The 72,089-nt window shown below is 37.7% G+C and overlaps 1 long non-coding RNA gene and 1 pseudogene across 1 annotated transcript; both read right to left on the bottom strand.

Moving 5' to 3' along the window:
• Nucleotides 1-35,268: 35,268 nt before the first annotated feature.
• Nucleotides 35,269-55,916, bottom strand: LOC105475629 (uncharacterized). Its single transcript, XR_983521.2, has 4 exons — nucleotides 55,869-55,916; nucleotides 38,418-38,548; nucleotides 37,582-37,656; nucleotides 35,269-35,950 (listed from the first exon to the last, which is right to left on the bottom strand). It is a non-coding gene; the product is annotated as an uncharacterized lncRNA (long non-coding RNA).
• Nucleotides 55,917-65,720: 9,804 nt separating this feature from the next.
• Nucleotides 65,721-65,991, bottom strand: LOC105475630 (U6 snRNA-associated Sm-like protein LSm5 pseudogene; annotated as a pseudogene).
• Nucleotides 65,992-72,089: the final 6,098 nt, after the last annotated feature.

Raw genomic sequence — 72,089 nt, 5'->3', positions numbered from 1 at the left:
AATTTTAAAGTCACAGTGCATGAATAAAAGGTATCCATATTTGGAAGGTGTACAAGATGACTTATCTTCTATAATGCTTTTTTATATTTTGATGAGATTATTTAAAATTCACTATGTAATTTTTGTCTTTTCAAAGGTATTTATTTCTTTCATTTTTTTATATTACCAAAAGTTTTCATTTCTAGTCTTCTTTATATCTGACTAGATCTATTAAAGAGCATTTATGAATTTACTTCTTTCTTTCCAACTAATTTTTCTGGAACTTTGTCTATTTTGTTGCCCTTTACCTCTTTTTAATGGAGGTCTTAATAAGTAGTTAAATAGAATGGCAATAACAATAATAACATGCTCCCTTGCAAAACTGCTTCTTGCATATATGATTACATTTGAGTATTATTTAACAAGAGCAGCAACTACCATGTGAGACAAGCAAATATATTTAGTGTTTGTATAAATAAGAAAATTGAGCTTAGGAGAGGTTGGGACTTGCCAAATTCACTTAGATAAACACATACATTTCTACGGAGACTCTTCTTAAATCTAATCACTTTAAAGATTAAAATAAAGTAATATTATTAGATCTACTACTATTGGTTGATATTTTTATGCAACAGGTACTGTTTTAGTACCTTATCTGGATCTTATTTAATAATAATAAATCAAAACCACTATGGGAGTACACACATTTTTTTCCCATTTTATGCATAAAGAAATGGAGACTTAGGGACTTAGAGTACCTAAGCAACTTGCCTGAAATCCAACATTGTCCATTTTTTGGCTATACATTCATGAGCATATTATGATTTAAATAAACTCTCACAAATATTAGTTATTGCCATTCTGATACATGCAGTAAGTTATCTCACAGATAACTTTCATATCTTTGATTATTAGTTAGTCTTCACTAGTAAGCTAGTTACAACACAGGATGTCTTTAAAAAAAATTGTATCCTATATTCTTGGAGGAATGAGATTTTTTACATAACTTATTTATCTATGTAAGGAAATGAGAAAATAAAATAGGAGAAAGAAAAATAGAAAAAGGGCCTATCCACCCTGCCTATACATCAAGCCCTCCACCCAGAAGTCCATAGCTTCATTCCTTTTCTGCCAAACCTGAGCGTGGAACTTCTCTCTGTGGTTTCCACACCTAAAACCCAGATCCTTATCAAGTACCTGGCCAATCAGACCCTTTCACTCAGTAACAGACTCCCCCCATCCATCATCCCAGGCTATTTCTGCCTTCTCTCTCAAAGTTTCCCAGAATCTGTAAACAAAAGCATTGGTGGGGAGCCTTATCAGGAAGGTTTCAGAAACACTGAAAATAGTTAATTTCACCTCAGGCAAAGGAAGCCTGGAACAGAGTCCTGGCTGTTCCTCCAGATTTAAGGACTCGAATAATCTTTCACATCTCTTACAACAAGGAAACAAGATCAGAATGAATATCTCAGCTAATTATCCAGAGGGAGCAATGGGGAAAAAAAGAAAAAGAGAGACAGAGAAAAAGAGACTATATTTCATAATACTCTGCTGCAAGTAATGCCACTTTTTGTTGTTAAAGAGAAAAACTGTACCATATGCTTATTGAAAATGGTAAGGAAGACTTTATTCAAGTTTATTGCATTAAGGGTCAAGACTTCAATAGGGAAGAGAGGTTAAACTGTAAAAGAAAAATAGAATCTAGGACCTCAAACTCACTATGCCACAGGGAAGGTTAAGCTTGGCAACTGAGTCACCAAACTATCTTCCTTTTGTTCCCAAACAGATAGCTGTAATTTCAGAACCCCATGTGCAACTCCCTGTGTCATAGCCTCATTTCCTCTACTCTCTCTTTTCACATGTTCACTTTATTTTATATAAAATAGAGATTTCCTGTCTGAGAGAGAATCTGACTTTTTCCTCTACTCCCTTTTCCCTCCTGCAAGATGTAGATTTACTGAAGCAAATCAAAGCCTCACAAGAATGTAGCCACTTACCTCACCGCCTACTCCCACTTCTGTTTTCATTCTTCCTTCCCCTCCTGCCTGCTCTTTCCCCTTTAATATTGAAGTTCTCAAAACCCTTTTTGGAAAAAGCACAGATCACAGATGCTCCTGTGATTTGTGTTTTTCCCCAGCTGGTTCTGAACCTTGGCAAATAAACCTCTAATTGACTCAGACCTGCCTAGGTCATTTTTTGGTTTACAAAGCTCAGCTCCAGAGAGTTTTTAGTCCTAGGGTGAGCTAGAGTAAGTTTGGGGGTAGGAGAGGCTGGTCAATGTGATCAGGTCACCTGTGTTTGCTAATTGTGCTTAACAAAGTTAAACTTTACTTTCCCATAGACTGGGAAAGAGGGGTCTTATCCTTCTGAATCATTACATTTCAAAGGAATGGTTCCTAGATCTGTAAGAAGGACATTCCCAATCATAGATTTACATCTCAGAAAGGCAGAAATTTAGAATTTGCAAGTTTTCTAATAATGTAAATTCTCTAAGAAAAAGGTCAGGGACCCACAGTCAGGAAGAAACCTGTCTAAAGTTTAGTCCAACTGAGGGGACATTAAGGCCATGTTGTTCATCTTTATCTAAATTGGATACATCTGCCAAAAAAAAAAAAAAAAAAAAAAAAAAAGCCACACACACACATCTACTTGGCTGTCAAGAAATTCTGTCATATGTGACTTGGAACCAACCCAAACGTCCATCAGTGATAGACTGGATTAAGAAAATGTGGCACATCACACACTGGGGCCTATTGTGGGGAGGGGGGAGGGGGTGAGGGATGGTATTGGGAGTTATACCTGATGTTAATGACGAGTTGATGGGTGCTGACGAGTTGATGGGTGCAGCACACCAACGTGGCACATGTGTACATATGTAACAAACCTGCACATTGTGCACATGTACCCTAGAACTTAAAGTATAATTAAAAAAAAAAAAGAATATAAAGTAAAAAAAAAAAAGAAAGAAAAGAGAATGTGGCACATATACACCATGGAATACTATGCAGTCATATAAAAGGATGAGTTCATGTCCTTTGTAGGGACATGGATGAAGCTGGAAACCATCATTCTGAGCAAGGACAGAAAACCAAACAGCACATGTTCTTACTCATAGGTAGGAATTGAACAAACAGAACACATGGACACAGGGTGGGGAACACCACATACCAGGGCCTGTCACTGGTTTCGGGAGAGGGGGTAGGGATAGCATTAGGAGATATACCTAATGTAAACAACGAGTTACTGGGTGCAGCACACCAACTTGGCACATGTATACATATGTAACAAACCTGCACATTGTGCACATGTACCGTAGAACTTAAAGTATAATTTTAAAAAAGTATATATATATATATAAATTTAAAAAAAAAAAAAAGAAATTCTGTCATATGTAAAGAGGGAAACTTCCATGGAGTGTTGTGGAAGAATCACAAGTGTTTAACACAACTTAGAACACGTGCAGAGAGGCCCCTACCCAAGTCTACACTTGACACCACTGACATTCTCACTGCCTGTTTTCATGGACACTCACTAGAATTTGCACAGTGCCACAGCTTCCTTGCCAATCTGTCACCTATAAAGTGGTGTCATTGTCTGGGTTAAATATCCGAGGTTCATTGCCTCAAGCCAAGGAAATCAAGGACACAGACATACATAGGGGGAGGTTAAGAGCAGAGGTTTAATACGCAAAAGAAAGAGAAAGGAGAACAGCTCTCTCTCCTGCAAGAGAGAAAAAGGGGCACCTGAGTGGGACTTCCAGCCTGCAGTGGAGTGCACAAGGTTTTATAGACAGGATTGAGGAGGTGGTGTCTGATTTACACAGGGCTCAAAGATTGGTTGGACCAGGTGTGATGTTTACACAGGGCACAAAGAAGCTGCCCACGCCACCATAATCATCTTCTGCAAATGGGTCTCTACCTGACCCATGCCATGTTGCCTGATTCTTACTGTGCATGTGGTTGACAAGGAAAAGAGAAGATGGAGCCACTATGTTGGACGTGCCTAGCCCCCACGTAGCCATTTCCTATTGGCACAGCTGCTGGCATTCACCAGTGCAAGCTTCCACCTTGCTTGTCTATGTCTGCAGCTCGATTTTACAGGCTGCTCTTTGTTAGAAAAGAAAATGATTTGGGGGCTGCTTTTCATTAAAAGGAAAACCTTACCAAGGACTTTCTTACCCTCACTATCTGCCTAAATGATTTCTTCTTAACTCCTGTATCACCTGGAGATTCTTCATTGATTTTCTAAGGTCACAGATCTTGGCAATCTCTGGGACAATTATCCTTCATGATCTGCACTATGACCCATTATTTACCCACAACAACAACAACAAAAAAAAAAAAAAAAAAAAAAAGAAGAAGAAGAAGAAGAAAGAAAGAAAATACCAAGAATCAGAAAAAAACTGCAAGAAATATTTTTCTTCCAAAAGACTGTATGCTTTTGTCTTTCTCACACTAGGTTTTTCCAAAAAGAAAAGCATAGGTGGCGATTATCTTCTGAGTACCTCGCAACGTTTGCTTCTGGTCAGTCAACACATAAGTCGTAAATAAGAATCTTGGAGTACAACACTTGGCTACCATCGTGGGTTGCACAAGAGGTAGTTCTTCACTTTTATTTCCTGATTCATGTGGCAGAGAATAAAAAAGATAATAATGACCAAGTATCCTGCCATTTATGTTTGTGTGTGTTTGCTTAGAAATAAAATGTCAGCATTAAAAGCCAACAGATTACAATGTTTCTTTTTCCACCTGGATAGCAGAGTAACGATAATAGCTACAGTTCAGATTTTCCCTTTTCTTTTTACTTGTTTTGATTTTTCTGTATTTTATACAATAGCCAACAAAATATCATGGATTTCTTGTGAAATGAAAAAATTTAAAAAGTTAAATCATTAAAGAAAGAAAGTGGAAAATGCTTCATATCAATAATTTTAGCACTCCTGGAAAATGTCTTTTTAAAAATAAAACTTGAAACAATGAATTTAAATGAGATTCAGGCATACCACGCCTTTTTCCCCATAATAATCTCAGGGGAAAGTCAATGAACAGTCATGTGTATTTCGATAAACACTTAAACATGCACTAGGACATTCTGGGACTAAAAGTCTCCACTAATAACTTGTGTGTGTCTCTGATAAGAGAGCGTCTGTTACAAGCAAGTTTCCATCGTCTGATGTCCACACAATACCAAACCACCACTGCAGCCTCATCTACTGAAATAATCCAGTAAATATTAGCCTATCAGGCTATGCCTGTTCTTTAAAGTTGTACTTCAAATGGTAAAGAAAGCTCTGCACTCTATGGGGAATTGACAAGATCAAAAAAAAAAAAAAGAAAGTGCAACTGAGAAGAGAACAAAGCTATTATATTATGAAAGGGTTTCTTATCTTCATATTTCCTTTGTGTGTTCCTATTCTTTCTTTCCTATGGCTTGCCCAAGTTTCTGCCACAAAGCTTCCAATTAACTAAAAGGAAGTCCTGTCTAGACTAGATAACATCAGCTTTTTCTTGTCTAAAAGATAACAACTTTCATCTCTTATTAGTGTTACAGATACATTTGCCTAAATTCTAACTAGATTGTTACAGTTCTTACATTTCTGTTCCTGAAATCAGTGATCAAGGAAAGCAGCTTTAGAATATCTAGTGCTGCTACAAATAGCTACTTTTTATTTTTACAAATCAAGAAATTTTTGCTTGGAGAATTGATACCAAAATTGCATTCAGTTAACTGGATCACATGTGTTGAGTCAATCTAGAATCTACCTTAAATTGTCAGTATACTAAAAAAGAAATAAAATAAATAGATAGATAGATCAAGAGATTAGACTACTTCCCAATATTATAATATTAATTATGTAGTATTTAATTCTTATAGATAAATGAAGTAAGTATATAAGGTCTTTATCTAGTAGCATGGTTTGTTTTCTACATATCAAGTAGTTGTTTAGCAATCATTTATATAGGTAATAACCAACAGATTAAGATTTTGTATAGCATTTAAAAACAAAAAATCATCAAGGTTGATCAAAGTATGCCAAAAAGCTGGGGTCCCTAACCCCATGTTAGTGGTACTGGTCTACAGCCTGTTAGGAACCAGCTGCACAGCATGAGGTGATTGGTGGGTGAGTGAGCAGGTACACCACAGGGCAAAAGCAAGAGCAAGAGAGAGAGAGAGCGAGCGAGATGCCACACACTTTTAAACAGCCAGATTTCATGAGAAGTCACAAACTATCATGAGGACAGCACCAGGGGGGTGGTGCTAAACCATTCACGAGAAATTCACTCCCATGATCCAATCTCCTCCCACCACGTCCCACCTCCAATACTGGGGATTACAATTCAACATGAGACTTGGACGGGGATGCATATCCAAACTATATCACCAGGGATCGCTACAATGGCCTTATCACTGGGTTTATTACATTTACTTTTTCTTGCATCTTGAATCCTTCCTGCACAATATGACTGAACCCATTTTTACTAAAACATAATTTTCCTTTTTCAATTATTTTCTGAAATACCAACTTCTCTACCTAAATGTTATCAGTCTTAGATATTCACAGTGGCCCTCCTGAGAAAACCTGCAGTAAAGAAGCCTATTTAGATGTTTAACGAGCATTTCCTAAACTTATTTGGACTTGGAATTCTTCTTTGTTGTGCGCTTTGAGAAAGAGAGTCTTTTCCATTTAGCTTAGTTTCATGGATCCCAGTGGCTTTACTTGCTTGGAAGAGAGAAGGCGAAAATCAACCAAAGCTGTCTTATTTAAATGCAAAACAAAATTAAGTACATCACATTAGCATAGATTTGGGCACATGTATTCCTTTTGTTACTTTTCACTGCATTATTATTTAACTCTTTTTATGAATATGTGCTTACTATTAGACAATTCAGGGACACATATTTCAACGAGTGATTCCCTGTGAAACTTCCTTCCCCAGAAGCCTTCAGATGGTATCTGATATAATTGTGCACCTTGGGATCTTGGTCCTATCGGCTTTGCTTGAAATAGAGTTACAAGTCCTGTTCATGCATGTCTTCCTGAAAACCAACAGCAGGAGAGGCAGAGCTCAGCAACAGCACATCACTGACAGTGACTCTCCTGCCGCAAGTGAGGGCCCCATAGCGTGATGCAAAATTTGATACAGCAACTAGTGAGAATCATTTCCAACACTAATGAAAAACAAAATCTTAGTAACTTTGATTTAAATAGAATGAAGTAGTTCTGATAATCCTTCAGAGCATGAATATCATTAAAGAGGTAAATTTTCTTGAATTTTTTTTTTTTTTTTTTGCTATGAGCAATATCCTTACTTGAAGATTGTGACAAAGAAGAGCGTTTTAAATTTTTTATTAAAACAATATGTGTGTACGATTAAAAAAATCAAGCATATCTGTAAAAGGATCTTAAAATGAAAAGGAATAATACTGAGCCCAACCTCTACCCACCCACTACCACCACTTCCTACTTCTGTTTCTGTTTTTATTTTTCATATTGGTTACCTCTTCTAAAGAATATGCCTACAGCATAATTTCTTAAGTATTCAAAGTGTTATCTATTCACTCTGCTCTAAGAAATAGAATTATCATTTTTGGTTGTGTTTTAGTTAATTACACTCATATATGTTAATAGCATATTTAAATATTTTGTTATTGTATTTACTTTAAACAATGTTAATACTTATGCTTTGTACTAAGGCTACTTTTTAGATCTTCCGTATTTTGCCTATAGGTCCATTCTAAAAATTGAAAACAAATTTACTATTATCTTTAATAGGGGATTTTACTTATTGGTACTCCACATATATCCTTAATCTGTTCTAAACTCTGCCTACTCTTGTAGGGGTGGGACGCCTCAAACCACATTTCCTCATCAAAGCATAAGGGCACTTTCCTTCAGCCATTTCTATGGCAGTTTTTGCCAGCAACCAGATGTTCACCAATCAGTTGTACCCAATTCCCTAATTCACTTCTGGATTGTCATTCCACTTCTGGAATCACTTCTTGGAGCCATCCAAAATGCTGCTCCTATTACTATATTTTGCTTGGCCATGTTACATGTAAGTTCACATCCTACCCTAAGATCTGCAGTTTTCAAATCCCTCTGTATTTAGCAAAATTATTTTCTACTTTGATAGCTCAGTGTATTTTTCTCATAAAATAAAGGTATTCCAGTCCCTTAAGTATAGATTATAATATTACAATATTATGAGCTAGAGAGTTTTAGAATCAATTTAAGAGTCATCCAGTGAGATACACTTAGATAAATGTTAGAAGCCAGAGAAGGAGAGAAGCCATTCTTTCGCAGGCAGAGATAGCAGAGGGCACACCTGGACTACAGAAACATAAGTGTTTGCAGCAGCCAGCTAGATTCCATGTCCCCTGCCAGTTCCGGCCCTGGGGCCAGCCAAGTGCCTTGTGACTTCTGTGAGGATTTCCTGCAGCTTTCTCCCCTAGGAGACAGTTGAAGCTGCCAAACCTCTAAGTCCAAATTGTAAAAGCGGGACCAAAAATCCTACTGGCGGTGCCATAATCTTCACCCTTCAGTGCTTTCAATGATTACGTAAGCACCTCATTCCCTGCCATAAAATCCATTCTCCTTAAAAGACTATTCAGTGTTTTTTCCACACTGAAACCTGACTGGCACATGTTTATAAATATTTCATTCACAGAAGAGCCAAGTAACATGTTAGGAATACATTCCTTCTTTGTGGATCCAATGGCATTACCATGCAAAAGAAAACATTTGCTTACCCCACGTCCCTTGCTTAGCATCATGCCCCCTTTACGATTCCTCCACACTTGACCCACAGCTTTGTTTTTCATGGAGTTGAACTTTTTATTTTCTTGTTGATGGAAACTAACCTATGCTTTTGTTACTGTATCATTAACCATCCAGCATCTTAACTATATCCATTTAAAATTTCTCCTTTAAAATGATATGACCTACTCTTTGGAACTATTGTTTTTCAGATCTGCTAATACAACTGCTATCCTGAAATTAACACAAACCAAACTCCTGGATTAGTGCCACTGTTCATTGAATTCCTCAAATTCATCTTGCTTTCTTTCTTTTCTTTGTTTCCTTAGCACATATTTTCAAGAAAATTCTTCCAAACATAGGTACATGAAAATTACACTTTGTAAGTCCCTGTGTTTCTGACACATTTTAGTTTGCCTTCCCATTTGATTAATAGTTTTGCTGAGTATACAATTCTAGGTTCAATCCACTTTTCCTCAGAGCCTTTATGCATTGATCTGTTGTTTTCTGATGTTCAGGATTCCCATGCTGTTGTGATTCTTCCTAACACGTAGAAAACATTTTCCCTGACTCTCTAGAAGTGTATAAGACCTCTTTATCCTTAGTACAGGAAATTTTACAAATGTGAATCCAAGTGTATCTTCTCTTCCTTTGCTCTGGTTGTCAGTAGCTTTTTTACTCTGAAGCCTCAGTTCTCTCTTTGGCCGTGGGAAATTTACCTTCCTCTCTTTTTTTTTTTTTTTTTAATTTTCACCCCTTATTTTTCTTTGTTTTCCATTTCTGGACCCTCCACGTTGTAACTCTAACACTGACTTGTCTCTGTTTTATCTTTTCTTTCTAGTTACCTTTACTTATATCAGTTATGTATTTTCTAAGAAATTTCATCAGTGTTATCTACAAACTCTTCTACAGAATATTTTACTTCAGTAAAGGCATATTTAATGTCTACAAGTTTGTTCTTGTCCTCTAACATTTTAAAGATTCCTTTTTTGTATGACATTATCCTTTGTTTACTGAATCATCTCTATTTCTATTGGAATGTGTTCTTTTATCGGTTTTTCTCTTTTATGCTATTGGTGTTCTTCATGTATTTTGGATGTTTTCTAAATTTACAATGACGTCTTGGATTGTGTTGCCAAGTAGCTGGTAGGTTTTCCCTACTCAGTAGGTGTTGAATTCCTTCTCTTGGGTATAAAAATATATGCATTTATATTTTACCTCTACTACTTTTCTCTCTGTATAAATCTACGTACCTGAGCATGACTTGGAACTGGCTGGCTTTGGTTGGGTCTTCAGATAGGAAATCTTTGGGTGAGGAAGGCCCAATGCCAGAATGGAGAGGGGTTTAATTTAGGGCCAGAGGACCCACACTGGGAGTCTTACATTTTAGAAGAGGGACCTCATAGTTTTTCTCTATGCTCTGAATACAATGACAGGAGAGGGAGAGAGTCAGGGAATACAGGAAGCTGACATTTGTGGACAAAATGGAGATCTACCCAGTGAGGGCTCCTAGAGGGGGGCTGGGTTAGAGATAAAACCACACCAAGAGAATTGCAGGCAATATCAGCCATCCTCAGTTTGAAAAAAATAATAATAATAAAGAAAGGAAAACAGGAAAAAGGACCAGCCTAGGCAACATAGCGAGACCCCATCTCTACATTAAAAAGAAAAGAATTTGCCAGGAGTGGTGGAAAACACCTATAGTCTTAGCTACTTGGTAGGCTGAGGCAGGAGGATCCCTTGAGCTCAGGCGTTTGAGGCTGCAGTGAGCTATGATTGTGCCACTGCACTGCAGCCTGGGCAACAGAGCGAGACCCTTGTCTCTAAAAAATAAATAAATAAAATAAAAAATTTTAATAAAAAATAAAAAACAGGAAAAGGGTAAGTAGCACCCCAAAGGAATAAAATACACTGAAATGCTCAATCATTTTAAATAATAAATGCTTGTTGAACACATTCTGTACACTTAGAGTTATTCAATTGCTGTGTATTCTTTAACTTGATTGTTTCATTGTCTACAGATGAGTAATTCATATCTCGTCTATGTTTCTCTAAACAGAGCATTTTCTTCCTGCTCCTTGCCTCTCAGGAGACTAAACATAGGTAAAGTGTAGTCTAAATATGTCCTTACCTGCTGGCATGACTTTGTCACCTGGGAGAGGCAGAATCTTGGCACAGTTAACATTTACATCACCACAGCCCTTACAAGGCTGAACTCTATGAGGAAGTTACAAAAATCAGAGCCAGCCTGGAACTGCTCCTAATTTTTATCATGTTGTGAGTATGTGTATTATTTACATGGTATTGTTTGGAATTGTCGTAACTTAGCATACAAATTCATTACTTGATTTTTATAATCTTTTATATACACAGGAAGTCTCCGTATTATATTTTCATTATAAATACATGTCCTTATTGCTTTGCTTACTCTTTAGTCCCTGGGAAATCTGACGGATTTTTTTATTTTTATTTTTTTATTTTTTATTTTTTTTACAAAGCCTAAGGTTTCACAAAGTGTGGTCTATGAGTCAAACACTTGGGGGTGCTTGGTAATAGCGAGTCATCTGGGCATTACTCCAAACCCAAGCAATTAAAAATAGACCTCCCAGGCATCTGCATTTTAACGTGTTTCCCCTTGGTGACAATTGGTTCTTGAGTCTGTGCATAAGTAAGCGCTGCCAGAGATGCAAACTAAATGCCTTGAGCCACCCATGTGCTGGGGAAGAGGACACTGGGAGGAAGACCCCACTCCATTTCTTTGTCAAATGCAGAGGTAGCAGTGTGGCAGATGCACACCCTGGCAGATGGAGTGCCTTAGGCCCCTTGAGCAGAGTTACCACTATGGGAGTGTAATCTTGAAGTAGCCCATGGGTTGAAGGGTTGGGTCCAAGTTTTGTCAAGAATAAACCTTAATTAGGGAGCCATTTTTTTTCATAACCTTACTGTAGGATGAACACACACACACACACACACACACACACACACACACACACAAAAGGGGCAAAATCCATTCCTCCCTGCCGGATGGGTTAGCATCTAGTGTTTTCTAGAAGGGGCATGGGTGGTTCAGGACTGCAAGTGTACATTCATAAAAAGAATTAATTCATCACATATAAAGGTAAGGAAATATTCCACAGGATAGTGTATATTTGCATTTTTGTTTATAAGAAAATGTTGATTTTCTTCCTTAAAAAGCAGAAAAGAAGTTTGTTTTGATGAAGACCTTCATGACTATTGAAGTGTAAACATGCATAAACAACATGCAGCAGCACCTTCCCAGCCAAATGTACAGCCCATCTTCTTACCTTCACACTCGAAAAAGGGATCAACAAAAGTGGTAGGTTATTTTAAAGTAGAATCAAATGTGACTGGATCTTCTAGTATTTCAACAACAGCTTTATAAATAACTTAAAAGCAGCAGACTCCATAATGGGGGATGGATTCTGATAAAACAAAAATAATATTTTCAAATTTTAACGAAGTGTGAGTATGCTGTCTGTATTTAGCCACACACATTATGGATGGGGGAAGAGAGGAATTACCCTTAGGTAGGGGCACCAGGAGAAAGAGGAAGCTGGAGATCAAAAAGGGAAGCAGCTCAGAAGGAATAAAAAGGGTGCGGGAAGAGGTAGTAGAGCAGAGGAAGTGGCCGTGCCTGCCCCCAAACCCACAACAGAGAGACAGAGGAAATAGGCCGCCAGCCTCGGTGGAGATATTTCACAGCACAGATGTTGAAAAGTGCAGTCATCTTCATGCCCCATCTCACAACATCTGAAATGGCTGCTGTGTGCCCCTTTGGTTTTCCACTTGGGAAAATGGCACCATGAAAATGTCCACTGTTTTGACAATGTTTTCTGGCTCAGATGACAACCTGGAAGAGGCCTAATGTAAAGTATTTTAGGCATTTTTGTTGTTGTTTCATTTTACTGTTGTCAGCAGCAAAGCAAAACCACTTGAGGCTTTGAGTGCACAGTTGGCATATTGAGTTCAGTCTCATCACAATGGTACTCGAAGTTGAGACACAACAGAAATCAACACGAGAACAGCAAGAAGGAAAGAAGGACATCAAAAGCCCTGTGGCTCTTAGTACAGAGGAGGCATTTCTCATTTGGTCTCACCATCTTAAGTTGTAGTTAATTTTAAGAAATCAATTAGTATGACTTTACAAAGCTCGAATCCAGTGAGCATTTTAGTCATTTTTGTTGACCTTCCAAGGTATGTGCCATGTCCCTTTGTTCTTTTTTGTATTTTGTCTTAAAGAGAAACCAACCCACCCTGTGCTCTTTGAGAAATACAAGCCACATTCCTTCTGAGACAGGCCAAGAAGAAATGAATTCTTTATTTTTAGTTCCTGTTTCGAAGATAATATAATTTGACAGAAACAAACAAAAAGTAATAGGGCAAAAATTAATCCACAGCAGATCCTTTGCTGATGGCTGCCATCACTCTAGATCACTGTCCCCACTGAACAGCCTGCACAAACTAGTAGCAATGGTAGCACACTTGTCTTCAAGGTGTTCACTCAGGCTGTGTGCATTGGCTCACACTTGTAATCCCAGCACTTTGGGAGGGTGAGGCAGGAGGATTGCTTGAGCCTAGGAGTTCGAAACCAGCCTGGGCAATATAGAGAAGCCCTGTCTCTACCAAAACAAAACAAAACAAAACATTAATTAGCTGGGTGTGGTGGCATGCACTTGTGGACCCAGCCACTTGGGAGGCTGAAGTAGGAAGATCACTTGAGCACAGGAGATTAAGGCTGCAATGAGCCATGATTGCACTACTACACTCCAGCCTGGGAGACATCGGGGAAAAAAAGATGTTTATTCAGCTCAGCCTGAAAATATCCTCTCACTAGTAAGAATGAAGCAGCTGCAAAGAATACCAGGAGAAATGCAAAGCTCTCTTGAAAAGCAAACATGCCTAAACCACTCAAAGCACTCTGTACTGAATGGTACTTATTTAAATAAAAAGTAAATTATATTCTTCACATTGTTTCAAGCATTTAGAATCATAACCAACTTATAAATCCAGAAATGCTGATCATTTCTCATGCTGAAAAGTAAACTCAACTAAAGAAGAAAACTAATTCATTTGCTACCTCAACCTATGCCTAAAAATGTTAATACTAGTATTTAAATCTTAAGTATACATAATAAAGTTAAATTTTGAAAATATTTTAATTTTATGTAAAAAATGTTTGCTTCTGTCATATTACTGACTAGTTCTTTTTTAAAAAAATCTAAATCTTGTGTAAAGTAAATATCAAGGATCTGGAAAATGTCACAATCAGAAAGCAAAGATTATTAAAACTGAGAATCCAAGCGATTTTTTTGAAGAATAAAAATAAACACCAAAAACTTTTATTCTCCTTCTTTATGCAGCGACTTCCATGAGGAATCGATTTTGTCTTTCTTAGTAGTTACAGGGTTTAGTGGGAAAATGGTTGAATTGTTTCCTTACAATGTTTCTTTCTAGTAAGAGTAAAATAAGTTACATCAGTTAGATCAGGTTTTTAGGAAAAAATAAAGGGTGGGATTCAGAATAAAATACTCAAATGGGGAAAAAAAGAAGCAAATGCATCTTTAGGACTACAACAGTGGGCTTGGAATGAAAGTAAAAGAGAAGGTAAAGGGTAGAAAATCACCGGAAAGAGGTTTCTATGCCATTGTCAGCTATGTCTGACAGTGAGCATCAAATAGGAGCACAATGCTGGGAAAGAATATTCGGAAGAGAGGATAAAGTTCAGGAGAAAGATCTTGACTAGCCTGAAGAATCAAAACGCCATAAGCAACAAATATAGTAAAAGCATTAATTCTCCAAAGTATTTAAAGAGCAAGCTAAGAAAGTAACACTGCAAGCATACTTTGTTTTATTGCACTTGGTTTTATTGTGCTCTGCAGCTACTGTGTTTTCTTACAAATTGAAGATCTGTGGCAACTCTACACTGAACAAGCATATCAATGCCATTTTTCCAACAGCACGTGTTCATTTTGTGTCTCTGTGTTACATTTTGGTAATTCTCAGAATACTTCAAACTTTTATTATTAGTAGTAATAGTAGTAGTAGTAACTGTGATGGTGACCTGTGATCAATGATATTTCATATTACTATTATAATTATTTTAGGCACCACAAACTACACCCATATAAGACAGGAAACTTAATAAATGTTGCTTGTGTTTGACTGTTCTACTGAACAGCCATCTCCCTGTCTTTCTCCCCTCTTTGGGCCTCCCTATTTCCCAAGCCACAGCAATATTGAAATTAGGCCAATTAATAACCCTACAATGGCCTCTGAGTGTTCAAATGTGGGAAGAGTCCCACATCTCTCACTTTAAACCAAAAGTTACAAATGATTAAGCTTAGTGAGGAAGGCATATCAAAAACCAAGATAGGCCGAAAGGTAGGCCTTTTGCATTCAACCAGTTAGCCAGGTTGTGAATGCAAAGGAAAAGTTCTTCAAAGAGATTAAAAGTGCTACTTCAGTGAATCTACAAATGATAGATAAGAAAGTGAAACAGACTTATTGCTGATATGTAGAAAGTTTGAGTGGTGTGGATAGAAGATCAAACCAACCACAATATTCTCTTAAGCCAAAACCTAATCCAGAGCAAGGCCCTAACACTCTTCAATTCCGCGAAGGTGAAGAGAGATGAGGCAGCTGCAGAAGAAAACGTTGAAGCTACCAGATGTTGGTTCATGAGATTTTAAGGAGAGAAGCCATTTCCACAACATAAAAAAGCAAGGTGAAACAGCATGTGCTGATGGAGAAGCTGCAGCAAGTTATGTATATCTAGCTAGGTTAATTGATGAAGGTGGCTACAGTAAACAACAGTTTTTCATTGCAGATGAAACAACCATATATTGGAAAAAGATGTCATCCAGGACTTTCATAGCTAGAGAGAAGTCAATGCCTGGCTTCAGACCTTCAAAGGACAGGCCAACTCTCTTATTAGAAGTGAAAACAGCTGATGACTTGAAGTCAATGCTCATTCGTGCTGCTGAAAATCCAAGAGTCCTTGGGAATTATACTGAATCTACTCTGCCTGTGCCCTGCAAATGGAAAAATAAAGCCTGGATGACAGCACATCTGTTTACAACATGGTTTACTCAATATTTTAAATCCACTGTTGAGAGCTGCCACTCAGAAAAAGAAGATCCTTTTCAAAATATTACTGCTTATTAACAATGCACCCGATTATCCAGGAGCTCTAATGGAGATACACGAGGAGGTTACTGTTGTTTTCATGCCTGCAAACACAACATCCAATTTGTAGTCTATACATCAGAGAATCATTTTGATTTTCAAGTTTTATTTAAGAAACACATTTTGTAAGCCTGTAGCTCAGTAGATAGTGAGTTTTCTGAGGATCTAGGCAAAGTAAATTGAACGCCTTCTGGAAAGGATTCAGCATACTAGATGACTTTGTAAAACAAAGTGTCTGAGATAGGTCTCAATTAATTTAGAAGTTTATTTTGCTAAGGTTGAGGACATACCCGGGAGGAAACGCAAATCACAATAGGATCTGTGCTTCACGCTTTTTGTAAAGAGGATTTTGAGGGTTTCAATATTTAAAGGGGAAAGAGCAGGCAGGAGGGGAAGGAGGAAAAAAAAAAGGAGGGTATAAAGTGAGGTAAGAGGTCATATTCTTGTGAGGCTTTGATAAGTGTTTACTGAATCCAGTGTTACAAGTGAAAGGAGGAGGTAGAGTAGCAGTTGATTAAACCTTTGTCTCATGCAATCAGTTAAGTCTCATGCAATCAGTAAGTCTCATGCAATCAGTAAGTTGCATTTTATGCAAGATAAAAATAAACAGTAAAGGAAGCCAAACTGTCAAATATGTCTTTGTTCCATGCCTGTGAAGATAAGCTGTTAATTTACGTTGTCAGGGTGAGGAAGACCACCTGGGAAGATATGTGATCTTCTATCTTGCAGGTTCAGGAACAAAAGGAAAGGCATTTTTTTTTTTGGTGACTCAGTTTCTAAGCTTAACTTTTCCTTTTGGCATAGTGAGTATGGCGTCCCAAGATTTTATTTTCTTTTCACACCTTTAAGAACATTCATGATTCATGGGAGAAGGTCAAAATATCAGCATTAACAAGAGTTTGAAAGAAGTTGATTCCAACTTTCATGGATGACCTTCGAGGGGTTTCAAGACTTCAGTAGAGGAAGTCATAGTATACTACAGTATAGTGTATACAATATGCACTGGGAAGCCAAAACATTCATGTGACTGACTTTTTATATTTCCTTATTGCACTGGTCTGGACCTGAAGCTTCAATATCTCCAAGGTATGCCCATACATTATTTAAAAAGAAGTTCTGGAACTTGTAGAGTCAGACAACAAAATACAAATACTAGACGTTGGCAACCCTGTTCAAGAATGGCAAACTGTGGTCAATAGAACTGGTGAACTGCTTCCTTTTCTGAACTATTCAGCACCTACTTCCTCTTTTGACTTTTCAGCTTCTTCAGTGTTCCACTTAACATGTTTAACTCTCTTTGTGTGGGTATCTGAACACTCACCAATAGATCTGAAGATTTTAGGGGGCAAAGAATGTGTCTTCTTATTCTTCCATCAGCCTTTGCAGCGTAAATGGAAATGGTATCTGTTTGATGCTAGTGGTATCCCTTAAAATGCTGACGGAGAAAAGTAGATTTTACTTGCCAAGATATCTTTAAAATGAAAAGGAAAATGCTTGATGTTCAACAGATGTCTAGTGACTGAACTTATTACTTACATCAAATCAATTTAAGAGATTTGAAAAACTAATGGGAAAAAAAATAAAGATGGAGGTATGGGCATTGCACCAAGTCCTTGGTAAACATAATCTGACTGGATCATGGTATAAGTACCATATGCATGGTGTCAGCTCTCATTCGAAGTATGTAAGAAAGAAAGGGAATGCCTTTATATGTATATGAATTGGACTGAAAGGATAAGCAACAAAATAAAATTTAAGTAACGGGATTTCAAAAATCAATGTAGTCTTTATAAAATTGATTTAACCACAGAACATCATAATTATCATCAATACAAAGTGATAATCACTAATGTGTTGATTGCTAAGATTTCCTGTGCCTATGATTTTGGCACAGTCTGAAAACACAATTTTTTCACATTTAAAAAATTCATTCCTAGGCCAGGTGCAGTGGCTCACACCTGTAATCCCAGCACTTTGGGAGGCTGAGGTGGGTGGATCATTTGAGGTCAGGAGTTCGACACTAGCCTGGCCAATATGGTGAAACCCCACCTCTACCAAAAATACAAAAATTAGCTGGGCGTGGTGGCAGGCACCTGTAGTCCCAGCTACTTGGGAGGCTGAGGCAGGAGAATCGCTTGAACCCAGGAGGCGGAGGTTGCAGTGAGCTGAGATCACACCATTGCACTCCAGTCTGGGTGACAGGGCAAGACTCTCATCTCAAAAAAAAAAATTCATTCCTTTGACAAATATCAACAGATGACTTTTTGCCAAGAACTATGATTCCTATCAGGAACATACACATAAGCTAGGCAGGTACAATCTCTGCTTACTTTTTAGAGAGGGAAAACAATGATGATGGTGATAATGATAATGATTTCTCAATTATTTACTCATGCAACAGATACTCATTGAGTCCATAATATCTGCCTCTACTGGACCCTTGAAATACAGGGTCTTTCATGAAGTTTAAATTATAGTGGGAAAGAGACAACATCAATAAAAACAGATAAATATATACAAATTTTTTAAATGCTGTGGAGATAGATTAAGCAGGGCAATGGGACAGGGAATGGAATACTAGGGGGTCTGGCCTGAGTTTATGAAGCATGGTCAGGGAAAATCCCCCTAAAGGAAGGAAAAGAGAGGAAGGTGCAATTAGCAAGGGAGGAATGTTCTACCACCCAAAGGCAGTGTTGATTAAAATAGCACTAACAATAGTTAATAGGTATTGATATTTTGTTATGTACCAGGGCAGGTTCTACATACTTCGCTTCTTTTCATGTGTTAAATCTTTATGACAACCCTATCAGGTAAACAGTAAGCTCACTTTCTAGATGAGAAAACCGAGTTTTAGAGAAGCCACATTATTGTTCAGGGTCCCTAATTCATAATATTTAGAGTCATAATTTGAATGCAAGCAGATAAAATTCCTTTTAAAAATAAGTAAGCAACAACAAATAACAAACTTTAATGACTGGATAAATACTATGAATAAAACAAGGAAAGGTCCAGAAATAATGAGGGAACCACTTAAGATAAGGTCAACAGGAAAGACTTCTATGAGAAGACCACATTTCACCTGAAAACTGAAGGATAAAAAGGATGGTTCAGAGACAGACTTGGGCAAGGCAAACCAGGGAAGAGTGAGGAGTGCATGTCTATGTCCTGCAGTCAGAAGAAGCCAGGCAGGTTGCAGGAGCGTGAGGAAATCAGGACCCTGGAGCCCAGAGAATGGAGAAAAGCATCCTGAGAGATGAGGGCAGAGAAACAAGCAAGAGTGTTATGTCAGCCTAATAGAGTTTGGATTTTATCATAAACCACTGGGAAGCCATTTTTTTAAGGATATTATCTGGTTTTCCTTTTAAAGATTATCACTTTTGCTTCTATGTGGTAAAGGAATTAGATTTTCCTGTACAGTTGATAGAAAATGTGTTATTGGGGCATTTTTATGGCTCATTGTTTTATTTAACTAACAACATAAAGATAGACAAGGTACAGGGGAGGTTCCAAGATGGCTGAATAGGAACAGCTCCAGTCTACAGTTCCCAGCGTGAGTGATGCAGAAAATGGATGATTTCTACATTTCCAACTGAGGTACTGGGTTCATCTCACTGGGGCTTGTTGGACAGTGGAGCAGGGCAGGGCAGGGCATCACCTCACCTGGGAAGCACAAGGGGTCAGGGAATTCCCTTTCCTAGCCAAGGGAAGCCATGACAGACGGTATGTGGAAAATCGGGACACTCCCACCCTAATACTGCACTTTTCCAATGGTCTTAGCAAATAGCACACCAGGAGATTATATCCCGCTCCTGGCTCAGAGGGTCCCACGCCCACAGAGGCTCGGAGGGTCGGTCCCACCCTCACTGTTGGCACAGCAGTCTGAGATCTAACTGCAAGGTGGCATTGAGGCTAAGGGTGGGGCAGCTGCCATTGCTGAGGTTTGAGTAGGTAAACAAAGCAGCTGGGAAGCTCGAACTGGGTGGAGCCCAGAGAAGCTCAAGGAGGCCTGCCTGCCTTTGTAGACTCCACCTCTGGGGGCAGAGCATAGCTGAACAAAAGGCAGCGGAAACTTCTGCAGACTTAAACGTCCCTGTCCCACAGCTTTGAAGAGAGTAGTAGTTCTCCCAGCATGGAGTTTGAGATCTGAGAACGGACAGACTGTCTCCTCAAGTGGGTCCCTGACCCCCAAGTAGCCTAACTGGGAGGCACCTCCCAGTAGGGGCCGACTGACACCTCATATAGCCAGGTGCCTCTCTGAGATGAAGCTTCCAGAGGAAGGATCAGGCAGCAACATTTGCCATTCTGCAATATTTGCTATTCTGCAGCTGCCACTGGTGATACCCAGGCAAACAGGGTCTAGAGTGGACCTCCAGCAAACTCCAACAGACCTGCAGCTGAGGGTCCTGACTATTAGAAGGAAAACTCACAAACAGAAAGGACATCCACACCAAAACCCATATGTATGTCACCATCATCAAAGACCAAAGGTAGATAAAACCACAAAGATGGGGAGAAAGTAGAGCAGAAAAGCTAAAAATTCTAAAAATCAGAGTGCCTCTTCTCCTCCAAAGGAATGCAGCTCCTCACCAGCAATGGAACAAAGTTGGATGGAGAATAACTTCGACAAGTTGAGAGAAGAAGTCTTCAGATGATCGGTAATAACAAACTTCTCCGAGCTAAAGGAGGATGTTTGAACCCTTCACAAAGAAGCTAAAAACCTTGAAAAAAGATTAGACAAATGGCTAACTAGAATAAACACTGCAGAGAATACTTTAAACAACCTGATGGAGCTGAAAACCATGGCACGAGAACTACGTGACACATGCACAAGGTTCAGTAGCTGATTTGATCAAGTGGAAGAAAGGGTATCAGTGATTGAAGATCAAATGAATGAAATGAAGTGAAAAGACAAGTTTAGAGAAAAAAGAGTAAAAAGAAATGAACAAAGCTTCCAAGAAATATGGGACTATGTGAAAAGACCAAATCTACATCTGATTGGTGTACCTGAAAGTGAAAGGAAGAATGGAACCAAGCTGGAAAAACTCTCTGCAGGATATTATCCAGGAGAATGTCCCCAACCTAGAAATGCAGGCCAACATTCAAATTTAGGAAGTACAGAGAACACCACAAAGATACTCCTCAAGAAGAGCAGCTCCGAGACACATAACTGTCAGATTCACCAAAGTTGAAATGAAGGAAAAAATGTTAAGGGCAGCCAGAGAGAAAGGTCTGGTTACCCACAAAGGGAAGGCCATCAGACTAACAGCAGATCTCTTGACAGAAAGTCTACAAGCCAGAAGAGAGTGGGGGCCAATATTCAACATTCTTAAAAAAAAGAATTTTCAACCCAGAATTTCATATTCAGCCAAACTAAGCTTCATAAGTGAAGGAGAAATAAAATCCTTTACAGACAAACACATGCTGAGAGATTTTGTCACCACCAGGCCTGCCTTACAAGAGCTCCAGAAGGAAGCACTAAACATGGAAAGGAACAACCGGTACCAGCTACTGCAAAAACATGCCAAATTGTAAAGACTATCAATGCTAGGAAGAAAGTGCATCAACTAACTGGAAAAATAACAAGCTAACATCATAATGATAGGATCAAAATCACACATAACAATATTAACCTTAAATGTAAATGGGCTAAATGCTCCAGTTAAAAGACACAGACTAGCAAATTGGATAAAGAGTCAAGACCCATCAGTGTGTTGTATTAAGAAGACCCATCTCACATGCAGACACACACATAGGCTCAAAATAAAGGGATGGAGGAAGATCTACCAAGCAAATGGAAAACAAAAAAAAGCAGGGGTTGCAATCCTAGTCTCTGATAAAACAGATTTTAAACCAACAAAGATCAAAAGAGACAAAGAAGGCCATTACATAATGGTAAAGGGATCAATTCAACAAGAAGAGCTAACTATCCTAAATATATATGCACCCAATACAGGAGCACACAGATTCATAAAGCAAACCCCTAGAGACTTACACAGAGACCTACACTCCCACACAATCATAATGGGAGACTTTAACACCCCACTGTCAACATTAGACAGATCAACGAGACAGAAAGCTAACAAGGACATCCAGGAATTGAACTCAACTCTGCACCAAGCGGACCTAATAGACATCTACAGAACTCTCCACCCCAACTCAACAGAATATACATTCTTCTCAGCACCACAATGCACATATTTCAAAATTGACCACATAGTTGGAAGTAAAGCACTCTTTAGCAAATGTAAAAGAACAGAAATTATAACAAACTGTCTCTCAGACCACAGTGCAATCAAACTAGAACTCAGGACTAAGAAACTCAATCAAAACCGCTCAACTACATGGAAACTGAACAACCTGCTCCTGAATGACTACTGGGTACGTAACGAAATGAAGGCAGAAATAAAGATGTTCTTTGAAACCAATGAGAACAAAGACACAACATACCAGAATCTCTGGGACACATTTAAAGGAGTGTGTAGAGGGAAATTTATAGCACTAAATGCCCACAAGAGAAAGCAGGAAAGATCTAAAATTGACACCCTAACATCACAATTAAAAGAACTAGAGAAGCAAGAGCAAACACATTCAAAAGCTAGCAGAAGGCAAGAAGTAACTAAGATCAGAGCAGAACTAAAGGAGATAGAGACACAAAAAACACTCCAAAAAATCAATGAATCCAGGAGCTGTTTTTTTTTTTTAAAGATCAACAGAATTGATAGACCACTAGCAAGACTAATTAAGAAGAAAAGAGTGAAGAATCAAATAGATGCAATAAAAAATGATAAAGGGGATATCACCACCGATCCCATAGAAATACAAACTACCATCAGAGAATACTAGAAACACCTCTACACAAATAAACTAGAAAATCTAGAAGAAATGGATAAATTCCTGGACACATACACCCTCCCAAGACTAAACCAGGAAGAAGTTGAATCCCTGAATAGACCAATAACAGGCTCTGAAATTGAGGAAATAATTAATAGCCTACCAACCAAACAAAGTCCAGGACCAGACGGATTCACAGCCAAATTCTACCAGAGGTACAAAGAGGAGCTGGTACCATTCCTTCTGAAACTATTCCAATCAACAGAAAAAGAGGGAATCCTCCCTAACTCATTTTATGAGGTCAGCATCATCTGATACCAAAGCCTGGAAGAGACACAACAAAAAAAGAGAATTTTAGACCAATATCCCTGATGAATATCGATGCAAAAATTCTCAATAAAATACTGGCAAACAGAATCCAGCAGCAAGTCAAAAAGCTTATCCACCATGATCACATTGGCTTCATCCTTGGGATGCAAGGCTGGTTCAACATATGCAAATCAATAAATGTAATCCATCATATAAACAGAACCAAAGGAAAAAAACCACATGATTATCTCAATAGATGCAGAAAAGGCCTTCGACAAAATTCAACAGCCCTTCATGCTAAAAACTCTCGATAAACTATGTATTGATAGGACGTATCTCAAAATAACAAGAGCTATTTATGACAAACCCACAGCCCATATCATACTGAATGAGCAAAAACTGTAAGCATTCCCTTTGAAAACTCGTACAAGACAGGGATGCCCTCTCTCACCACTCCTATTCAACATAGTGTTGGAAGTTCTGCCCAGGGCAATCAGGCAAGAGAAAGAAATAAAGGGTATTCAATTAGGAAAAGAGGAAGTCAAATTGTCCCTGTTTGCAGATGACATGATTGTATATTTAGAAAACCCCATTGTCTCAGCCCAAAATCTCCTCAAGCTGATAAGCAACTTCAGCAAATTCTCAGGATACAAAATCAATGTGCAAAAATCACAAGCATTCTTATACACCAATAACAGACAAACAGAGAGCCAAATCATGAGTGAACTCCCATTCACAATTGCTTCAAAGCGAATAAAATCCCTGGAATACAACTCACAAGGAATGTGAAGGACCTCTTCAAGGAGAACTACAAACCACTGCTCAACTAAATAAAAGAGAACACAAACAAATGGAAGAACATTCCATGCTCATGGATAGGAATAATCAATATCGTGAAAATGGCCATACTGCCCAAGGTAATTTATAGATTCAATGCCATCCCCATCAAGCTACCAATGACTTTCTTCACAGAATTGGAAAAATCTACTTTAAAGTTCATATGGAACCAAAAAAGAGCCCACATTGCCAAGACAATCCTAAGCCAAAAGAACAAAGCTTGGAGGCATCACGCTACCTGACTTTAGAGTCTACTACAAGGCTACAGTAACCAAAACAGCATGGTACTGGTACCAAAACAGAGATATAGACCAATGGAACAGAACAGAGCCCTCAGAAGTATTACCATACATCTACTACCATCTGATCTTTGACAAACCAGACAAAAACAAGACATGGGGAAAGAATTCCCTATTTAATAAATGGTGCTGGGAAAACTGACTAGCCATATGTAGAAAGCTGAAACTAGATCCCTTCCTTACATCTTATTCAAAAATTAATTCATGATGGATTAAAGACTTAAATGTTAAACCTAAAACCATAAAAACCCTAGAAGAAAACCTAGGCAATACCATTCAGGACATAGGCATGGGCGAGGACTTCATGACTAAAACACCAAAACCAAGGGCAACAAAAGCCAAAATAGACAAATGGGATCTAATTAAACTAAAGAACTTCTGAACAGCAAAAGAAACTACCATCAGAGTGAACAGGCAACCTACAAAATGAGAGAAAACTTTTACAATCTGCCCATCTGACAAAGGGCTAATATCCAGAATCTCAAAGAACTTAAAGAAATTTACAAGAAAAAATCAAACAACCCCATTAAAAAGTGGGCAAAGGATATGAACAGACACTTCTCAAAAGAAGACATTTATGCAGCCAACAGACACAGGAAGAAATGCTCATTATCACTGATCAACAGAGAAATGCAAATCAAACCCACAATGAGATACCATCTCATGCCAGTTAGAATGGTGATCATTAAAAAGTCAGGAAACAACAGGTGCTGGAGAGGATGTGGAGTAATAGGAACACTTTTACACTATTGGTGGGACTGTAAACTAGTTCAACCATTGTGGAAGACAGTGTGGCGATTCCTCAAGGATTTAGAACTAGAAATATCATTTGATCCAGTCATCCCATGACTGGGTATATACCCAAAGGATTATAAATCATGCTGCTATAAAGACACATGCACATGTATGTTTATTGTGGCACTATTCACAATAACAAAGACTTGGAACCAATCCAAATGTCCATCAATGATAGACTGGATTAAGAAAATGTGGCACATATACACCAAGGAATACTATGCAGCCATAAAAAAGGATGAGTTCATGTCCTTTGTAGGGACATGGATGAAGCCGGAAACCATCATTCTCAGCAAACTATCTCAAGGACGTAAAACCAAACACCACATGTTCTCGCTCATAGGTGGTAATTGAATAATGAGAACACTTGGACACAGGGTGGGGAACATCACACACCAGGGCCTGTTGTGGGGTTGGGGGAGCGGGGAGGGATAGCGTTAGGAGATATACCTAATGTAAATGATGACTTAACGGGTGCAGCACACCAACATGGCACATGTATACATATGTAACAAACCAGCACATTGTGCACATGTACCCTAGACCTTAAAGTATAACAATAATTTTTAAAAAGACAGACAAGGTACAGTAAAGAGCCCCCAAGGTATGTATAGGTCATACATAATATATAAATCTTGGTGTCCAATGTTTACTTATAAATAAAGCAAAGTTTTAAAAAACTTCCCTGCTCTGCTCATTTCATTTTGTTAAATAGACCTCACACAAAATGTGTATTCGGCCTGTTTCCCTTAGGATTTCTGGATCCTTGCTGTCATAAATTTACTGAGCGAGGAAGAGAATATGTTCCTTTTCCCTTGTGAACTTCATTCTATAATGTTATCATTTATCTAACAATAGAAGGTCATTAGAATGCTAGTTATGGTTTGCTTGGACTTGACATTTTCAAATGCCTTGTAGTCACACATTAGATGTATGATTCTCTGTGAGAAGAGGCTCTTGACAGAAGACTTTTCTGGATCTGTGCAAACAAACTCCACCTCTGTCTGTTTTCACAGGAATGTTCAATGTTTTATAGTACACTGTGGTTTCGCATTTAGGATCAAATTTGGAATGGAACCGCTTTCCGTTCAGTAAAGCACAACTAAAATGTCACAGCTGTGAAGATTCATATCCTTTGGAAGAGAGCTACCCTGTCATGAGCACCACCAAGTGGCCTGTACTGCTCCTACAAGCCTCCAACGATGTTACTTGATTGCAAGGTTCTAATCTAAAACCTTGACCAGCTGTTTATAAAGAATATCAGTTTTTAAGTATACCTTTCAATGACTGAGATAATCCATTTCTTAGACTTCCACAAAATTTATCCAAAAAATAAGAATTGCTGCTGCCATCTGAAATCCCAAATGTGGGACCTAAAAAGTGTTGTTGGATGCACTATACTATATTATCACAAGTGTGCACATTGATATATGGGAACTAAAAATAAGCCAAAAACTTGAGGGCATCTCTGCCTTCATGGATGCAAGCTGGCCCCATTTTACACAGCTGTAGAAATCAATTGCTCTCTGTTCCTGAGATGCAGCCCAACTTTACTGAGCAGCTGTAACCTAGGAACAGGAAGGAGATGAATTGCCACTATCTTTAGTTTCACATGAAAACATTTCTCATCTCGTATGTGTACAAACACGAGGCTGAAAGATTTTTCACATTGACAACTTGCCTGATTTTTTTAACTATACAAAAACTGGTTACGTAGAACACTAGAAAATGTGGCCTCTACCCTCGAGAAGATGAGACTCAAAGGACAGTGCTACCACATCATCATTCCCTTCTCTGGTCACAAATGCAAAATGTGTGCTGTGGGGATGAGGAGAGGGCTGCTGGGTGGCCGTTGGTGAGAAGAGTGAGCTGAAAGTGATACTTCAAAGAACATCTTCCAGAGCCTCCATTCCCAGCCCTGTCCATCCAAGTCGTGGCTCACTCCCGTTGTGACAAACAAAAAGCAAATTATAAATGGTCAAGATTTGTTCAATAGTTCAGGAATTTTAACTTATTTTAGGGTCAAAGAATGTTGTCTGGAAATCATTTCTGTAAGTAATAAACAAAGGATTACGATTTCATGAAGCAATTAGTAACAAATGCCATTAGAGCAGAAGCAGCCTGTCATATGCACTTGCAAAGTATTGAAGAGTCAGAAGTATGACCATTATTTTTAAAAATACACTTGACAAGCCTTAAATTTTTTTTTTACAAAAGAAAAAAATATATATATATGCGTAGTCAGTTTAAACAGATTTCTAAATGGACACTGATTAAAAGTTGCATAAGCCCTCAGGTAAAGAACTGGGGACCTGACAGGTGCCCAATTTGCCTGAGGACACAGAGCAAGGAAGTAGTAAAGTCCTGTGATGCCACCTTTGCATTCATATGGTATTTTGCAGTTTACAAAATGCTTTCAGGTCCTTTTGTCCCCTTCATTTGAACCTTACAAAAATGCTGTAATGTGGAGTGCACATCATCCCTTTAAAGTTAGAGACTCTGATTCTGCTCTCAGAAAGAATAAAGATTGGTAGTGGCTGAGAGGCTGAGGGCTAGCACCAGGCCAGGGTTACCTCATTCTGCAATCATTTGCATTGACTTTATAGTTTTCAACACACTGTAGTGTTTCATTTATTTCTCCCATATGGGCAAAGCAAACATCTTTCCTAATTAACAACTAAAGAAATTGGCAATACAGAGAGAAAGCAATGTGCCCAAGATCCAGAAGAGCTGCAGCTAGGAGTAGAACCATATCTCCTGGATCCTCTCTTGCTTTCTTCCTACTATTCTCTACTGCCACCTTCAAGATCCTAAGTCATCTACTGCAAGACTCAAAGCTGAAGTCAGACTTTAAAGTCAGACCTTAGGCCAGGCACGGAGGCTCATGCCTGTAATGCCAGCACTTTGGGAGGCCAAGGCAGGCAGATCACCTGAGGCCAGGAGTTCAAGGCCAGCCTGGCCAACAGGGTGAAACCCCATCTCTACTAAATATACAAAAAATTAACCAGGTGTGGTGACAGGGGCCTGTAATCCCAGTTACTTGGGAGGCTGAGGTAGAATAATCGCCCGAACCTGGGAGGCAGAGGTTGCATTGAGCCGAGATCACGCCATTGCACTCCAGCCTGGGCAACGAGAGCGAAATTCCATTCTAAAAATAAATAAATAAATACAACAAATTAGCCAGGCATGGTGGCGTGTGACTGTATTTCTAGCTATTCGGGAGGTTGAGGCAGGAGAATCACTTGAACCCAGGAGGCAGAGGTTGCAGTGCAACGAGATCACACCACTGCACTCCAGCTTGGGTGACAGAGTGAGACTCCATCTAAAAAAAAAAAAAAAAAAAAGTCAGACTTTAAAGAAAAAATGTCTGTAAGATTAGTTGGAAAGCAATAAAGAAGGGAAAGGTGGGGATTTCTAAAACTGTATCCGTGAACTCAGACAATTGCCACACATCGTTTTAGTCACAAATATTGAACTAAGAAAAAATACGTTGGCCTATAAAATGGCAATTTATCAGAAGATTTTATATCTAGTAGCAACATGATTTAAGGGAGATAAAAATTCCAGAACTACTTCTCCACAACTGCTGAATGGTCAGTTCTGAAGGTGAGATTTGCACTTTCATAGAAGGCAAAGTGTGATGGGTAATCTCGGGCAGCCCTGGATGTGGAAAGAACCTTCAGTGTGAAGCAAACTGCTGAGATCCATGATCACAAAGCTCTTGTAGAAACACATGTCAGAAAACCCGGTTCCAGCTCGATTCTGCTACCTGGGAGTTAATCAATTACTCTCTACATCATATTGTAAAATGATATAAATGATCACAACAGTGACTTCCTTTATGCCAAACAAACCACTTGCTTACATTCTGTCAATCATTCTTCACACAACCCCATAATGTAGGCATTATACTCATTCCCATTTGACTAAACCAATACCTAGAGAAGTTATTATACTCAGAGGCACCATGGTCTGATTCTAAAGGTAATTCCTTTAACCTGCCTTACTGGAAAGTAATTTGTCTTCCTTGGTAAAGTAATAAACTAGTATTCTGGTTTTACATATTTGTCTTTCATGAGTTTTGTTTGTGAATCAGCCCAGCTTCAAGGATAATGCCAAATTTCTGACATTTCAGAGCTGAAGACTAGATCCCAAAGCACAGTAACGGTGAAACCTATGTTAAATGGTCAGGATGTCGGTCACTGGAGACGCTCCTCTAGGCCTGTTTTCAGTACAAAATGTTGGCAACTATCATGACACTGTCATGGCCTCTTCTCAATTGTAGTGGGTGGGAAGATGAGGTGGAGTTCAAGCTCACTCTCCGGCTGGGTGTTGAAAACCGTTTATCATACAGAGACTGAAAGAGTGAAGAAAGTCAGTGCCTTGAACTTATCCTCTGACTGAATGTATTTGAGATCTCAAAAAAGATAGTGGCAAAGATAGAAACTGAAAGACTTCTTCACCAGAAATGGAAATTTGAACTTCGATGTGAAACAGACCCCTACTACCAAACTGTACACAATGAAAAAATAGCTAGGACAGCTTTGGGCGGAAATGAGGGATGGGCTGAGAGTTTCTCAAAGGAGAATTTGTATTGCTTAGGGAGAAATAGATTATAGCCAAAGCAAGGATTTTAAAATGCTGATTTTAAAATCAGGCATGCTCAAACTGTTAGCAGGCCGAGGCCACTAGGCCTCATTTGTTTCATGACAGGGATTAGGAACCCGACCAAGTCCCCAATCACTTCTCCTATTAGAGAAGGTAGAAAGCAAAGTTCTTTTTTTTTTTTTTTTTTTGACCGAGTCTCCCTCTGTTGCCCAGGCTTGAATGCAGTGGTGTGATCTCGGCTCACTGCAACCTCCACTTCCCTGGTTCAAGCAATTCCCTGCCTCAGCCTCCCGAGTAGCTGGGAATACAGGCACATACCACCACGCCCAATTAATTTTTGTATTTTTAGTAGAGACGGGGTTTCACCATGTTGGCCAGGCTGATCTCAAACTCCTGACCTCAGGTGATCCGCCTGCCTCCACCTCACAAAGGAAAGTAAAGTTCTACATGCACAGGTTTGGGGCTAGGTAGGTGAAGGTGTGATGAGAAGAAATGTGACCAATCACAAAAGAAAGTGTGTGTGTGTGTGTGTGTGTGTGTGTGTGTGTGTTTAAAAAATACAAAAAAAAATAATAATTTTTTTAAAAAATACATTGGGCTAGAAGTCCTGTACTTCCTGGGAATGGGGATGGGGTGACGTATAAGCAGAAATAAAAATTAATGCTTCACTAGAGAAACACTAGTGTTTCATGTAAAAGACATTTCCTGCCTACTCCCTAGGCAAATATTTCAAACAAACAGAAAAAAAAAAAAAAAGATGTGTTTTAATCTCCCTTGTAGAGGTAACACCCCACCCCATTTCTCTAAGACAGCTTGGCTCTAGAAAAGGTCTAACCAGTCTAACACCTTGGGCCACTGTACAATTTGACCCCATCTCTTCATGGCCTGGGGACTTGGCCTACCTGGTGAAAACAGAAAATCATGTGGGAAATGAATTGCCTAAGAAATGAACCCTCTATGGAAGGTAACTTCTAAGACTAAATACTGCATAGCTCTTTCAAAAAGAGAGGGCCTTCTACTTGTATGCTGCTCTGGAGGAATCCACTGTGCCTCCTGCAGCATGATTTGTTAAATATTAATGAATCCACAAGCTGTAAAGAACCCCTGGAGTGGCCTAATTGCTTTTAGAACTGCTTAATTCCTGTGAGTAATCCACTTCATTCATTTTGCCAAGCAATACTTATTCTGTGTTCGACCTTTCATGGCTCATTTCCAAAATGCTAACGTTAAGGCAACAACACTGTTTGCAAACCACAGTCTGATAAATAAAATGCTAAAAGCAACAGCAGAAACTTTCAATTACATTCACTTCTGTGAATTGTTCTACTCAGTGCTTTAAAGACTAAAATCCCGTGGCCTAAGCTATTTAGTTTTTTGTTTGCTTGTTTGTTTGCTTTTTACTATGACCCTATAGTAGACCAAATAATAACTCCCCCAAAGATGTCCACATCCTAATCCTGAGAACTGGATGTGGCCTTACATGGCAATAGGGACTCTGCTGATGTGGAGAAGTTAAGGATCTGGTGATAGGGAGATTGTCCTGGATTACCCAGGTGGAGCCCTGTCGTCACAAGGGTGTTTATAAAAGGAATACAGGAAGGTCAGGCAGAGGGGAAGGCAATGTGACGATGGAGGCAGAGACTGGGGTGATGAAAGCACAATCTGGAGAACACAGCAGCCTCCAGAAGCTGGAAGAGCCAGAAACAGAGGCTGCCCTGGAGCCTCCAGAAGGAATCAGATACCACCACCTCCCACCCTGATTTTAACCCTGTAAGACTCATTTCAAGCTTCTTACCTCCAGAACTTTGAGGCAAGAAATCTGTATTGTTTGTAGCCACTAAGTATGTGGCAAACACTTGTTGCAGCAGCAACTTTCTTGTAAATGTATTTAAGTTTGAAATATCACTGTAGACAGCCCATGAAACACCTTCAACATCTGCCTTGCTTTCCACTGCTGTTTGAGCACAGTGGTCAGTCCGTTCCTCATGAATAATCTGTCCATCGGCCTGGCTACATCTGATTGGACCCCCTATAGCTACACGCACAGGCCTATGGCTATGAGGAAGCCTGGAACAAAGTCTGCCTTGGAAGACACTTCAGGAAGGACAGTGACTAACCGAAGGAATCAGATTCTCTCCCAGAGACTTTTGAGTGCAAGACATTGACAAGGCAATAAAACTATAAGGAAAACAACAGGAAATACAAAAAAGACAGGAAGGGAAAATGGAGAAAAAAGCTAAGGGGCCAATAGGATGGAGTCGGGAGTAAGGGACACCAATTTCTGGAGACCAGGCCACCACACTTCTCCACGGCGCCAGTGCCTACCATAACCCTGCACGGGGGCCCTCAAATGACTGCTGAACATTTGAACAATAGTAAAGTGCATACCATTTCTTCGAGAGATACCACTGCATTACTGCTAAGAATGGTTATACTTCCATATTTCCCCATGCAGCCTTATAATAACCACTCCCCACCTCAGATGACCAGAATAGGTTTTTTTTGTACAACTCTGTTTTATTTTATTTTTGAGACAGAAGTTGTGTTATGTCACCCAGGTTGGAGTGGAGTGGCATGATCTCAGCTCACTGCAACCTCCGCCTCCCAGGTTCAAATGATTCTCCTGCCTCATTGTCAAAGCAGCTGGGACTACAGGCATGCCCCACCACGCCCAGCTAATTTTTCATACTTTTAATAGAGTTGGGGTTTCACCATGTTGGCCAGGCTGGTCTCAAACTCCTGGCCTCAAGTGATCCTTCCACCTCAGCCTCCCAAAATGCTGGGATTACAGGCATGAGCCACCGTGCCCAGCCTGTTTTTTACAACTTTCAAGAGCCTAACCACGATTCTCTCCTCTCTAGTCTTATCCTTATAATGCAATTTTAAAAGATCATTGGGGGCAAATAACTTGAATAGACCTTTCTCCAAAGAAGATCTACAAATGGCCAAGAAGCTCAACCAAAGATGCTCAAAGTCACTATGGAAATGCAAATACAAACTACAAACTACATGGAGAGACCAGTTTATACCCACGAGGATGGTTATCCTCAAAAGAGCTTTGAGGAAAATGCAACAACATTGGAACTCTCATACACTGCTGCTGGGAATGCAAAATAGTGCAGCCACCACAGAAAACAGTTTGGTGGTTCCTCAGTAAGTTAAACATAGAATTACCACGTGACCCAGGAATTTTCACACCCACAAAAATTAAATAACAGGTATTCAAACAAAAACCTTGTACACGAAAGTTCACAGTGACACTACTTACAATAGCCAAAAGATGGAGATAACTAAAGCATCTGTAGATGGATGAATGAACAAATTTTAGTATATACACACAATGGAATATTATTTACCCATAAAAAGGAAGAACTAATACATGCTACAACGTAATGAACCTAGAAAGTATTATTCTTTGTGAAAGAAGTCACAAAAGGCTACATAATGCATGATCACATTTATATGGAATATCCATAATAGGCAAATTCATCAAGACATAACGCAGATTCGTGGCTACCAGGGGGAAATGAAGAGTAAATGCTTAATGGGTTCAGGGTTTCTTTTTGGAGTAATGAAAATGTTTTGGAACTAGAGAGTGGTGATGGTCGTACAACATGTTGATGTACTAAATTCTACTGAATTGTACATTTTTTAATGGTTAAAATGGTGAATTTTAGTGAATTTTATCACACTAAAAAAGATGATGGGAAGTGCATTTCATGTGAGATCTTCCTCTATTTGCCACATGACTGATAGACAATTTATTATTTAACCATTTCAACTTATGGTTAGATATCCGAAATGCTGCTCTTGCCCCAGGTGGCTTCAGGGCTTGAGTTATTCCTTTGTTAGCAAGGGTAAAATCTAGGGTTTATAACACACAGACACCTGTCTGTGATCTCTCAGTGTCACACCCAAAATTTCTTTCATGTGGGCCTAAAACTTACAGATCATTTTGTAATATGGAGTAAAAAGCCAACAAATGTCATGTCCTGATTAAACTGATCCTGGGCTAAGCAATAAAAACCACACAAAATTTAGAGTGATGTGGGTCTTGTATTTCAACATTTTAATGTGAGATCAAGATACCTTAAAATAAAGAAACTAATCCCTTGATAATAAGAGTTAGTCACTAAGTGGATTAAGAAGTTAATGATGACACAATTAGGGAATCATTTCTATAAAGACAGTGACTGATACTTCAAAAGAATGTTATAAGTATTTGCCACCTAGCTCTTCAATACAGTTAAATTTCTCAATTAAAAAAAATGACAGATTGGTCCACCTTTGCTTAAAAAAGTAGAAAAGAACTCATAATTGTGTTTCTTGCTTCTCAAAATATTCCAGAAGTGTTTTTATTTTTAACAGCAGGTGGCGCTGCCAACATAACTGAAATTTAAAAGCTGCCTGGCCATTTTCTTCAAGCCCTTTATTATATAGGAAATATGGAATAATTCACTTTTTGAATGCATTTCATGCTTGAAATACATTTTGCTATTCTTGGCATTAGTTGGGTATGTTTAAGGTTCTGCAATCCTAAGAAATTTAATTCAATTAACTCATGGAAACAGCTTTTAAAACATTATTTACTAATGTTTTAAAACATTCATTATTATTAACTAACATGGATAGGGTATTTCCTATTGGTAGGCACTTTACTGCACCCTCACATCAGCTTTCTCCTTTATCTTGATAAATTTAAAGGCTATTATTTTCATTTTAAAAAGGAGAAAACAGATAGGTAAATTATGTTCTCTGCCCAACTCACACATCTCTGCAAGGAGTAGAACCAGGATCCAGTGAGAACTGACTCCCTCCAAGGCCCACATCCTCAACCATGTCACCCCACATCACACATAGTGCCATAGTGCCCTAGGATTCCCAGCATTTTGGAAAGACATTCAAAGACAGGTTTACAAGATGAATATTGAGGCAGATAACCTGAAACCACTGAACATGCAGGTGGCCCTCACTCAAACCATTCAGACAGCTAAGTTCATTTAACTCCTAAGTGCCAGTTGTATTCAGAATTCAGTCAAAGCTTAAAACAAGTTTGACCTTATTTCTGTTTGGGAAAAGTTAAGAGTGTAAGGTGATATTCCATTGAGTCAAACTGTGTAGGACAAAGACTTTGCACAACATTCAGAATGAAAGGCACCCTGAAACACAGAAATCACGCCAACTCCATTTACTGTGTGAAACAAAAGGAAGCTAAACTCCAGCAGCAAAGAAGGGAGAAAGAAATAGGTTATTTGCATACTTGAAATTTGACCTTTCCACGATCAGATAGTCATTTTCTGTTATGACACTATTCTGAGTAAACAGTTTGATGATAATGCAAAAGTTGAAGAAAAAGGAAGTAGAGCACAGCGTAAGTATTCTAAATCTTTCTGACAGGCACATCCTACGTAAGGTTCTGTAAAGGTTATCTGTTTTTAACAAATTGAACGCTATATGAGAGTTTTTTCTTCTCTCTAAAAAAAAAAAAAAATTGTTAGCCATCTCACAAGTAAAGATAAACTGAGGACTGGTCAGAACCCATTGCTCCATTTTCTCATTCAGTCATTTGATGCCATCACCCTCAGGAGAAGAAGGAACACTTGAAGCACATGACGGTGGTTTTAATAAATTCAATAAGACTCTATTCCCGGGCACTTAGAATCAACCCTCATGGACTGGACTAGACCATGTTGTTTTTCTGGCATAACACAAAAACCAGAGTCCCTCTACTGGAAGCCACATCTGAACATTAGCCCTTGTCATTTCACCTTTTCAACAGCAAATCAGGACAGACCCAAGCTTAGAGAGAGCTCTCTCAGGCATCCCTGTGGCAGAGAGGCCTTCCTAAGCTCCTAAGCATGGCAGATCCCACAGGTCACATGGGAGGGAACATAAGGACAAAAGCAACCCCAAGAGGCCCCAACATACAAAAGCATCGCTTCCAATTTATTCATTCTTCACACTGCGCTGCCCTCCGCCCAACTCCTAGCACCACGGCCCATCAGTGTTCTTCCCTTTGATACTATTTCTGGTGTGTTGACTAAGCATATCTCATGTTGTATGCAAAACACAGCTTTATTTTTTGCCTCCTGACGCCTTTTAAAATATATCCAGTGGGAGTAATCTTTCTTGGCCCCTAGATTAAGAGCATGTCCCATGCTTTTTCTGCTCATTCTTAGGTAACACAGTTCTACATACATTGGAAGTGGCCAACAGACTAATTTCAAAAAATAAAACTTTCAGTACAAAATATAAATCAAAACTCCTACTTTGATTAAACAGCAAAACCTTCTCCCTTTTCTTGGCTCAGGCTGGCTTCAGGCTAAACCTACAATAGGAGAAAGAGGCACAGATGGATTATTTTGTATTTCTCCCACTTGTACTTTTCTCCCTCCTATCTCCTTCCCTGTTTCCTAGCTAGTTTCTTCTTCTTCCTGAATGGAGTGAAGGGCGGGGTACAAAATGAGAAAGAGCAGTGTATTGAAACTGGATGAGAAATATCTTGCCTGAAATGGTACCAAAGACACCTTGCAACTCTCTGGGTCTGGCAGAAGTAAGGATGACTCACTTGTAGAAATACCATTGTGGGTTCTTCACAGAGATGCACACTGGGGATTTCTCTCGTAAACTTCCCTTGACTCGGGCAGATGCTTCTCCATGCTGAGTGATCACTTGCAACTCCTTCCTTGGCCCTTAAGTATTAGGTCTTTTCTCCCAAGTTGCTGCTCCCCTATAGGGAGCAATCTTTGGATACAAATGTCCCTGCTGTAGGAGGGCAGGTCCTCGGATGGCCTTTTTCGACCCAGCTCTCCCCTCTGCAACTTGTAGTTCTCAGAACTGTAGAATTTGTTCAGAGTGCATTACCATAAGAAAAAAAGAAACAGGCTAGAATAGCCAGAGCTATGAACCTCTAGAAGAGGATATTCTGCAATACTTGAGCCCAGGGAGCAAGTGATACCCAAGGTGCAAAATACAAGATGATGTGCTTTGGGGGTCCCTTGACTGCAGTACAATATGGGACATGCACAGACAAGACTATTCACACTGGAGAGCTTTCCTGAGCCCTGGGGAACCAGCTCTCCATGGATCCTAGACTATGTTTTTGCTGTCTATCAGTGAATAATAAATTTGCTTTGCCTGACTTGTTGTGAAAGTTCTGCGTCTCACTGTCCTCATGCAAATAGTAGAAAACCTTTGCATCTGCCAGTACATTCCACATCTAGACCACAATAAACAACCATGCATTCCACATCACTTTCAGTAAACCCTGGGGTAAGCAACTCTCCTGGCTTCACAATCAGCACTGACAGCCCATCTAAACACTTTCTATTCATGAAGATACTAAGGTTCTAGTGTTGCGGAACAGGTTCTGGACCATTTTGTGCCTGCAGGGTAGGGTGTATGTTACATCACACATTTTGTGACAATGCTTTAACCAGTTCTATAATTTCCCACAGTAAGTAGTTACGGCTTCCTGGAAATTGTTGAAGTAACATATTGAAGACTGAAACCACTGTGGTGTGCAGGCCCTTATGATTTTTATCTCCTTCATGACACACACCAGCATCTTGGGAATAATAGAGGGAGCATCTTAATTTCAGGTCAAATAATATTCACCAAAGTCTACATAGGTTAAATACTTTATAATACTTTTCACAGATCTTCTTCCTCAATAATTTAACCCCCTAACAATCAGAATCTTAAAATAGGGACTTTCAGAATTGTTGTACCTCAAAAATATCTTCTGGTGATTATAGAATGCTTAAAATGCTAACATAAATAGCTCCAAGCCAATGAACACTTCAAAGTAGCCAAGCAAGCCTAAGCACACCAGGTCTCTTGATGATCCACACAGTGCTCAGAGCCAGAGGGCTCCTCCCTGACATCTGACACCAACAGAGGCTGTGATCAGGGAGTAACGTCTGCACGGTTATAAAACAGAGGAGTGATTGCACTCACGTAGCATATTTACCATCACGGATCTAGATGCAGGGTATTGAGCCACATATACACAATGGCAGGGAATCTGTCATCCTAAAATATTAGGAAGAAGAAATTGAAGATTAAAAGAAATACTATATTTTTTCTCGTTGTCATTTTTACAAGAAACCTTAGTTTTCTACAGTCTTTCATCTATAAACTTAAAGAAGCTTGGACTTGGAGAAATCTACTATAAAGCGATAAATAAAATCCTGTTATTTGTAGAAACATGGATGGAACTGAAGGACACTTTATTAAGCAAAATAAGCCAGGCACAGAAAGGCAAACAAATATTATATGTTCTCATTCGTATGAGACAGCTAAAAGAGCTGATCTCATAGAAGCAGAGGGTAGAATGATGGTTACCAGAATCTGGGAAAGGAACTGGGGAGGCGGAGGATAAAGAGGGGCTGGTTAATAGGTACAGAAATACAGTTAAAGAGAATGAATAAGACCTTGTGTTCTGTAGCATAGTAGGGTAGCTAACAATAACATTGTATATTTCAAAATAACTAGAAGAGTGAAACTGGCATTTTCCTAAAACAACAAAATGATAAATGTTTGAGCTGATGGATATCCCAATTACTCTGATTGATCATTACACATTGTATGCTTGTGTCAAAATAACACATGTACCCCCCATAAATACATACAACTCTTCTGTATCCATAAAAATTATTTTAAATTTTTTTAAATAAATAAATCTTTTAAAACATAAATAAAAGAGGGGGAAGCAGAGCAAGATGGCTGAATACAACTATCGAAACAGGGGAAAGCGTCCTAAGAACCAAAAATCAGGTGAGCACTCACAGTACCTGGTTTTAACTTCATATCACTGAAACAGGCACTGAAGAGGCAGATAAAACAATCCTGAATCTCAGATGCGACCCCTTCCTCTCCCTCAGTAGCAGCAGCAGCAGTGTGGTGCGGAGAGCATCTCTGGGCACTGGGGGAAGAGAACACAGCAATTGTGAGGCACTGAACTCAGTGCTGTCCTGTCAGAGCAGAAAGAAAAACAGACCAAACACAGAGGGAGCATTTAAACCAGTCCTAACTACAGGGGAATTGCTCACCCCAGGGGTCCAAACTTGAGTGCTTGCAAACCTTACCACTGAGGATCAAGGTGTGCTCGGTGTCCAAGTAAACTTGAAAGGCAGTCTAGGCCATAAGGACTTCAACTCTTAGGAGAGTCCTAGGCTGAACTAGGTCCAGAGACTATAGACTGTGGGAGCATGTGACATACTGAGACACCAGCTGGGTAAGCCAAGGAAGTGCTGGCATCGTCGCCCCCCGCAATCCTAGACTGCACAGCTTGCAGCTCCAAAAGAGATCCCTTCCTTCCACTTGAGGAAAGGAGAAGGAAGACTGGAGATGACTTTGTCTTGCATCTTAGATACCAACTCAGCCACAACAGGATAGGATACCGGTCAGAGTCATGAGGCCCCCTTTCCAGGGGTCTCATACCCTAGGACAGAAGGGAACCCACTGTCTTGAAGGAAAGGATTTAGTGCTGCCAGCATTCATCACCTGCTAACTGAAGAGCCCTTGGGCCCTGAATAACCAACAGCGATACCCAGATAGTACGTCAACTGCCATGGATGAGCCTCTGGGACTTCCTGGCTTCGTGTGAGATTCAGCACATTACCAGCTGTGGTGATGACAGGGCAACTTTGTCTCGCACTTTAGGTATCAATACCACCACAAGGGGGCAGAGCACCAAGTGGGATCTTGGGGTCCCCAATTCCAGGACTTGACTCTTGGATGGCATTTTTGAACCTGCCCCGGGCCAGAGGGGAGCCCACTGGCCTGATGGGTGAGTCCGAAGCCTTGCAGCGTTCACCATAAGCTGACTTAAGAGTCCTTGGGCCTTAAGGAAACAGTGGTGGTAGTCTGGCAGTACTCCTCATGGCCTAGGGTGGTGGTGCTATGGGCTGAGACTCCTCTGCCTTTGGAGAGGGAAGGGAAGAGTGGAAAGGACCCCATCTTGTGGTTTAAGTGCCAGCTCACCCACAATACAATAAACCACCAGGTAGACTTGTAAGGTTTTTGACTCTAGTCCCTGACTCCTGGCACTTCTGGACCCACCCAGGAACTAAGGGACCTCGCTGCCCTGGAGGGAAGGACACAGGACTGGCTGACTTTGCCACCTGCTAACTGTAGAGCACCAGGGCCTTCAAGAAACCTGCAGAGTAGACAGGGAGTGGTTAGAGCAGGCCTTGGGTAAGACCCAGCACTGTGCTGGCTTCAGGTCTGACCCAGCACAGTCACAGTGGTGGTGGCCACAGTGGTGCTTGTGTCACTCTGCCCCTAGCTTTAGAAAGCTCAGAATAGAGAGAGAAACTCTGTACGTTCAGGAGAAAGTAAGGAAAGAGAACAAGAATTCCTGTCTGGTAATCCAGAGAATTCTCCTAATTCTTGTCTAAGATCATTAAGGTGGCACCACTACAAGTCTGCAACAAGCACAGTGTTACTGGGTTCTTTCAAATATCTGGAAAGCCTTCTGAGGAAGGATGGCTACAAATAAGCCCAGACAATGAAGACTAAAATAAATTCCTAATTCTTCAATGCCCAGACACTGAAGAACATCTACTGGCATCAACACTATTCAGGAAAACATGACCTCACCAAGTGAACTAAATAAGATACCAGGAACTAACCTTGGAGAAACAGAGATGTGTGAACTTTCACACAGAGAATCCAAAGTAACTGTGTTGAGGAAATTCAAAGAAATTCAAGATAACACAGAGAAGATATTCAGAATTCTATCAGATAAACTTAACAAAGAGATTGAAACAACTGAAAACAAGCAGAAATTCTGGAGCTGAAAAATGCTATTGACATACTGAAGAAGGCATCAGAGTCCCTTAACAGCAGAATAGATCAAGCAGAAGAAAGAATTAATGACCTTGAAGACAAACTATTTGAAAATACCCAGTCAGAGGAGACAAGAGAAAAATGAATAAAAAAATATAAAATATGCCTACAGGATTTAGAAAATACTCTCAAAAGAGCAAATCTAAGAGTTATTGGCCTTAAAGAGAAGGTAGAGAAAAAGACAGGGGTAGAAAGTTTATTCAAAGGAATAAGAACAGGGAACTTCCCAAACCTAGAAAAAGATATCAATATCCAAGTACAAGGTTATAGAACACCAAGCAGATTTAACCTAAGGAAGACTACCTCAATGCATTTAATAATCAAACTCCCAAAGGACAAGGATAAATAAGGAATCCTAAAAGCAGCAAGAGAAAAGAAACAAATAACATACAACAGAGCTCCAATACGTCTGGCAGCAGATTTTTCAATGGAAACCTTACTTACTTACTAAAAACTCTCAGGAGAGAGTAGCATGACATATTTAAAGTGCTGAAGGAAAAATATTTTTTACCCTAGAATAGTTATCCAGCAAAAATATCCTTCAAACATAAAGGAAAAATAATTTCGCAAAGTAACAAAAGCTAAGGGATTTCATCAATACCAAACCTGTCCTAAAAGAAATGCTAAAGGTAGTACTTCAATCAGTAAGAAAAGGAAATTAATTGGCAATATAACCTGAAGGTACAAAACTTACTGGTAATAATAAGTGCACAGAAAAACACAGAATATTATAACATTGTAACTGTGTTGTGAAAACTACTCTTTCTAACACTCCTAAGTAGAAAGCCTGAACAATAAACCAATCAAAAATAATAACTACAGCAACTTTTCAAGACACAGTATAATAAGATACAAATAGAAACAACAAAATGTTAAAAAAAAAAGTTAGGGGACATAGTTAAGGTGAGTTTTTATAGTTTTCCTGTTGCTTGTTTGTTTATGCAAGCAGTATTAAGCTGTTATCAGGTTAAAATAATGGGTTATTATTTGCAAACCTCATGGTAACCTGAAACCAAAAAACATACAATGGATATACAAAACATAAAAAACCAGAAACTAAATCATATCACCAAAGAAAATCATTTTCACTAGAGGATGACAAGAAAGAAGGAAGAGGAGACCACAAAACAACAAGAAAACAAATAACAAAATAACAGTAGTAAGTCCTTACTTATCAATGATAACATTGAATGCAAATGGACTAAACTCTGTAATCAAAAGACATAGACTGACTGAATGGATGAAGAAACAAGACCCATTGCTCTGTTGCCTGCAAGGAATACACTTTACCTATAAAGACACATATAGACTGAAAATAAAGGGATAGAAAAAGATACTTCATGTCAAAGGAAAGCAAAAAAGAGCAAGAGTTGCTATATTTATATCAGAGAAAACAGATTTCAAAACAAAAACCATAAGAAGAAGGGGTCACTATATAATGATAAATGGGTCAATTCAGCAAGAGGATATAACAATTTTAAATACATATGCACCCACCACTGGAGCACACAGATATATAAAGGAAATATTAATACAGCTAAAGAGAGAGATAGGCCTCAATACAATAATAGCTAGAGATTTCAACACCACACTTTCAGCTTTGAACAGAACTTCCAGACAAAAAATCAACACAGAAACATCAGTCTTAATCTGTACTACAGACTAAATGGGTCTCAGCTATTTACAGAACATTTCATCCAAGAGCTGCAGAGTACATTCTTTTTCTCAACACATGGATCATTCTCAAGGATAGACCACATGTTAGGTCACAAAATAGGTCTTACAACATTTGAAAAATTGAAATACTATCAAGTACATTCTCTGACCACAATGGAATAAAACTAGAAATTAATAACAAGAGGAATTTTACAAACTATACAAATACATGGAAATTAAACAATATGCTCCTGAATGACCAGTGGGTCAGTTAAGAAATTAAGAAATAAATTGAAAAAATTCTTGAAACAAATGACAATGGAAACCAAGCATACCAAAACGTGTGGGATACAGCAAAAAATAGTACTAAGAGGGAAGTTCATAGCAGTAAGTGCCTACATCAAGAAAAGAGGGAAAGCTTCAAATAAATAACCTAACAATGCATCTTAAAGAACTAGAAAAGTAAGAGCAAACTCAAACCCAAAATTGGTAAACAAGAGTAATAATAAAGATCAGAGCAGAAATAAATGAAATTGAAAAAAACACAAAAGATCAATGAAACAAAAAGTTGGTTTTCTGAAAAGTTAAACAAAATTGACAAACGTTTAGTAAGACTAAATAAGAAAAAAAGAGAGATCTAAATAGGTAAAATCAGAAATGGAAAAGGAAACATTACAACTGATATTGAGGAAGTTCAAAGGATCATTGGTGGTTACTATGAGCAACCATTGTGAAAGACAAATATTGTATGTTATCATTTATATATGGAATCTAAAAATCACAACAATTGAACTCATGGACATAGAGAGCTGCTTATCTTAACTTTTTCTACCATGAAGACATGGGTAAATTTAGCATAGTTTGACAGATGAATAAGACCTACTATTTGATAGCACAACAGGGTAAGTATAGTCAATAATAACTGTACATTTTTAAATAACTTAAAGAGTGTAATTAGATTGCTTGCAACCCAATGGCTAAATGTTTGAGGGGATGGATACTCCATTATTGATGATGTGCTGATTTCATGTCACATACCTGTGTCAAAACATCTCATGTACCCCATAAATATATACACCTATAAAGTACACACAAAAATTAAAAAAACAAATACATAAATAAATAGTTGATGTTTTCTTAAAAAGAAGTAAATGATACCACTCTGTTCTTGCATTCACCTTATCTGAGGGAGCAATTTTATTGCCAGGTGAGAAATTGGCATCTGAAATAAACTATTTTTCTCTTAAAGTCAGAATTTGCAGCACAACAGAGTGATTACAGTCAACAAAAATTTATTGTACATTTAAAAATAAAAGTATAATTGGATGCTTTGCAACAATAAAGAAAGGATAAATGCTTGAGATGATGGATACTCCATATGCCCAGATGATTATTACACATTGTATGCCTGTATCAAAATATCTCATGTACCCCATAAGTATATGCACCTACTATGCACACACAAATTTTTTTAAAAGAATTTGCATTGGTGACACCATTAATCTCTAATTCCATTTGTTTCCAGCAGTGGCTGACCTCTGTTCTAAATTCCTGAAATGACACCTGAGAGCAAGACTTCATGACCATCCACTGAAGATCCCTGAACAAAAATAAAAGCCTTGGGTATCTCATGTCAATCACTCAAATCGGCACCACTTGGTCATTTTTTTCCTCTCTTTGGATATAATCATAGACACAACTACAGAAATTAGAGAATGTCTAAGAAATAAATCAGAGTTAAATTAATAGCCTGTTGAAGAATGAGAGAAATTAGGAATTTATTCCTCGCTTGATTGCCTCTTTGGTTGTAGATGTTGACAAGCGGATATCAATTGTAGTCACATAAGGAAAATTGAAGCTGAAACTGAAAGACAATAATCCAGGTGATCAATTTCTGTACAATCCACCATTCATGACATCATCAATCCAAAATCCAAAGTGTTACATATTAAAGTGCTGCCTGTTTTGAGATGAGACTTTTTGTCCCCCCAAATAATTAGCTAGTACCACTTTTCTACTAGCAAGAGGCAGAGATAAAGATATTCTCTATTGTCAAACTTGTTTTTCCACATGGAACTTTGACCTAAAGTTTCAGAATCACTGTTTTCATCAGTCCAGATTTTACTAACTACACCTAGCACTTACGATACTTGCAAGTTGTAGTATTAAGAGCAGAGGCCGCTTCTGATGTCAGTTTTAAACTTTATGAGGAACTTTGTTTCTTAAATATGTGGATCTTGAATATTCTAACTACAGTCTGTCAAACTATGCTAAAATTTACCCAAGACTTCATGGTAAAAAAAAGTTAAGATAAACAAAGTTAAGGAATGATGCTAAAGCTTCAGCCAACCTGCCACCACCAGCACTAGCTTATGAAGATTCAGAAAAACAATGTATGTTTTCAGTACTGTAAGGCACTGAAGTCAAAATCTTATGTAAAACAGCCAACTCTGGTGAGGCACTGAACTGCTTTGGTAAAGACTTTACTAAGTCTTTTTTATTTTTATTTTTATTTTTTAGTTCCTTGATATTTATTACCAAATTATTTTTTTTAATTCACCTGTTTTTCTACCTTTTTATTTTTTATTTTCCCATAGGTTACTGGGGTACAGGTGGTATTCGGTTACATAAGTAAGTTCTTTACTGGTGATTTGTGAGATTGTCATGCAACCATCACTCGAGCAGTATACACTGCACCCTATTTGTAGTCTTTTATCCCTTGCCCCCCTCCCACCCTTCCCCCCAAGTCCCCAAAGTCCATCATTCTTATGCCTTTGCATCCTCATAGCTTAGCTCCCACATATCAGTGAGAACATATGATGTTTGGTTTCCATTCCTGAGTTACTTCACTTAGAATAACAGTCTCCAATTTCATCCAGGTTGCTGCAAATGCCATAAATTCATTCCTTTTTATGGCTGAATAGTATTCCATCATGTATATATACCACAGTTTCTTTATTCACTTATTGATTGATGGGCATTTGGGTTAGTTCCACAATTTTGCAATTGTGAATCATGCTGCTATAAACATGTACGTGCAAGTATCTTTTTCATATAATGACTTATTTTCCTCTGAGTAGATACTCAATAATGGGATTGCCAGATCAAATGGCAGTTCTACTTTTAGTTCTTTAAGGAATCTCCACACTGTTTTCCATAGTGGCTGTACCAGTTTACATTTCCACCAGCAGCATAGAAGTGTTCCCTGATCACCACCTCCACGCCAACATCTACTGTTTTTTGATTTTTTGATTATGACCATTCTTCCAGGAGTAAGGTGGTATCACATTGTGGTTTTGATTTGCATTTCCCTGATCATTAGTGATGTTGAGCATTTTTCATATACTTGTTGGTCATTTGTAACTAATAGTGTCTTTGGCCTTTAAATTTGCACCCATATCTTGGCCCTTTGCATTTTTCCACTCTATCAAGAAGAATCAAAGAAATATAAACTCAAGGAAAAGTTCGATAAGAGAAAACAGAGCTAAGCCAGCTACCACAATCTTCCTTGATAAGCCTCTGCCAACAAAAAAGCACCTTGGGCTGTTTTATCATGTCTGCTTCATGTAAATCCCTTGAGAGGAAGAGCCACACTGAACATACCATGAGGAAACAGAAGCTTTTAACCTCCTTGAGCTTCACCAATACATTTCACTCCTTTAGTACAAGAGCCCAGTGAAAACTTCACCCTTAACCCAAGTTGGAAATTTACTCTGCAAGGAATAAAATAAGCAAAGAGAGTTTTAAACATCTCAAAGAAAGGGATCAGAATTCAGGGAGGCCAGCAGAACACTGTAAAAGAAGGTAGAGTATAATAGCAAAAGGGTAACTCAAGCTTAGTTTTATTCTCACAGTTGCATCCAGCCAGGCCAAAGAGATTTAGTAAATACATAATAAAATGCCTAGGATAGTATTTTTTTCCCAAAATTTCAATCAGCTTGAGATAATCATTTATACACAAAAAAAGACCCAGAACAATATCACAAAGTAACTTTGACCTGAAGAACCACTGTAGGAAGAGATCATGCCAATAATGCTTGACCAAAAATGAAAAAATGAACGAGTCTCATCATGTACCAGGGACATTTTGACTAAAAAATTTTAAAGATATTCTTTTCTTATATCTAAGAAAATAACCACATGTGTACATTTATGGAGAAATCTATTATAAACTAGCTGTCAGCACAATTCTTAATAAGTACTTGAAAATTTTAAACCTCAAACATACAAAGAATTACTACAGAGAACAAAAAAAAGTGTGGTGGAAAATATGTGTAAAATCTGTCCAGTATAGATGGCAAGTAAGTAACCTGTGAAACATATTAGCATAGAAAAAATGAAATAAGCAAGTAGCACATATGATATTTTTACATAGATTTAAAAGGATGAGGGGAAAAAAACCCAAGAGCATTATTTAGGAATAAGGAGGAAAAGAAAGAGGTAAACATTAACTATGCATAAGGCACAAACCTTCAGTTCTTTTCATAAAGGAGTACCTGTCACAAGATTGGACAACAAGGCAAGTAGACAAATACTGAAACAACTGTTTTTCATGAATTACACAATAGGCAATATGGGAGGCAATTCCTGAGAGGATAAACAATGAAGTGAGTTCGACAATCACCCCAGCTTTTTGCCTGGAGGTAATTTCTGGACCACAGCACAAGGAAGGATCATATTAACAGAGCTGAGGGGAAAAAGATTCAAGTTCAGGGAGACCACGAGGGTTAGAAATTGTGGACCAGAGGAGGGGTTAGGTATAGAAAGGGTTATATACTGAAAGAACTACAGAAATATGCATAAGGTTTTCCTTAAGTCTTTGGCTGAATGCCAATTTACAAACACATAGAGTGACATTCCAGGAGGCCAGAGAAGAACTACTGCTGGGAAATAACAAATATCAAGAATCTGTAAACTAAACAATTCACCGAGTTCACACAGGGCTGGGAATTGTTTGAGTTTCCACCAGCCAGAGTGAAGAGACCTCATTGAACATATGAACATTCACAAGAAAGCCCTTGGGTCACACCTTAATAGTGAGACTAAACTGCCCTAGAATAAAAGCCACACCAGGACCACTTTCAAAAAGCTTAAAAACATAGCCTGTAATAATCAAGACTGTCATGAAAAGATTCTACACACTTTAAATAAACTTGTTGAAAAAATCACTCAAAAACGTAAAAATTTAAATATTTGTCATCCAATCAAAAATTACCAAACATGTAAGGAAGCAGAAAATTTAACCACTATACAGGGAAAAAGCCAACCAATATAAACAGATCCAAGAAAGACAGTGATGAAAGAATTTACAAAGAATAATTCTAAACAAGCTTTTATAAATATAAATAGGATATTTTTAAGAATATAAAGAAAAACATAAATCTAGTAAAGAGGGAAATAGAAAATATAAAAATAATCAAAGGAAACTGTTGAAGATAAAAAATACAATATCTGAAATAAGAATTTCATGGGTTATGATTAACAGCACATCAGACACTTCAGGAAAAATGATCAACTATAATATATAACAACAGAAACTATGCATCCTGGAGTACAGAGAATAGCACACTGAAAAATGATGAACAGGTTCAGTGACTTCTAAAGAATGCCAAATACATATATATGTATATAATATATTAACATATTCACAAAGTGATAGAAGAGAGACAGGAAAGAAAGTGAAAAAAAAAGTTTAAGATATAATGGCTGAATATTTTTCCAAATTTGGTAAAATTTTGAATTCACATATACAAGAAACTCAATTTATTCCAAGCAGGAAGAACTCAAAGTCAATCACAGCAAGTCAAATTTCTGAAAAATAGTGATAAAGAAAAAAATTCTAAAAACCAGACAGAACTAAAGGATTCAATATTTTAAAAAGAATAAATCTAAGTATTGTCATAAATTTTGTGTCAGAAACAATTTAACACAAAAAACAATGTAATGATATTCTATAGCTGAAAGAAAAGAATGTCTATCTAGAACTCTAAATCCAGTTTTAAAGAAACAGTCTTTAAAAACAAAAGGCAAAATAAAGACATTTTTGACAAGTGGGAGTGAAAAGAATTTATCAGCTTCAAACATGCACTCAAGCAAGTAGTTAAGGGCATTCTTCTGGCAAAAGGAAAATTATCACAATGGAAACTTCGTTCTCAAAGACAAAAACCACATGATTATCTCAATAGATGCAGAAAAGGCCTTTGACAAAATTCAACAGCCCTTCATGCTAAAAACACTCAATAAATTCGGTATTGATGGAAAGTATCTCAAAATAATAAGAGCTATTTATCACAAACCCACAGCCAATATCATACTGAATGGGCAAAAACTGGAAAAATTCTCTTTGAAAACTGGCACAAGACAGGGATGCCCTCTCTCACCACTCCTATTCAACATAGTGTTGGAAGTTCTGGCTAGGGCAATCAGGCAAGAGAAAGAAATAAAGGGTATTCAGTTAGGAAAAGAAGAAGTCAAATTGTCCCTGTTTGCAGATGACATGATTGTATATTTAGAAAACCCCATTGTTTCAGCCCAAAATCTCCTTAAGCTGATAAGCAACTTCAGCAAAGTCTCAGGATACAAAATTAATGTGCAAAAGTCACAAGCATTCTTATACACCAGTAGCAGACAAACAGAGAGCCAAATCATGAATGAACTTCCATTCACAATTGCTTCAAAGAGAATAAAATACCTAGGAATCCAACTTACAAGGGATGTAAAGGACCTCTTCAAGGAGAACTACAAACCACTGCTCAGTAAAATAAGAGGACACAAACAAATGGAAGAACATACCATGCTCATGGATAGGAAGAATCAATATCGTGAAAATGGCCATACTGCCCAAGGTAATTTATAGATTCAATGCCATCCCCATCAAGCTACCAACGACTTTCTTCACAGAATTGGAAAAATCTACTTTAAAGTTCATATGGAACCAAAAAACAGCCCGCATTGCCAAGACAATCCTAAGTCAAAAGAACAAAGCTGGAGGCATCACGCTACCTGACTTCAAACTATACTACAAGGCTACAGAAACCAAAACAGCATGGTACTGGTACCAAAACAGAGATATAGACCAATGGAACAGAACAGAGTCCTCAGAAATAATACCACACATCTACAGCCATCTGATCTTTGACAAACCTGACAAAAACAAGAAATGGGGAAAGGATTACCTATTTAATAAATGGTGCTGGGAAAATTGGCTAGCCATAAGTAGAAAGCTGAAACTGGATCCTTTCCTTACTCCTTATACGAAAATTAATTCAAGATGGATTAGAGACTTAAATGTTAGACCTAATACCATAAAAACCTAGAAGAAAACCTAGGTAATACCATTCAGGACATAGGCATGGGCAAGGACTTCATGTCTAAAACACCAAAAGCAATGGCAACAAAAGCCAAAATTGACAAATGGGATCTCATTAAACTAAAGAGCTTCTGCACAGCAAAAGAAACTACCATCAGAGTGAACAGGCAACCTACAGAATGGGAGAAAATGTTTGCAATCTACTCATCTGACAAAGGGCTAATATCCAGAACCTACAAAGAACTCAAACAAATTTACAAGAAAAAAACAAACAACCCCATCAAAAAGTGGGCAAAGGATATGAACAGACATTTCTCAAAAGAAGACATTCATACAGCCAACAGACACATGAAAAAATGCTCATCATCACTGGCCATCAGAGAAATGCAAATCAAAACCACAATGAGATACCATCTCACACCAGTTAGAATGGCAATCATTAAAAAGTCAGGAAACAACAGGTGCTGGAGAGGATGTGGAGAAATAGGAACACTTTTACACTGTTGGTGGGATTGTAAACTAGTTCAACCATTATGAAAACAGTACGGCGATTCCTCAAGGATCTAGAACTAGATGTACCATATGACCCAGCCATCCCATTACTGGGTATATACCCAAAGGATTATAAATCATGCTGCTATAAAGACACATGCACACGTACGTTTATTGCGGCACTATTCACAATAGCAAAGACTTGGAATCAACCCAAATGTCCATCAGTGACAGACTGGATTAAGAAAATGTGGCACATATGCACCATGGAATACTATGCAGCCATAAAAAAAGGATGAGTTTGTGTCCTTTGTAGGGGCATGGATGCAGCTGGAAACCATCATTCTCAGCAAACTATCGCAAGAACAGAAAACCAAACACCACATGTTCTCACTCATAGGTGGGAACTGACAAATGAGATCACTTGGACTCGGGAAGGGGAACATCACACACCGGGGCCTATCATGGGGAGAGGGGAGTGGGGAGGGATTGCATTGGGAGTTATACCTGATGTAAATGACGAGTTGATGGGTGCTGACAAGTTGATGGGTGCAGCACACCAGCATGGCATAAGTATACATACGTAACAAACCTGCATGTTATGCACATGTACCCTAGAACTTAAAGTATAATAATAATTAAAAAACAAACAAACAACAACAACAACAACAACAAAAGAAAACTTGGTTCTACTCAAAGGAGTGAATAAAGCTTAAAATAGTGTGTAGGAAAACATTTTTTAAAATCTGTTTTAATTTCTCTAAATAGTAATTGACAGTATAAGGCAAAAATAATTCAATGTATTATGGAGTTTAAACACTTAGAAATATAATTCAACGCATCTATTCCAACCACTGATAGATCAAGTAGGCAAAATATGAATAAGGACATAGAAAATATGAACACTATCAACCACCCTAATCTAATTAATATTTATAGACCACCTTACCCAAGAATGACAAAACATATATCTTTTTGTTATATATCTGTGATATATATGTATCTATATGTTTATATATTTATATATATACACACTCAAAAAAGAATAAATCTAAGTATTATCATAGTTTTTTGTCAGAAATAATTCAACATATCAAAATGAAATTAAAAATCAATAATAGAAATATACCTTAAAAATTCTCAAAATTTAGAAATTAACACATTTTACCAACCAATGTGTGAAAAAGGGAAAAAAGATGAGAAATTTAGAAAATCTTTTGAACTGAATGAAAATTCTTTTAAAAGGTCAAAATTTGGGGGGATACAGCTAAAAGAGTGTGTACAGGGAAATCTGTGAATTAAGTGTTTTTATTAGAAAGGAAGATGTGAAATCAGTGTCCAAAACTCCTACCTTAAGAAGTCAGAAAATGAAGAGCAAATTAAATAGAAAGAAATAAAAAATAAGGAAATAATAAAGTATAAACCAGTAAAATATATAACTGAAAATAGAGAAAAATCAATGAAACGTTCAATAAAAAGATTAATGAAATTTATAAACTACAACATAGACTTAGCTAGAAAAAAGCAAGAAACAAAATGCCAATATTAGAGAAAAAGGGACATTATGGCAGAGATTTTAAGCATAAGAAAATAACTTTATGAAAAATTATATTCCAACAAATTTAAATATATACATGACATGGTCAAATTCCTTAAAATATTCAAATTACAACAACTGACCCAAGAAGAAAGAGACAATCTGCATAGAATTATCAATTTAACACAACTGAATTCCATAATCAAAAGTTTTTCATTCCACTTCTGCACATATGGAGTAGAAGAAGTACTTTTTCCTACTATACCCACTAAGTACAACTAAACAGTCAGGACATTTATATATAAAACTAGCATAAGATGACTCTGAAAGATGGAGAGAAGAAAGCAGACAAGTTAGAGACCTCTGATCTTGAAAAAGATTACGTTCCTGAGTTTTGGGAATTTTTTTTATCCTCTTATATCCCAAACTTAGTGTCAAACAAGGCAGCAACACCACCTGGAGGTGATCAACAAGAAGTTTCATCAAAAGCCAGTTCATGTAACCAAAGAGCAGAAAGGGACAACCTACAAATACAGAACATTTTTAGACAATATCTACTCTACTCCACTTCTTTTTCACCATAGAAGAAAAACCCCTACAAATTCACGCTCACTAACACAGGTCAAATAAAGAATCTAGACTCCTTTCACTGCCAGGCTGAAAGGAATCACTTCAACTTACCTGTGAGAGCGATGTTAAACAAGGCCAAGGAGAAACCTGGATTTTTATATTCATGAGGTCACAGTGAGGTCTACTCTCACAGTGTCTGTGAAGACCACACAGGAAGTCTAGACTTCCACACCCACTAGGTCATAAGAAAATACTCTTTTCATTCACCTCCAGGTTAGTGTCAGAAACCTAGTAGAAAGTCGGGACATTCACCGTCACTCAGTGTTAATGAGGTCATCTCCCCTGTGGCCTCAGTGGAGGCTGCATGGGGAAAGTGGCAAAGTCCTCCTATTCTTCTCAGGCAGAGTGGTATTAGCAAGGCATAGTGAGGAGTCAGTACTCCCGCCCTCAGTACCAACTGAGGTCATTTAGGGAAACTGGAATTTCATCTTTCCCTAAAAATAAATGGGCATTATTTCCTAATTCCCTACCCCTACAAGAGTGGAGTCAGAGGAGGACCACTAAAACAGAAAATTTATTAAGATCGTTTCATAACATAACACCAAAAATGTCCAGGTTTCAGTGAATAATCATGCATCATACTAAGACCCAGAAAAATATCAACCTGCATGAAAATAGACAATCAATAGATGACAGAAATATTAAAATTATCTGACAAGGATTTGTAAACAGTGATAATAAAAATCCTGTAATGAGCAATTACAAACATGATAAAAACAAATTTTTTTAAAAAGACAGAAATGAAAGAGAAAGTCTCAATAGATAAATAGAAGCTATTAAAAAATCAAAAGGAAATTTTAGAGCTGAAAAATACAATCACAAAAATTAAAACTAACTAGATGGGATCAACAGCAGAACGGAGAAAACAGAAGAAAGAATCAGTGAACTAGAAGATAGAACAAAAGAAATGACACACTCCAAACAACAAAAAGAAAATCGACTGGCAAAAAATAAACAGAGCTTCAGGGACCTGTGAGACCATAACAAAAGATCTAACATCCATGTCATTGGAATTTTGGAAGAGAAAGAAGGTGAGGCTGGAAAAATATTAAAATAAATAATGGCTAATAAATTTCCAAAAATGTAAATGACAGAAATTCACAGACTGAAGATTCTGAGTGAACCTCAAACAGAAGAAAACCCAGAGAACTCCTCCTAGAGACATATCATAATAAAAAATTCTAAATAACTAAATACAAAGAAAAAAATCTAGAGAGAAAAATTATGCATTACCTAAAGGGAAAAAATATATTGTCAATTAATTTGTGACAACAATTCAAATGACAGCAGATCTATCATCAGAGACTACAGTGGACAACATTTTTCAAGAGCAGAAAGAAAAAAGTTATCAATACAAAATTCCATCCAGTGAAAATACCCTTTAAAAATTAGACAGGTAATCAAAATAAGATGAAGAGAAATTGTTGCCAGCAGATCCGCCTTAAAGAATGACTAAAGGAAGTTCTTGAAATATAATGGAAATAATAAAAGATAGAATCTGAGGACATCAGGAAGGAAGAACAACAGAATGAGTAAGAATATGAATAAATACAACAGACTTAACTTCTTGAGTTTTCTAAATTATGTTTCAAGGTTGAAGCAAACATTAGAATGCTGAAGTAGTTCTTAATTTATGTAGAGTAAATTTTTAAGATAATTATATTATAAGAAGAGGAAGGTTAAAGGCCATAAATGGAGATTAGTCATTGTCATGACTCAGAGTTGAAAGAGGGAAGAGGATGGGGTGACTATAAAAGGATAGTATGAGGGAGATTTTTGTGATGATTGAATAGCTCTGTATATTAATAGCATAAAAACTGCACAGAACTATATACACATTTTGTGGCAATACCAGTTTCCTGGCATTGTTATTGTATTGTAGTTAGGTAAGATATAATCAATAAGGAAAACTGCTGAAGGTTACACAGAACCTCTCTGGACTATCTTTGAAATCCCTTGTGAATATATAATTATTTCAAAATAAAAGGTTTTTTTTATTTTAAACTTTCCACAAATAAAACTCTAGGTCCAATTGTCTTTATGGTGAATTCTACCACATATTTAAAATAAAGAAATGGAGGCATGTTTGCACAACAAAATAGGTGGAGGCAAGATGACTGATTAGAAAGCTAGGGTCCATGGCACTCACAGAGAGGAAAGAAAAGGGATGAGTGAATTCAGTACCTTCAACTGAGGTATCCACATTCTTTCATAAACAGGCAAGCAGCTGGACCCATGGAGAACAAGGAGAAGCAGGGAGAGGCAGTGGCCTACCCAGGAGTGGCACAGAATCAAGAGAACCTCTACCCCTAGCCAGTGGAGGTGGTAAGTGATCGTGCAACCCTGCCCAGGAAGTCACACTTCCCCTATGGATCTTTGCAATCTGTGAATCAGGAGATCCCCTTGTGAGCCCAGACCACCAGGGCCTTGGGTCGAATACACAGAGCTGTATGGAGTCTTGGCAGAGCAGCCACTCAGGCATGCAGAGACCTAGGAGTTTTACATACTCTGACTCCCAGATCCCTGCCAAGATGGAAAATCCATCAAACAGAAAACACCACCACCAACAACAAAAAACCCAAAAACCCCATTCAAAGGTCAGCAATTTCAAAAATTGAAGGTAGATAAGCCCGTAAAGATGAGAAATAATCAATGAAAAAAAAGACTGAGGGGGGAGGGGGGAGGGATTGCATTGGGAGTTATACCTGATGTAAATGACGAGTTGATGGGTGCTGACAAGTTGATGGGTGCAGCACGCCAACATGGCACAAGTATACATATGTAACAAACCTGCACGTTATGCTCATGTACCCTAGAACTTAAAGTATACTAATAACAAAAAAAAAAAAAAAAAAAAAGGCTGAAAACTCAAAGAGCCAGAATGCCTCTTCTCCTCCAAATGACCACAACACTTCTCCACCAAGGGCACAGAACTGGGCTGAGGCTGAGATGATTGTATTGACAGAAAGAGGCTTCAGAAGGTGGGTAAAAACAAACTTCACTAAGCTAAAGGAGCATGTTGTAACCCAATGCAAGAAGCTAAGAATCATGATAAAACAATACAGGACCTTATAGTCAGAAAAGCCAGTTTAGAGAGGAACATAACTGAGCTGATGGAGCTGAAAAACACAACACGAGAACTTCACAATGCAATCACAACTATCAATAGCAGAATAGACCAAATGGAGGAAAGAACCTCAGAGCTTGAAGACTATCTTTCTGAAATAAGACAGGCAGATAAGAATAGAGAAAAAAGAATGAAAAGGAAAAAAAGAATGAAAACCTCTGAGAATTATGGGTTACGTGAAGAGACCAAACCTATGACAGATTAGGATACCTGAAACAGACAAGGAAAATGGAACTGAGTTGGAACACATACCTCAGGATATCATTCAGGAGAACTTCCCCAACCTAGCATGACAGGCCAACATTCAAATTCAGGAAATGCAGGAAACCCTAGAAAGATACTTCATGAGAAGATCAACCCCAAGACAAATAATTATCAGATTCTCCAAATTGAAATAGAAGATAAAACATTAAGGGCAGTCAGAGAGAAAGACCAGGTCACATACAAAGGGAAACTCATCAGACTAACGGTGGACCTCTCAGTGGAAACCCTATAAGCCAGAAGAATTAGGGAGCCAATATTCAATATTCTTGAAGAAAATAGTTTCCAACCCAGAATTTTAATCCAGCCAAACTAAACTTCATAAGCAAAAGATAAATAAGATCCTTTTCAGACAAGCAAATGCTGAGGGAATTCATTACCATCAGGCCTGCCTTGCAGGAGCTTCTGAAGGAAGCACTAAATATAGAAAGGAAAAACTGTTACCAGCCACTACAAAAACACACTGAAATACAGAGACCAGTGACACTATGAAGCAATCACAAACAAGTCTGCATAATAACCAGCTAGCATCATAATGGCAGGATCAAAGTCACACTTAACAATACTAACCTTAAATATAAATGAGCTAAATGCCCCCAACTAAAAGACACAGAATAGCAAGCTGGATAAAGAGCCAAGACTCATCAGAATGCTGTCTTCAAGAGACCCATGTCATGTGCAAAGACACACACAGGCTCAAAATAAAGGAATGGAGGAAAATTTACAAAACAAATGGAAAACAGAAAAAAGCAGGGTTTGCAGTCCTAGTTTCTGAAAAAACAAACTTTAAACCAACAAAGATTAAAAAAAGACAAAGAAGGGCATTACATAGTGGTAAAGTGTTCAATTTAACAAGAGGGAACTATCCTAAATATACATGAACCCAATACAGGAGCGCCCAGATTCATAAAGTAAGTTCTTGGAGACCTACAAAGAGACCTAGACTTCCACATAGTAATAATAGGAGACTTTAACACCCCACTGACAATATTAGACAGATCACCAAGACAAAATTAACAAAGGACCTAAATTCAGCTACGGATCAAGTGGACCTGATAGATATCTACAGAACCCTCCACCCAAAAACTACAGAATATGCATTATTCTCATTACAGCATAGTATTTACTCTAAAATTGATCACATAAGCCAAAGTAAAACATGCCTCAGCAAATGTAAAAGAACTGAAATAATAACAAATAGTCTCTCAGACCATAGCATGATCAAATTAGAACTCAAGATTAAGAAATCCACTCAAAATCACACATCTACATGGAAATTGAACAACCTATACCTGAATGACTCTTGGTTAAATAATAAAATTAAGGCAGACATCAAGAAGTTCTTTGAAACTAATGAGAATAAAGAGACAATGTACCAGAATCTCTGGAAAGCAGCTAAATCAGTGTTAAGAGGAAAATTTATAGCACTAAATGTCCACATCAGAAAGCTAGGAAGATCTCAAGTTAACAACCTAACATTTCAACTGAAAGAACTAGAGAATCAAGACCAAACAAACCCTAAAGCTAGCAGAAGACAGGAAGTAACCAAGATCAGAGCCAAACTGAAGGAGATAGAAACACAAAAAAAAACCCTTCAAAAAATCAGTGAATCCAGGAGCTTGTTTTTTGAAAATAATAATAATACTAATAATAAAATAGATAGACCACTAGCCAGACTAATAAAGGAGAAAAGAGAAAAGAATCAAATAAGCACAATCAGAAATAAGAGGAATCTCACCACTGACCCCACAGAAATACAAATAACCATCAGAGAATACTATAAACACCTCTCTGCACATAAACTAGAAAATCTAGAAGAAATGGATAAATTCCTAGACACTCACACTCTCTGAAGACTGAACCAGGAAGAAATTGAATCCCTGAATAGACCAATACCATGTTCCGAAATTGAGGCAGTAGTAAATAGCCTACTAACCAAAAAAGCCCAGGACCAGACAAATTCACAGTGGAATTCTACCAGAGGTACAAAGAAGAGCTGGTACCACTTCTACTGAAATTATTCCAAAAAATAAAAAAGGAGGGACTCCCCACTAAATCATTCTATGAGGCCAGAATCATCCTGATGCCAAAACCTGGCAGAGGTACAACAAAAAAAGAAAACTTCAGGTCAATAACCTTGATGAACATTGATGCAAAAATTGTCAATAAAATACTGGCAAACTGAATCCACAGCATATCAAAAAGCTTATACACCACAATCAAGTTGACCTCTTCCCTGGGATGCAAGGTTAGTTCCACATATACAAATCAATAAATGTGATTCATCACATAAATAGGGCTAAAGACAAAAACCATATGATTATTTCAATAAATGCAGAAAAGGCCTTCAATAAAATTAAGGATCCCTTTATGTTTAAAACTCTCAATAAACTAGGTATTGAAGGAACATACCTCAAAGTAATAAGATCCATTATTGACAAGCTCATAGTCAATATCATACTGAATGGACAATAGCTGGAAGCATTCCCCTGGAAAATCAACATAAGACAAGGATGCCCTCTCTCATCACTCCTATTCAACAGAGTATTGGAAGTTCTGGCCAGGGAAGAGAAAAGATACAGAGAAAAGATAAAGTGTGTTCAAATAGGAAGTAAGGAAGTCAAATTACCTTTGTTTGCAGATGACATGATCCTATATCTAGAAAACCCCAAAAGTTTCTTAAGCTGATAAGTAACTTAAGTGAAGTCTCAGGATATAAAATCTATGTGCAAAAATTACTAGCATTTCTATACACCAACAACAGGCAAGCAGAGAGCAAAATCATGAATGAACTCCCATGCACAATTGCTACAAAAAGAATAAAATACCTAGGAATACAGCTAACAAAGAAAGTGAAGGACGTCTTCAAGGAGAACTACAAACCACTGCTCAAAGAAATCAGAGGACACAAACAAATGGAAAAACATTCCATGCTCATGGAAAGGAAGAATCAATAGCATTAAAATGGCTATATTGCCCAAAGTAACTTATAGATTTAATGCTATGCCCATTAAATTGCCACTGACATTCTTCACAGAATTAGAAAATACTATTTTAAAATTCATATGGAACCAAAAAAGAGCCCAAATAGCTAAGTCAATCCTAAGCAAGAAGAACAAAGCTGGAGACATCATGCTATCCAACTTCAAACTATACTATAATGCTACAGTACCCAAAACACTGGTACTGGCATAAGAACAGACACATAGACCAATGGAACAGAATAGAGAAATCAGAAATGATCTTCTACAAACCTGATAAAAACAAGCAATGGGGAAAGGATTCCCTATTTAATAAACGGTGCGAGAGAACTGGCTAGCCATATGCAAAAAATTGAAATTTGACCCCTTCCTTACACCATACACAAAAATTAACTCAAGATGGATTAAAGACTTAAATATAAAACCTAAAACTATAAAAACCCTAGAAGAAAATCTAGGCAGTACCACTCAGGACAACCATGGGCAAATATTTCATGATGAAAATGCCAAAAGCAATTGCGACAAAAGCCAAAATTGACAAATGAGATCTAATTAAACTAAAGAGCTTCTGCACAGCAAAATAAACTATCATCAGAGTGAACAGGCAACTTACAGAATGGGAGAAATTTTTTGCAGTTTATCCATCTGACAAAGGTCTAGTATCCAGTATCTATAAGGAACTTAAACAAGTTTACAAGGAAAAAAAAATAAAAAACTAAAACTAAAAAGTGAGCAAAGAACATGAACAGACACATTTCAAAAGAAGACATACATACAGCCAACAATCCTTTGGGAAAAAAAAGAAAACTCAGTGACACTGATTATCAGAGAAATGCAAATCAAAACCACAATGAGATACCATCTCATGCCAGTCAGAATGGCTATTATGAAAAAGTCAAAAATTAACAGATGCTGGTGAGTTTGTGGAGAAAAGGGAATCGTTAAACACTGTTGGTGTGAGTATAAATTAGTTCAACCATTGTGGAAGACAGTGTGGCAATTCCTCAAGACCTAAAGAGAGAAATACCATTTGACTCAGCAATACCATTACTGGTTATATACCCAAAGGAATATAAATCATTCTATTATAAAGACACACGCACATGGATGTTCATTGCAGCACTATTCACAATAGCAAAGACATGGAATCAATCTAAATGCCCATCAATAATAAACTGGATAAAGAAAATGTGGCACATATACACCATGAAACACTATGCAGCCACTAAAAAGAATGAGACTATGTCCTTTGCAGGGCCACAGATGGAGCTGGAGGCCTTTACCTTCAGCAAACTAACACAGGAACAGAAAACCAAATACCACATGTTTTCACTTCTAAGTGGGAACTAAATGATGAGAACACATGGATACACAGAGGGGAACAACACACACTGGGGCCTATTGGAGGGTGGAGAATAGGAGAAGGGAGAGGAGAGGGAATAATAACTAAGGCACACTAGGCGTAATACCTGGGTGATGAAATAATCAGTACAAGAAACCCCCATGACACAAGTTTACCTATGTAACAAACCTCCACATGTAACCTTGAACTTAAAATAAAAGTTAAAAAAAATAGAAAAAAAAATCAGAAAAAATAGGTGAGTGGCTAAACAAATTGAGATCTGTTTATATAGTGGAATAAGACTCAGCAATAACAAGGAATGAAATACCGATACATTAAATAACATGGATGAATCTCAAAAATATGGTTAGCATAAGAAGCTAAACAGAAAAGACCACATTCTATATAATTTTATTTAGAAAAGACAAAATTAATTATACAGACAGAAAGAAGAGCAGTGGTTGGCTAGGGTTTAGGGTGGGCCATCGACTGCAAAGTGGCACAAGGAAATTTTGGGAACTGATGAAAATATTCTATATCTTGATTGTGCTAGAAGTTACATGAGTGTGTAATTTCTTCAAAAGTCTTAGAAATATAATTTTAAATGGATGCATTTTATTCAAATTAAATATCATTAAAGATGTAAAAGTATACACATATAAGTGTGTGTGTGTATATATATATTGTTTTCTGGATTCAAATCGTGCCACCTTCATTAACATCATAGTTAAGTCAGTCACCCATTGTTGACACTCATTCTGGCTCCTCATGTTTTCTGCCCCATACAGACAAAAGTCATTGCTATTTAAAAATAGCTACTGGCTATTTTGCCCTGTAGTGTCTCAGATATACCAACGTGACTTTGAGCACCTTCTTTCTGCTGAGCCTCCTTTCCCATGTGCAACTCAGTCATCATAAGCCTACCATTAGCAGAGAATACTAATGAAGTGGAAAGGGGCAGGATAAATGGACATAATGCAGCTCTGGATTTAAGTATTGTAGTCCCTCCTCATTTGCATCCCATCCAAGTTATGTTACTCTTTGCCACTTGCTTCTCACTGTGTTTTGACTCAATAAACCATGTAGTTTGAGGTCTTAATTTGGTCCATGAGACCTTGGATCCTGACTTCTGAAACAGTAGCATAGTTAGAAGCTATCATGGCATCATGGTAATTTCTCATCCTGACAAGACTACAGCCTAACTATATACTGTGAAATCCAAAGATGTACAATGGAATCAACCTTAAGAATTGGAATTTTTAAGACATTGGAACAACAACAAAAAATGCATGTAACAATGAAATAGAAAACCCCTAAGTAAAAGTGGCCAAACAATGAGAAATGGTGGAATTAAACAGCAGAAAAATACAGTTCATTGTGACATCAATATGTGTCAGGTATTGGTGAAACAAGGTCCTTAATCATGATGGTAATCAGTGATTGTTAAAGTTATAGCACCAAATATTAATAACATGTTCATATTTTTAAATTGTATGCTCCATTCATCCTTTTGTCAGTGAACACTTGGCATAATTAAAACAGAGTGGCACAGACACATTGAGACATATATAAGCAGTAGTCCTCTTTCCTTCCATTATAAAAACAGCAGTTTTAATGCATGCAAAGATTAATATAACCCAGATAATTTAGCTGTAAGTTTGGTTCGGAATCACCAAGAAAATGATACAAGTATTCAGAAGAACAGCTTCTGAATACTTCCATTTCTTCTCAATGAGAATAACCAACAGAAAACAAAAATATCAACCAATTGTCAAATAACAATTAGGTAATTACTATAGACTCAGTAATCTAAGCACTGCACATGATGCAAAAACACCTTGAACATGAAAACTGCCTGCTCTTAGGCCCTTGCAATCCAGTCTTTCTTCTTCAACCTATCTACATGAAACAGTTTACATATATTGCATTAATTCTCACGTAGAGCAAAGGAAAAAAATCAAGGTACTTTAAAATAAACTTTGTCACCAGTACTGAGAACCCCACTCCTATCCCCAGTATCAGTCTACTTCCTGGGATCACCAAGGTAATGTAGTTATGTTAGACACGAATCTGCCTTTCTGAATCTTCAGAGCTGTATCCGCCTGTTGATGCCCATCAGAATCAAGGCCTTCATCATAGCTTGAAAATAGATGTAGACATGTAAAGACCAAGCTTCTCTCTGCATATTTCATAATATTTCTCTCCATGTGGGACCTTCCCACCACTAAAGCAATGTAAAAATTAGCAGCTCAGACCATTATCAAGAGGGTAATGAGAATGAACTTTGATACTTGTACTTGGAACCTAAACCAGAGATCTTGTGGGCTCTTGATAAGCCAAGTTATACATACGCAGGCTGATATTCAACCAATAAATACTGGTACAGTCATCCCAGTTATTAATATGTCAAAGTACTTCCCTCAAGAGTTGATAAATAGGTACTACAGCAGTTGTTCCCCATCGGATCCTCCCTACACCCATATGGAGTGCCCTTATTTTCCACTGAAAGCACTAGCCATGACTAGATTTAATTCATTGGTACCTATGCCGCATCAATTGTTAGATATTCTGAATCTATTCCAATAGTGTGTGCCAGTTCACACACATAAAAAGATATATTTAGTACAATATCCCTTGGGAGGATGGACTTTTCAGTTCACCCAGTTGCCTAGCAATAAATGGAAACATTAGTTTGGTCCCCTGCCCTCCAACTGTTTGTAGATATTTTGCTTAAGTAAACAAATGTGAATGTATCTGGTAATTCTACTTTTAACACACAAATACTAGTAACCTGGGGTTCTTCACATCTTTAAGCAAAGAAACTTTGGAAATACCTGATAAAGTATATAATTGAAGACTATTTGAAAGACAACTTAAGTCTTAAGCATTAAGCTCAGAAGAACTAGACTTGGTGATCTGGTCCGTAAAATTCTCATTTAGAACGTGTTAGGAATATTCTGCACTGAAAATCCTTGGGGGCCTCTATCAGTTCTATTATCTATTAGGCGAAGAAATACCAAGATGTGCAAAGTGGTTAGGAGTTTTTCCTAGTCAATGTCTCAGGAAAATGAATGTAGTTGCCATACATATATTAAAATGCTCCTTTTTCCCCATGGCAAGGTGGATACGCAAATCATGTCACAAGTTCTTATCCAGGAACTTTGCACCACAGTTTAAACACTTCTCTTTCCTCTACCATGTTCAAGTTTCACTTCACTGCTAGGTTGCCCGCTCTGCTTTCCTTTGATTGCAGTGACATCTAACGTCAAAGTCAGAGAGTAGCTCAACTCAGCTCCTGTTGAACTTTCAAATTGACTCTTCAGGTTGTAAACCCACCTCCTCGGCAGACAAACAGTTCACTAGGATAATTTATTGGGCCAATAAAACCATGAACAAAACTGAATTAAACTTGTTTAAAATTGAAATGGAATTAGTACTTGAATCATGAATTTTCAAAACTGGCTCCTACTCATCTTGAGAGAAGTCTACCCTCTAAAAAATCATGTTTTGGGAAAATACCTAATACATCAGCCCATCTTATTGCTAAAAGAGTTTTCTCACTAGTTTCTGGGCTTAGTGGGCTCACTTGAATAATAGTTAAATAATAAGAGAAGCTAATATTTATTGGGAACTCATCAGCTATCATTTTTAAAATACTCATTTATTTTCTTTTCCAAAAAGAGGGCAACTTGACCTTTGTATTTGCTGTTTTATCGTCATTAACTACCAAAGAGACCAAAGAGCCTGCTCTAAGGTAGGCCCACATGTTTGGGAAGGTACTGACTGCTGTCACTTTTCATGTTCTCTCACATTTCATCATTACAGCACTTCTGTATGATAAACATTATCATCATTTCTAATTGCATTAGTAATTTGTCTGTGGTCATGGTGGCTACTGAGCAGGATTGGAACCCAGACATCCAAGCCCCAGAATAGAAGGACCACTGGAGGCTGGATGCTCAGGGCAAATGGTCCCATGATCACTTCTCCTCACATAACTAACAAGTCATGACAATTGTTAAGGCAATGACAACATTGTTAGAGGAAGCATCACAAAAGGTGGGATTGAAATCAGTGGCCACACTGTAAGGTAAAGTGTGAAAAGAAAATTCTCTTTTCATGCTCATGCTTGACTGGAGAATCAATTCCTTGTCATGGTCCCCTATAGGCCCACTCCTCCAGATGTGAGAACCTGTCTACTCTGCTTCTGTAGGACTCCCACTCTTAACTACTATACATACTGCCTTCCTAGTGGAAAGAACACAAAATTTGGATTCAAATGTTCTAAGTTTAAGACCAGTCTCTGCTACTTACTGTGAGTTTGGACAAGTCACTCAACCTATGTTAGGTTCAATTTAAAGTAGAGTAAATGGTAGCATTCTGTACAAGATGCCAAACTCAGCCCACATTCTTCTTTTTTGAACATAGAAAGGAAGCAATTATACCCTCTTGAAAATGACAGAAAGAAGTACTTAGTCAAACTGAAAATTCAAGAAATCTAAGACAGCACAGACAAGATCAGAGTGTGAGGACTGACATGTCCATAATCTAATATGTATAAAAGACAGCCTGTAGGGTGTAAGTGAAGGGACACCACCTGCCTCCAACAGGTTTGCAGTGGGGCCTGAAAATAAAGCTAAGTCATGCGATGATTTGTGGGAGAAATTGTTCATTCTGCTGGCATTTCCAGGAAGTGCAATAAAACCTGGAGTCTTCATGCAGTGGGGAGCTACAAAGGCACCCACAGTGTAAACCTCGCAAAGGTGCAGGCTTAGGAAATGAGGTCACTCTGGAGGCTTAATAGCTGGCTACACCCCTTACAGAAGCATCTTATCATACAGATATAAAAACAAGATCTATAGTCATAAACAAAACAATTTGAAGCTAGAAAAGAGGTTTCAAAATGAAAAGTGTGACTGCTAACCTTTTTACTGTAATGGGAACAATAAAGAATAAACTGACTACTACAAGGATCAAATCAGTTAAAAAAAAAACAACAACAACGAGAAATTCAGGCCTCTGTGGAGGCAGGCTAGAGAGATGCAAATTATAAAAGACACATAGAAAATAATGTCAGATTTCCAATACAGATGGTCCCTGTCTTACTATGGTTTGACTTACAATTTTTCTATTTTATAATGGTGCAAAAGCGATATGCCTTTAGTGGAAATCATACTTTAAATGTTGAATTTTGATCTTTTTCCAGGCTAGTGATATGTAGTAGCAGACTCTCTTGTGCTGGGCAGAGGCAGTGAGCCGCAGCTTCCAGTCAGCCATGCAATCTGGAGGGTAAATCAATACTCTACAGTGCAGTGTGTTGCCAGATGATTTTACCCAGTTGAAGACTAATATAAGTGTTCTGAACACACTTAAGGTAGGCTAGGCTAAGCTATAATATTCAGTAGTTTAGGTATATCAAATGCATTTTCAACTTGCAATATTTTCAACTTATAATGTGCTTATCAAGATGTAACTCCACCATAAGTCGAGGAACATCTCAAATCTGGAAAACAAGTTTTCCAGAAATAAAGAGTTGATCATAATGAAACTCAATAACCAGCTAGATGATAAGAAGAAACACTTCTAGAAACTGAACACAGCCTTGGGTGTTTATAATTAAACACATTTATTGAGTCTTAGGGAAAATTAAGAAGTAGCAATTTATATTTTATAATATCTTGATGAAATTTTTTAACCAAAACACTTCCATTTTAATCTTCAAAGAAACTCTTTTCTTTTTTTCCAAGATAATCATGATTAACTTACAAAAATGGGTATATGCCTTCAAAACATTTCCCTTAATAGGAAACTTAGTTTTATAAGATCTAAACACTAAAAGGCGAAAAAAAAATCTATTTTCTTTTCATTACAAGACAAAACAGAATCCAGCACAAGTCAAGGAAACACATTCATACTTCAGGTCCTCCTCCTCCATGAACCAACATTATTACATTATTTCCATTTAGTGAAATCTGATCTAATTTAGTATTCTTTCTTCTGGGAGGATTTCAAAATCAGTGATATCTTGCAGTACCGTATTGACAAAGTTATCAAATCCTAGAAGAGTATCAACAATTTCTTTATCACTCTTCATCACAATGAGAATTTTTGATTCTTAGATTTGTCTATAAGCTCTAGCAGTAGCAGCTGTAAGGAGCTAGTACTAGTGTTAGCCGCCATACCTGTGATGGAAATGGCCTGGATCTTGATTAACATTTTTTTTTTCTTTGAGACAGAGTCTCACTCTGTTGCCCATGTTGGAGTGCAGTTGTGCCATCTTGGCTCACTGCAACAGCCGTCTTCCAGGTTCTAGCGATTCTCCTCCCTCAGCCTCCTGAGTAGCTGGGATTACAGGTGTGCACCACCATGCCCAGCTAATTTTTGTATTTTTAATAGAGACTGGGTTTTGCCATGTTGGCCAGGCTAGTCTCGAACTCCTAACCTCAGGTGATTTGCCCGCCTCAGCCTCCCAAAGTGCTGGGATTACAGGCGTGAGCCACCACACCTGGCCTTGATTAACATTCTTAATTTTAAGAACAAGCAAATAATTCTACAAGCTTCTGGACAAGAAAAAAAAAATAGGTCACACAATAACGACAGATGGTCCTCAAACCTTTCTTCCATGCCAAGTAGAAAATGGTGCACACTAAATAGGCAGAACCCTCAACAGCTGTATCTAAAATGTACTGAACTATGAGTAATCTAACATTCACACAAGCTCCCATCCCCAGGAGATGAACAAAAAGGCATTTTAGACTTACAAAGATTAATTAATATCACCAGTGTACGCTTCTTCTAAAATTATACGCACAAAAAAATTTTACCCAGCCTATTAGTAAAGCAAAATAAACAATGATAAAGATACGACATAAAAGAAAAATCAATCAAAAATGAAACTAAATGTCAAAAAAGTTAAATACGTAATTATGAAATAAGCAAATGCTAAATAATATTATCAATTAGGATACTGCCTGATAGCTAAAAGTAACAAAAACTCAGCTGGCTTAAACAATGGGAAGAAAATTTTTTTCTTAGAAAAAACACTAAGATACGACAGCTTCAGGCTGGAGGCTGATTAAAATGGTGATTCTGATATTTAGACACACACACAGGTGCGCGCGCACACACACACACACACACACACACACACAGATTTTCTCCATCTTTCACTCAGGTTCTTTAAGGTACATCAACATGGTTTTTCCTAATCATCCTCATGAAACTACGGTGGGTGTCAGAGTTCAATACACTGCATCCAGATATGACCATATCAGTGGAAAAGGGAGCCATTTTCTTTACATTTATTGATTTTTATTAATGAGAAGAAACTTTCCTTAGATTTCCCCTATTTCATCAGCAAGAATTATATCACATGTTTATGCCTAAACCAACAGTGATTTAGAAAGGGGATCACCACGATTGGGTAAAAATAGACTAGGAGTTCAGCCTCATCACCAATGACATTTGGGATGGATAATTCTTTGTTGGAGGGAGCTATTCTGTTCATTGTTTAAAATCCTCCTTGCTCTCTACCCACTAGATGCCTATAGCACCCTCCCCAATCGCAACACTCAAAAATGTCTCCAGACATTGCCAAATGTCCCCTGGTTAAGAACCACTTAAATACACTAATCAATCTAGCCCCTGAGTCTGGCTATGGGGCCCACCTTAAATATAAAACAGCACAGTAGAAAAGGAAAAGCTGAACCAACTCAGTATGTTTCAGAAAAGAGAGCTATATGAAAGAAAAATAGTCTTAACTAAATAACCAACAATATTTTGTATGGTAATTCTATAAAAACAATATATAGCAATGGCAAAAAATATGAACTTAAAATTCTGTATTAATCAACTAAGAGGGGTCGGGTGTAGTGGCTCACACCTGTAATCTCAGCACTTTGGGAGACTGGCCAACTTAGTGAGACCCTGTCTCTACAAAAAACACAAAAATTAGCTGGGTATGGGTGGCATGTGCTTGTAGTCCCAGCTATTCTGGAGGCTGTGGTGGGAGGATCACTTGAGCGCAGAAGGTAGAGGCTGCAGTGAACTGTGATCATGCCACTGCACTCCAAGTTGAGAAACAGAGTGAGACCGTGTCTCAATAAATAAATAAATAAATAAAATCAAGAGGGAAATGAATGAAGAGTTTTAGCAGGACTAAGGACTGTTAATGTATGGTTTAATCATCAAGCACAGAAAATATCAATTTGTACTTATAAGAATATACAATTTAGTTGACTTTTAAAATTCATCTTTGAAAACGAATTTTCATTGTAGATTTGTATATACAATATTTAGCCCTTAAGAATAAGATCAACTAGAGGAGTTATATTCTCTTTCAGGAGATAATCTTCTATTAGAATTCTTGAAGCTATCAAAATAAAATGGTTCCATATGGAAAGACTCATAGTTTCCCTAGAAAGATTCTTTATTCTATGGCTTGGTGCTTTTATGTCTGCAGCTTATGAATATATTTATTCTTTTAGATTAAAACATAACTTTTAAAATGTGGACCACATTATAACACCTTATTTGCCATCTTAAAAAGGTTCTTTATCCTCTAATCTCATGGTACGACCACATCCATATTCTCCAGCCTGTTGAATAGAGCCAAATGCCCCACACATCACTCAAGAGCCTTACCTCTCTTTCCTCCTCAAATCCAGTGGGTACTCCCTCCTTTCCCTCCTTCTGTTACTCCCTGGCTCTGCTTTCTTCTTCCCATTATCTGTATCTATTCTTCATCTACTTGAGAACTATTTGGAGATCTCACTTCAGATTTACTGTGGCTGCCTCCCAGCTACGCACAATTCGTTTTAATTTTATTCATGTCTTCCAAAACAGGCCCTCCCTGAATTGGGCTGAGGAAACTGGCCAGGCTAGGTCCCTGATCTCCACCATGGGAGGAAAAAATGCTATGCCTGTTTAAGATATAAGAGCATTTTTATGGGAAAAAGTACAAAGTTTATCACCACAAGCTACAGGTAAGAGCCTGATTGAAGGACTTGAATCTCGAATCCAAAAGCTACATGCACAATTCTACTTAATCTTATTTAGCTCACAGGGCAAATACCAAGGAATAAATCTCATTTACATTTATATTGTAAAAATACCACAGGTTTATCAAGTGTTTGGATGTACTACCCTGTAAGTTCAGAGACTTTATGCTTAATGGAAATAAAGCATTATTATTTTGCAACAGGAAGTGTAACTAATTTTGACAGAGCAAGAACCTGTAGGTTACAGACATTGATTATGAGAGGCTTATAAAAACACTATTCATTTAAATGTTTGGTATAAAATTACACGGCTCAGTAACAAATTGTGGAGCTATCTATTCCTGTAATCCAAAGAGTCTTCTTTCTCCAAACCCAATATTTTAAAAAATAACTATTTGCCTCTACAAGATTTAGAAAATAGCGATATATAAATGCTCTCGGCAAGACATTATTCTCTTTCATTTACTGAATAATTTCCAAATACCTGTCCTAATATGGTACAATCTTCAATATTATTACATAAAAAAGAGGTTCAGAAGTATTAATAGAATGGCACCATTTGTGTTAATATACAAATATAAATAGGTAGATAAAGAGATAAATAGATAGATTATTGAGAGATGATAAACAGATAGAGACATGCTTTAACAGAGAGAAAGTATTTCTGGAAGGCTCAGAAAGCAATCATTATTGCCTCAAGAAGACCCATAGACTGGGAAAGAGGAATATCTACTTTCCACTGTCAGCTTTTTAAAATATATATAAATTTTCTTAGTAAGAGACTGATAAACTGAAATACAGACAAACAGATGGACACACACACACACACAAAGTGAATAGGTGATCCTAATCCTTTATTTAACTAATGACTTGTGTGAACAATTAAACTTGTAAAAATATAGAACAATGTCTTCAAAAGAATCAACTCCAAGAGAAAAATAGCTTTTATTATTAAAAGAGTATATAGTTAGACACACTTATACTCTGTTCCTGAATAGAATGAAATAGAGAGACCCTACAATTTTGTAGCTTGGAAATTTAATGAAACATTTAAAATAATTATAAGGCAAGATGAATTATTTTACTTGTTTCATCTTGTAAAATTTTCTGTTGAAGAAGATACTCTAAGCAGAGGCTAAAAGACAATATTTGAGATAATATTTCATTAAGATTAAAATTAGAATTAAAACTGTCCTCTGGTGAACTGGACTTTCTCAAATACCACGTAAACCATCAGCTATAGAAAGATTATTTTCTTAATTAAAAATAGGATGTAATATGACCTACAGGAAGAGTAAATTGAAGCTGCTGACAGTTCCAAATCCATTAACCATAAGATTGACTTTGAAGATTATTGCAGGCAATTTTATGAAAAAATAAATATGAGGTCACATTGAAAAAATAAAGACAGTTAATGCCAGAAAAAATACCACCCACCTGGTATCAGATAGGTACAGTTAAGAAAATGATTAACATAAATATATACAAAGAATAATTTGTATAATTTGCCATCATGTACACGAATATACTTTAAATAATTTTACTTTTAAGAATAATCTTTCATAGAACTGTTTGTGATCTAAATAAAAATACAATAAAACCAATTTTGGCTAACAAATATACATTTCAAAATATTATTTTAAGATGCCATAATTCCAATGACTTATTACCTCCTTTTACTTTCAAAATTGTCCTGGGTTAGAGGACACATTGCATTATCACCCTAGTGGGAGAGACCTAAAGACACTGATCAGCTCAGACATTACAGGATCTAGTTTCACTACACCACAGGTACTCGACTTCCTGTTTTTCACTCTTATATTTATTTAAATGAATACTATGTGAGAAGTTGAACAGGGATGCAGAATATTTTGAGATTTTTCCATAACCACTCTCAGTCAACAAGAAGTTGAAAGCTTTCCCAGACTTTTCATTATCAGAAATTTAAGGATCATTGCCCAGCCATTTCTTTGCTTTGCAAAGACTGGCTGGATTTAAAATTAAAATTATAGGTCAAGTTTCTTAACTTTCAGCAAGAAGGATTCCATTTGAATAGCATGTTCCAGGGAAGGTTATCTTTGAGAATCCTGTGTAAGGAAGAAAGCATAGTTAGACAAGTACACAAATCAGCAGTACAGTTAAAGAATATACAACCTAGCTACATGAGGTTTCTTTCAGGACCATGGAAAGTTTAATTAGGAAAACAGTAAAATTTTCTATATCAAATGAGAAAATTCATATACCCATCTTCATAGAACAAAATCCAACATTCCTGCTTTTAAGAGATGTAGTTTAAGAATAATGGTTACCTTCTTAACATGGTCAACTCAGCCAAATCCAGCACTACGTCTGAAGTTAAAATACTAGAAGCACATCCCCTTTAACATCAGGAGCAAGACGACCATCACCCCCATTCCTGCACAGTACATTTGTTAATATATTCAGAGCAATTAGACCCTCCCTCACAAAAAAAAAGAAACAAAAAAAAAGAGTGAGAGAAGTGAGGGATGGAGGGATGGAGGGATGGAGGGATGGAGGGATGGAGGGAGGAAGGGAGGAAGGGAGAGAGGAAGGAAGGAAAGGAGGAAGGAAGGAAGGGAGGGAGGGAGGGAGGGAAAGGAAAGGAATTTATAAACAATACCCTGGATTACGCTTCAATAAACATTTTCTGTAAACATTTACTAAAGATAGTAAACATTTTCAGTTTTGCAGATCATACAGTCCCTGTCACAAGCACAGCTGACCCTTAAACAACATAGGTTTGAATCGTGTGGGTTCACATAGAGGAGAATTTTTTTTAAAATAAATACAGTCCTTCATATGAGCAAGTTCTGCATCCACAGCCAAAAGTGGATCAAAAATACTGTGTTCACGGGATGCCAAACCTGCACATATGGAGGACCAACTTTTCGTATCTGTGGGTTACGCAGGGCCAGATATGGGACTTAGTGTGCACAGATTTTGGTATCCACTGTCCTGGACTGTACCGGACTTTGCTGTTGCAGTGCAAAAGTAGCCATAGACACTAGTAAGTAAATGCACATGGCTGCATGCCATCCGCCAAATCTCTCTCTATTTATGGACACTGAAAGTGAATTTCATATAACTTTCACATATCACAAAATATGATTATTTTGGTTTTTTTCCCCAACCGTTTAAAAATGTCAAAATCGTTCCTGTTTCCTGGGCTGTGCAAAAAAACAAATCTGATGACATCCTGCCCTACATTATTTTAACAGTAATTAAATAATTACTGTCAATTAATTAAATAGTATCTAT

Source organism: Macaca nemestrina, chromosome 4 (assembly GCF_043159975.1).
Source record: "Macaca nemestrina isolate mMacNem1 chromosome 4, mMacNem.hap1, whole genome shotgun sequence".
Classification (NCBI taxonomy): domain Eukaryota; kingdom Metazoa; phylum Chordata; class Mammalia; order Primates; family Cercopithecidae; genus Macaca; species Macaca nemestrina.
This window is presented reverse-complemented; position numbering and strand designations above follow the sequence as displayed.